The sequence below is a fragment of the Plectropomus leopardus genome, chromosome 6 (assembly GCF_008729295.1).
Source record: "Plectropomus leopardus isolate mb chromosome 6, YSFRI_Pleo_2.0, whole genome shotgun sequence".
NCBI lineage: Eukaryota > Metazoa > Chordata > Actinopteri > Perciformes > Serranidae > Plectropomus > Plectropomus leopardus.
The window spans coordinates 3,741,472-3,802,760 of record NC_056468.1 but is presented as its reverse complement, the minus strand read 5'-3'; the positions used below and the strand labels follow the sequence as shown (position 1 = coordinate 3,802,760).

Here is a 61,289-nt window from a genome sequence, read left to right as displayed (position 1 = left end):
TTATTAATCAACCTTACATTGAAGTCATCCACTGAGCCTGTTTGGTAAGTTGTCCATGAAGTCAGTGAAGCTCTCTGTTGTGCAATCGTCGCCAAAATAAAATCCATCCGCTCGCAGCCTTGAACTTTCCGGTGACGTGGTCGGAACTATTGTTGTTTCACACATCAACAGTCTGAATACCTGAAGGTGAAAAGAAATGAGTCTTACCTGCGCAAGTACTTTCACCAAAGACCAATGTGTGCACTGTGGCTGCTCACAATGGGATGCGCTGTGATTGGCTGTGTGCTTCCTGCTCCTCAGCTGCCATAGGCTCGCCTTTCACTCATCAGACATATATGAGTCTTCACTGCCTGCTCTCATCAGTCAATCCCTCTGCACGGATGGATGCTGGTTCCTCCTCAGCGTGGACGGTGAGGGTGTCCTGTCAGCTGGAGGGGACCTGCACTTTGACCAGCTTCGTCAATAAAGAATGAGACACATTCAGGTGAGTTTATACACATTTACACTTTGTTGCTGTAGTGCGTGTATGGTAAATGTCCCTAATATTCCTCATAATGCCAAGGTAAGAATTGTTATTTAATAATGACAGTAAGAATATTAAGCTTTAACCCTTTGAAACCTGGAGCGACATCACTTTTCACAAGTTCTCAAACCTTTGAACCATGAGCAAATTAGCGTGATTTCTTTAAAAACAAAAATGGGGGAAAAAGACAATGAGCAACCTGGTAAGAAATATTCCACAAACTGCCAAAAAAAGTTGATTTCTAAAATGATTTTCAAATAAGCTAGGTGGAAAAAGAAAAAAAGCAAGGGAAAAACTTTATTATTGTTACAGAATTATTATAATTTTAAGCACTTTTTTTCTTGTTCATTTCCTTATTTTTCTTTTTTTTTATTTATTTGTTTTTTATCACTAATTTTCAGGTACATTTCTACTGCTTTTTACTAGTTTCTTGCTAATTTTGGGATCATTTCTTTGCTTGCTGCTTTCTTCCCATATTTTTGTGAGATATCAAACAAATTTATGTATAAATTTATTTATAAGTTTCAGATGGTTAAAGAAAGCATCAGACTTAAATGGGGATAATATGATGAAATTTTTAAGTGTTATTCGTTACAGTGTATTTTCTGCATGACATTTACGTTATTATGCTGTGAAGTTAGAGTTTATGTGAATCAGGAGTTAGTGTTTATTTTTTTTATTCAGTTTTTTGAGACAACATAGCATGTATATGACAGATGATGTCAGAATACAGTCTGCTTTATCTAACAGCCGTAAACTGACATTGATCATTTATGTTGGAATTTGGGCAGCAGAAGATGAAAGACGATGTCCTTGTAGAGTTATTTCTGTTCTGTTCTGAGAAACATTCATTCCCTTTGAGTCATACTCTGCTTCTGAGAGGAACTGACAGCAGATTCTACCTGTGACCACTTGACTGCATCCATAAGTAGCTCTCAACACGTTGATGAATACACGTATGTTAGGCAGATTGTCATAACAATGATAACATCTCAAACTCTAGTGGGGAAGCACAGAGTGAAAAAGCATGATAAAGTGTTAAGGAATGACATTTTCTCTGCTGCCTCCATCATTAGCTATTCTGTCTGTGTTGCTGCTGGTTGAAGGCCAGGCCTGACCCCTCACAGACGCACAGACGGGGGTTTGAATGTCACTGCAGAAAGGGCTGCGAACACAGGTTCAAATCTCCTGCTCCTCACACACACTTTATAGTCCTCCCACATGAACCAGGACAGCAGTGTACAGATTATTAACAATGAAGGAGCCAAGTTGTCAGAAATAAGTGTTGACATTGTACATGTCTGCAAACAACATATAGATTGCATGTATAGATTTTATATGCACCATATTAATGTTTCCAAAGTGACCTAGTAGCTGTTATCCTGACTGTTGTCAGGAGGTGGAGGAGACGGAGGATGGTGTGTCACCGAGGCGAGGCGCCTGCCAAGCTGTGGACCACTGTTCAACACCAACGAACACTGTTCAACACCAACGAACAAAACCAGATGTTTTTAGCGAATTACTGTTGGGTTCCCAAAGGCTTTTCAGGCACCAAATATGATTGTTTTTTGGGGGGGACCCAGTTGTGTTTCTCTTGCGACATTTTTGTTCCAAAACTTGGGTGCTTTTAAGGGACCTATTGCTGTGTTCTTGCAGCATTTCAGTTCCTAAACGTGGGTGCTTTTTAGGGACATGTTGCTGTTTTTTCTAGGGACATCTTAGTTCCAAAATGTGAGTTAGGGGAATGAAAAGTTTTGTTGTTTTTTTTTTTTTTTACAATTTTGTATTTCTCAGTAATTAGTGCAATAACTAAATCAAAACTGGCTAAATAAATTAGTAAAAAGACTCAGCTTTGTAGAAAAAAAGAATTGTTATAAATCTCTGAGGCCCCTCTCACCCCTTGAAAGGCACAAAATGTTTTAGTTTGCCCCTGCACCAGGATTAATCTCCACATGCATCACAAGCCCAGCGAGTGATTTCTGATGCTGCTGGAGCACCAATATACACTGTCCTGTCTTTCCTCAAGAAATTGGAATCAAGGTCCCAAAAAATGCTTTTTTTTCTACAAATTTATGCTGTGCAACTTCAGGGTCAAAGCCCAGCTGCGGGAATATGGAGCATGTGCAGATCACCTAGGTTGAGGCATATACATGAAAAATTCAGAGAAATTCTTCTTGCTGCGATTGGTGTGGAATAACATGTTTGCATATTAAAAGTCCTGTTTTGGTTGCACAAACTTGACTTTTTCTAACATTATGTAAACATACTGAGTGTCCCCTCCTCTTTGCGATAAGGTCAGCTCATATGCTAAATCACTGTAGAAACACTGATATGATATGTATAAAATGCACAAATGTAATTTATTCATGGTTTGCAGGAAAGTAAAACATTTTTTTCTGGTGACTGGGCTCTGCTCTCACAATTTTGTTTTTAGCTGCAGCCTTTGAATCTTAGATTAGAACATAACTCAGAATCAGAACAGCAGCACTTATAAAATGTTTGAATACTCATCTTCACCATAGCTTCAGTGCCTGTATTGCAGCCTAATGCCTACATCTTAACTTACAGCACAAAATTTGGAGTGGCATCACAGGGTACGCATTATACCCTGAATAATCTTACCTTGCCATCTTCCAGGGCTGGCATGACATCAGCGACAGCACATGTTTTTTATGTAAAATGGGCTTTTGTGAATGAAAGTGGAGCTAGAACCATTCATGGTCACTGGACTGTGAAGATGACATCTGTCTTTTTTCCTTCGAGAGACTGTGAGTGTGTGCGTGAGCAACAGACGTAGGTGTGCAGAGGGTGACGCCAAAGCCCCTGTTCTGAATTATTTGGTATAATGCTCCTGACCTGAGGGTGATCAGCTTCACTAAAATTAAATTATTCCTCTTTCTTTTCCCCATGTTTACACTCAAAGAGGGCACTGACAGTATTTCGACAATATCTTTATTGAATAAGTTGGTCTTTTGTTAGGCTAGTCCAGTCAACTAGTACATTACCATGGTATCATCGTTTTATATGATGTTCTTTTCTGTATTTACGTACATGCTTTACATCCTGCTTACACACACACCTACACAGTGAAACTATGTCATGTTTCGCAGATAAGACTACAAGACGTGATCAGTCGTGGATGTAAGACACACAAGGCCACACACACAATAGGCTGCAGACATGAATACAGGCAGTCCAGGAGAGTATAACAAACACATTGTGTTCTTAAGTCTGAGGCTGGAAGGATGAAGTTATGTCCTTTAAATGTTTGACTTCTGTCATTACACATCTGCTCTGCTCAGCTGTGTGTGTTTGTGTGTGTGTGTGTGTGTGTTTGTGTGTGTGTGTGTGTGTGTGTGTGTGTGTGTGTGTGTGTGTGTGTGTGTGTGAGTGAGTGAGTGAGTGCATCTGCATCATCTTAACCCTTTGAAACCAGGAGCAACATCACTTTTCTTGTGCTTCTTTCAGATGCCTTGCACAAGTATTTAAACCTTTGAACCCTGCTAAATTTGTGTGATTTCTTTCAAAAACATTTGAAAAAAAAAGCAATGAGCAATTTAAATACTCACAGATTTTGAAAATTATTTTTTAAAATGTCTAGGTAAAAAAGAAAAAAGCTAGGGGAAAATTGGATTTATAATTATCGTAATGATGTATTAATTATTATAATTCTTAAGATCTTTTTCCAGGTCCTTTCTTTGTTTTTTGTTTGTTTATACCAACGTCCTTATTTTCTTGCTAATTTTTGGATCATCTTTTCCTCCGTTGACAATTTGCTCAAGTTTCAAAGGGTTGGGGTAACTAACTAGGGTAATATTTGTCAACCTGGATCCAATTTTCCCATGTTTTTGTGCCAGAGTGACGAATGGAAAATAAGTATTTTAAAACTGGTCTGATACTGAGTGAGACTGCTAAAGCTGGCAGGTGTGAAACAGGTTGCAACATAACCACTTTTGGCATTTGTGCACCGTCAATTTACATCCACTAAGAGAGCTTATTTTTTGCCACTGACAGGCTCAGATTGTTGCTATACGTGCCTGACAACATTATGAAAAGGACCATTAGAGAGATAGACCTTATTGTTAAGGATCCTTTTTGTACAACCAGAAATAGCCCCAGAATTACCATCACCAAACCCACCAAACTCCTTTTAAATTAACTATAATTTTATCATCATAAAAGACATTAAGAGTCAACAGAAGCCAACTAAAACTCACAAACGACGTCTTGGTTTGTCCTTCCACTGTTTTAGCAATCATTTGCTCTGGTTTTGTAGACCTTAACCCTTAATTCACTCAGTTAGATGTGACGATATGCTGGCTCTGTACACACTAAATTTATTTAAATTGAGTCTAGTGAGTTTAGCAATTTCTCGGCTGTTTCTGGTTGAACTATAATTATCTTACCCTTTCAGAATATTATGTATTTTACATCCTGTGACTTGAACTACAGGCCTGCCAACCATGCCATCGCCACTGTTGACACAAAACGTATAAAGCTGATCAATATGCCCGCTCCTCTATTTGTCTCCCAAACTCACACTTAGATCCAATCAAATGGTAAAAATAGGCAGTGCTGACTGATAATAATCAAGATTATGTTTCTGCACAGCCTATTTCTCTCCTAAAATGTTTTAAAAAATGTACTTTAATGCCTTGTCTCACTGTAATGGCGAGAGTTTGTGAACAGGAAGTGGGCGCCATACAGCTTCCTGCACTGTGAAAATGAAGGCTGAGGAAATGCAGATCAATCTGAAAAACTGAGCAGTGCTGATCAAATATAAACCAAGATTCTGTTACTGAGTTGTATATTTCTCTCCTCAAATGAACAAAAGCCAATGCCACAGTCCTTCTATTCTGTTTTCTCTGGTCATGTAGCACCAATTTCAAAAAGTATTTGTGCCTTTCTTTGCAGAGACGGCCTAATTTTATTTGAGGACCCTGTTTTTATTGGTGAAATCCTTTAGAATAAGAATTTGATCCTGTCAGGGGCAAAAGATGAGCATTTTAGTGAAAATGCACAATGGCCCCAAGTAGTTATATTGCAGCCTGTTTCACAGCTGCCGGCAGAGGCGGTCTTGCTTAATACTGGACCAGTTTTAAAAAAATGCAGTTCCCATTAGTCCCATTTGCACAAAAACATGAGAAAAACGATGGCCAAGTCGAAAATTACAGAAGTTACCCTTTAATCAGAAGTGTGATCATCACTCCAAGAGTTTAAGGCATTATAAGGCTTCTTATAGAGGTTCCACTGACATGTAGATGCTAACTAAACTTCTGCCCCTTTGCTGATTGCAAAATTATGTTACAACATAGAAATGTCATAACAACATAGTCTCTCGCAAGCATGAAATAACAATTATCAGAATGTGGGTCTCAAGGCCCATTTGTTCATTTGTATGCTGTGTTGTGTAAAGGTGTATATTTTACATCACACTGGCTGTTTTTCAAAACATGTCATAGATTTTTTTAAATGTATTTGTCCTTCCTCCCAGGCAGTCATCAGTCTGCATTCTATTCAGCATGCTATGAACTTTCGGAGACATTAACAATACATCTGTGTTGTGAGAGTGCTACAGTCACCTACTTTGGTAATTAAATGTTGCTATGGATACCATTCATCCATTTTTCTAATCTGTTTACCCTGTTCAGGGTCAAGAGTAGGCTGAAGCCTATACCAGCATGCACTGGATAAGAGATGAAGTACACCCTGGAGAGGTTGCCAAACCTCTCAGGACTAACATACATAGACAGACAAACCATTCACACTCACATTCACACTAAAGGGCTGTTTAGAGTCCTATAGTGAGCACATGTACTGTTACATATACAGTATGTTTCACTAAGAGGTGTATGTTGAAGTGTCTTCTCGACGTCTTCACTATGAAAACTCAACAACCTGCCACCTGGAGCTTTCTTTAATCTGAACTTGTAATAACATGCACAGTATAGGTTCTAGGTTCTGTCTTTTTTTTTTTTTTTTTTTAGTGTTTTTTACAAAGTAGAACATTGTGCATGCATGCAACCAACAGCTGCCCATTTGACTGACTACCCATGTAACTTTAGTGTTCCTCCTCCTCTATTGCAGGGACTGGACTGTGCGAACCTTTGGACAAATGTAAAAATTCTTCACTGGAGACACTGAAGGCAGATAAGAGGTATCCAAGACTATCACAATGGGCGAGTCAACAGAGGTTCGGACAGATGGCAATTCTCTGCTGAAGGCTGTGTATTTGTGTCGTCTGCGTCTGACTCGGCTGCTCTTGGAAGGAGGGGCCTACATAAATGAGAGTAATGAACAGGGGGAGACACCACTTATGGTGGCTTGCAAGACACGACATACAGATTCACAGAGTGTACCCAAACACAAGATGGTTCGGTATGTTCTGTCAGGATACATGTATTGATTCTTTAACGCATGTGGTTTGTTGAAAATTACTTGCTTAAGGACTCTTGAGGACTTTTCTGGTGTAGTAAAAATAATCTTTATTCCCAATAGGTATCTTCTGGGAAATGGTGCTGATCCAAACATCCAAGATAAGACTGGGAAAACCGCTCTGATGCATGCATGTCTTGAACAAGCTGGAGCTGAAATTCTGTCTCTCTTGCTGAGTCATGGAGCTGATCCAACTCTGGAAGATCGTGCAGGCCTATCAGCATTGGTTTATGCAGTCAATTCAGGTAACAGAAGTGTCCTTGGGGTCCTCCTGGATGCCTGCAAAGCAAAGGGTAAGGAGGTTATCATCATCACGACCAACAAACTGCCGTCTGGCCATCAGATGACAAAGCAATATCTCAATGTCCCTCCGCCTCCAGACCTCGAGGAGCGCATGCATTACACCCCAGCATCTTGTTACTTGTCTCCATATTATGAGATGCCACTACGAACTCCTTCACAGGGCTTCACAGCAAGTGCTTCTTCCCAACCCAGTAGCCCCCATCTTGGCTTAAGGGAAGCCCAGTGTTTAGGGTCAGGGCCTGGCCTCGTCACATCTCGACCAGGCTCTCCGATTCAACATCCTAGTCCTTTGCATATTCCTGGTGTGGATAAGCGGCTTAATCTCCAAAGGATACACTCAGAGCAGTGGTCCAAAAGTCCCTCCCTGCTGCTCCAGCAGAGCCAGACGTCGTCTCTGACAGAAGAGCCAGCAGAAATTCTACCTGAGGAGGAGTTGTCCTTCAGAGTCAATGGCCTAGGATTCCACGGAAGACCTCCTGCCCTTTCACGCCACCATAGCATGGATGTCAAAGATGCATCAGGGCTTCTGAAAGCACTGGAGAACATGTCAGGAAATGAGAAAAGGGGAGGAGGTGGAAAAAGAGGCTTTGGTAGGAAGATGTCATATGACAGCGCTGCAAGTTCGCTGCATTTTACTTCACACCCAAACTTGCATCAAGACAGTTTCCCCTTTCCCCACGAATCCAGCCGTGTGGATGAAGACTGTCTCAGACAATTGAATGTTTCCAGTCTGCAAAACGTGGTCCGTCGGCGAAACATTGGCATTGACCACTACAGTTCTGACTCTCAGTTACCGCAGTTTGGCAGCCGAGACAATAGCTCCAAGAACTGGGGTGGAGCTGGAGTGGGACCTGAAAAGCACAAGCTGGTCAACAGCAGATCCTCCACTCTGTCAGGATCCAGGGAGTCCTTGGAGAGTACTGTCCAGAGACGAAGTGCTGCCGGGCTGGAGCGAAGAGGCTCAGGGGCCCTTCTTCTGGATCACATCGCCCACACTCGCCCTGGATACCTCCCTCCTTTGAATCCCCATGCTCCTATACCAGATATTGGCGTCAGCTCTAGCTCTTCCTACCCATTGAGTGGAAGCAGCAAGACACTGAATGGTGTTCTCACAGGATCAAAGCCAATTCTACCCTGTGCTCCTGTTTTTCCTAGGGATCTAAAAGCCAAGAAAATGCTGTGGAGACGCCACTCGATGCAGAGTGAGCAGATAAAACAGCTTGCCAACTTCGAAGAAACTTTTGGCCACTAGGATAAAATATTGCATGTATCTAGAGAAAAATGCATGTGCTCTTATCAGTATCACACAGTTCTGTGCTATACCTATGATGCCATCGCTGATGCCAGTTCATGTGCCCTTGTAAAACTTACTGGTAATACATTTCAGGAATTCTGAGCCTGTGTCGATGTACTGTGTTAGACTTCTCATGTCAGAATTTGATATTGTCACACCAGCCATAAGGGTGGCTTGAGCTCTGTGTAATGAAACATACAAAAGAGTCAAACTTAAGTTACATGGGAAACTTTTCATCAATATTACCTAACAAAAATTTTAAAATATGTCTGGCATTTTTCCAGAAATGCTACATGGTCTGACCTAAACATTCTTAACACCAGGTCTTACTTGTTTCCAGAGATTTTAACATCATCTCGTTTCCTGTGTCAGCGGATGGAGTTGTCCTAAACTTTGAGCATCAGTCTTTTAGCTGCGCATGCGCGACGCATGGAAAATGAGAGAAAAATAAAAAATTAAGAACAATGTAAATTTGACTTATTTTGTTTTTGTTTCCTTGTTTATTTGATTTTTACTTTAAAGCAGATAATGAGTAAATGCACAACTTTTTTTCAGTATTTGGTTTCTACAGAAAAACAAACAAAATTCGTACTTATTTCTGAGTTTTCCAGATGGAATTGAATGAACTGATGATACACAGTCATCTCTCTTGTCATCTTTGAACATGATGTCATATCTAAGAAAGCACAGTGCAGTGTGAAATACAGATCAAGAAACGCCAGCTTGATGTGTGGGAATTAAATTTTGAGCATTTTAACAGTGACTGTATGTGCTAAATATGCATTAAAATGATTTCATTAGCTAATTTTCATCATGCTAGAATGACGATTTATTAAAGATGATCATATATATTCTTTACGAAAACAAAAATCATATATCCATGGAGTGTACTGTATACTGTTGGAATAAAACTGCACACTGAAGGAAAAAAAGCCCCCCAGCATTTAGAGTTTTGTCCAGTTTGTCTTGTCCCCTCTGTGTTACCAGAGAAAAACATTTTACTGCCAATTTGTAAAACTGCATCCTTAAAAATCTAAAGCATTTTCAGAGTTGCCATTGGTTACACTTAAGTGTTATATTTAACCTTCAGTGTTTGTCTACTCAAACTATGTACCAAATGTTTAAGCGACTAACAGGATGTGTAACTTACAATCAACTGAAAATCACTGTTGGTTTTGAGCTAAGATGAGCCAAGGCAGTGTGTATGTGTGTAAATGGCAGAATGTTCAAAGGCACCTGTTTGGCTTTTAACCCTTTGAAACCTGGAACAACATCACTTTTCTTGTGCTGCCTTCAGACACCTTTAATATGCATTTCAAGCTTTGAAACTTAAGCAAACTGGTTTGATTTCTATTAAAATCATTGCTAAAAAGGAGGAGCTCACAAGAAAATGACCTTAAACTTTAACACATATAGACAGAAAGAGAAAATGAGACATTATTTTAAGTTAATAATACAAAAAAGGTAAGCAAACTGGTTTGATTTCTATTAAAATCATTGCTAAAAAGGAGGAGCTCACAAGAAAATGACCTTAAACTTTAACACATATAGACAGAAAGAGAAAATGAGACATTATTTTAAGTTAATAATATTATCTTTATTTTTGTTTTTTGCCCTTTTTCTTTTTTTTATTTTTGTTTGTTTTTGCAACATTTCAAGTCTTTTTTTTTAACCTGTAATTATAACTTGTTTCTATGTTTTTGATAGAAATCAAGCCATTTTGCTCAGGTTTCAAAGTTTAACTAAAAATCCCAAAATAAAATCATCCACTGACTTCAAAGCAAAATGTAACAAGTAAACAAGAGCCTTCATATAAATGTAGTGGAGTCAAAGAAATTAGTTTCCTAAAATAATAATACTCAAGTAAAGTACAAATACTCAAAAATTGTACTTAAGTACAGAACTGAAGTAAATGTACTTTGTTACTGTTCACCAGTGGCATGTGCTCATTTAAAAAAAAATAATTTCCCCTCAATATTTTCATTATACTTTTTAACCTTCAACACACATATAGACGAATCAAACAATGAAACTGTACAGGAAACACACTGGCCACGCAAACTGAATGTCTCACCTACATTCATAATACATAAAATACAACATGTATTACAGTTACAGTTTACAGTGATGCAGTTTTAAGCAGGCTCAGAAAACAAAGCATATAAAAAAGGAAATAACTTGAAATAAATGAAAATAAAATGAAATAAATAAATGACATTACATTATACAAATCATTCTTCCCTGGTACCCAAAAGTATTTTGACAGTTTTCAAGGCTGTAATCCACCATTCCCTTTAGCACCAAATCCAGAAGTCTTTTACCAGTATATCTAAAAAAAAAAGCTGTTCACATTTCAAAAAGCACTGGCAGTCAGAATCCATTCAACACACGATTGAATGGGGTGGAAACACTGACAGTCAGCCAGAGCCAGATAGAGAGAAGGGTCATAGGTCAGTTCACCTGTTTTGAAATAATGGATCCACAAAGACCTGAAGATAGAGGAGGAGGACGGAGGAGAGGAGGTCGCATGAGATTTATGTAACTCATGCTGCTCATGTCCTTGTCAGTGGGACGTCAGAGGGAAGCTGGGCAAAGAGTGCAGCTGAATGTGAGCTGCTATAATCCGGACCTTCAGAGAGGAGAACAGGTACGTCATTCAACCCTCAGGGAGTGTTTGACACATTTTACACGCTTTTCATTCTTCATTTTTTGTTCATTTTAGCTGTGTTCATGCATATGGCAAACATTTTGACAAGAATGTATTTTTGTTTAATCTTGGAATTTGCAGTTTAGCTCCAACAATCTGTGTAAACAAAACTGTTACATTCAGACTTTTGAGTGAAAAAAAAATGCTCAATTGAATTCCATTCAAACTTCAATTTTTGATCCCACAGCCATCCAAGCATAAAGACATGCATTGTATTAGGTAGGCAAGGTAGATTTAAAACTTTTTAATGCCACTTGGAATTAAGTTTAAGACCAATTCTGAATAACCAAAATTAAACACAGACAATTTATTATTTTGCCAAAAAATATTTATTGTAACATATAACATGACTTTTTTTATAATCTACGTTGAATGTTAGGAAAAACAACACATTTCTGAAATGGAACACATGGAAGGAAATAAAACATTATGTTATCATAAAGGTTTATATTTTTACCAGACATGGGAAATATTGTATATATATTGTGTTCCTCAGTCCACATGTGAGATTCCATTGCTTGGATTCCTATTATGACAAGTTTAAGAAAAGGAGTTTATTATATTATTTAAGGATTTTTTTTTTTTTAAAGTCCCTAATTATTTTGAGATTTTACGACACAATGTCAGAAAACACGTCTGAGCATATTTAAGACTCTTGAGAAAATAATATAAGTCAATTTCTTACCATTTACGGTCTTTTTTTTTAGATTAATGAATTCAATGGCTTTTAGGACTTTTTAAGGATCCGCAGGGACCCTGTAGTCCATGGCAGACCACAGGAAAGCTTTGGCTGAGTCCAGGTCACTCTCTTTTCATTGTGCCCGCTGTCAGTCAGTCAGTGTGTGCTGGCAGACGTCACAATGTCATACTGAGCTCTTTCCTTTGAGAGTCCGGCAGGTCATAGTAGATCCGACTGATGTCAAACTCTTTTCTGTAGGGCAGCAGGTCCTGAAGTGTGAACTCATCCTTCTGTCCAGTCCACACTGTAAGAGTGTACCTGTGGACCCCACAGCAAAGCAGAAACATTCAATCAACAGCTCAAAGGTGTTTACATACCACGTCTTTGCAAAAAACGATTGATTTATTTACTTATTCAGGAAGCCATCTACCTCTGACAGCTTGTGGCAGGAGCAGCGACAGCTACCACTGACTGAGAAAAGACTGACACTCGCAGAATTGTGTTCACGTCACTTGTTCTCTGCTTTAACCCTTTGAAACCTGGATCGACATCAGTTTTCTTGTGCTCCATTCAGATGCCTTTCACAAGCATTCAAACCTCTGCCTTTCACTCCATGTTTTTGAAAGATCTGCTCATGTGTCACTCAGCAATTTAGTAAGAAATGTGTCACAAAATGCAAAAATTTGTAAAAGGTATAAAAAGGGGAAGAGGGAGAATTATTAGAAAATAATTGTTTGAAAGTAGGGGTAAATTCCAGAAAAAAATAAAGCTCTAAAAATAATTATTGTAAGAATGTTTTATTATTATTTTTTTTTTTTTACAGGTAATTTTGTTGTTTGTATTCCTTTCTATTTTTGGTATTTTTCAGGTAATTTTCTTGTGTCTTTAATTTAAAGAGGGTTTGAAAGAGTTAATCCATGTGAAAAGTGACATATGGTACCTTAACACAGCGTCCTAACAGGATGGGTCATGTGCCGACACACAGATAACGACACACAGATAAAGTCATGCTGATGTGACTGGCTGGCGTCTGTGTGATATAATCACCTGTCTGACTGCTGCAGCAACCACGAGAGCTGAGAGAAGGACTGGGCCAGGAGAGCTGCACGCACTGGGAAGGTGACCGGATGTTTAAGGTCTCTACATGTGTCCTCCATCGCATGCACCATGTCCCAGCTGTAACCTGAAAAGTATTCAAATCAAACAAATCAATATGAAGTTTCCCCCTAACAGGAAATGAGCTGTTTTTTTTCTGCGTGTCTGCAACAGCTGTGTCTGAAAGCATGTTTTCATATTGTCCGTCCATCTGTCTGTCCCATTCTTGTGAACGTGATATCTCAGGAATGCCTTGAGGGATTTTTAAAAAGATTTGGCATGAACATCCTCTTGGATTTAAGGATGAACTGATTAGATTTGGGTGGTCAAAGTTCAAAAGACAAGGTCACTGTGACTGTGCATCCATCTGATTCTCATCGACATGATATCTCTAAAACACCTTCAGGGAATTTATTCAAATGGGGCACAAACGTCCACTTGGACTTAAAAATGAACTGATGATAATTTTATAGTCATAGCTCAAAAGTTCAAAAGTCCAAGCAACCTTGTCTGTCTCATTCTTGTGAATATATGATCTCATTGCCTTGAGGGAATTTCCTAAAATTTGGCACTAGCTTCCACTTCAACTTAACCATGAACTGATTAGAATTTGATGATCGAAGGTAAAGGTCACTTTGACCTTGAGTCCATTTCATTTACACTGAAGTGATATCTCAAGAACCTCTTCAGGGAATTCCTTAAAAATTTGGCACTACTGTCCAGTTGGACTCAAGGATGAACTGATTCGATTTTGGTATTTAAAGCCAACTTCAGTGTTGCAACCAAAGAGGTGGCAATTCTAGCTCTAATTTCATGAATTCATAACCTCTTCTCTCTTAAAAAAAAAAAATATTTGATAGGACCTATATGTGCTTTTCTAAGCACTTAAAGATGCTTTACGTGAAATGCAAAAAGAAAAATATAAGACAAAGAATACAAAATGTTGAAAGATGTTTACATGAGAAAGAAGTACAAATACACATACAAGAACAGTACTCTGTACTCTCCAATACTCTGACTGGGGTGTTCTTCTATAATGAACTGAATTTAGGCCTCCACATAAACACAGCAAGTGTTACTGATGTGTCTTCACCTGCGTTGTCTGTCCCAGCAGTCCATCCTGTGGTCCAGCCCAGAGACAGCACAGTGTGAGTGGGGAGAGCTGTCACCGCAGAGAGGAAGGCCTGGGGCTCCAGAGGTCTGGCCTGCCCCCCAGGACCACAGAGGATATCTGCATTGATCCACACAGGACGGCTGGGCTCGGCCAGCACCTCGTCCAGCAGAGCGACGGATGGAGACACCGCCTCCAGGCTGTGTGGAGCGTACACCACAGAGTTAGCATCACACACCACCACACATCACAAAGAAGGAAGATCAGAAGTGTCTCGCCTTTTAAAGTCCAGTTTTATTCCCTTGTTGTACGCCTTCACTCCCTCCAGCCACTCCCTCAGTGTGATGTCACTGTCAGTGTCAGGGGGATGAGCCATGATTGGCTCTTTGGGGTCACCACCTCGTATTATTATGTCGGCCTCAATCATATGAGTGGGACCTAAGGGTGAAAAAAATAAATGGTCAGTAGGCGGGTTTCCATCACAGATATGCACAATACTCGAGTGATATTTTGAAAATGTCCATAAAACACAATTGAGAGATGAATGCGTTTCAACTGAGTGATGTTCTGTGACTTTTCTTTCTTGGTTGTTTTAGCTCACTGTGACTGTAATGCTGTATATTTGGGATAACATCATTTTGTGAGAATTAAATAAAACTACCAAAGCATCTGAGATTTAATAAGCCATATATCTGTATTTGAGTGAGTGCTCATAACTCTGATAGACATCCACACTCTGACTAGCCTACTTAATCTGCAGATTACTTTCTTCATTCAGCTTTGTTTGATCAATAAAATACAAAAATGTTCAGATTTCCAGAGCCCAAGGTGATGTCTTATAATGTCTTTTTTTGTCAGACCAATCAAAAACCCAACGATTTAAGATCAAATTGGATAACTCAATAATGATCAATCAGTTTTCAAAACAGTCCATTACTAGATGAATTGAGTAGTTTCATCTCAGTTCCACACAGCTGCAGTGTAATGGGCCCTGCTGGAAGGTGCAAGGTAGATTTATTGGTCATTTTACATTTTGACAGTATTTTTCTCAACCCACATTTCTAAGAAGTGCACTTTTTCTCGACTGTAGTCCATAGTGAACTTTAAGTTGCTGTCAAAACTGTTCAGCAGTGTTAGCTGTTAACGGTGTTATTTCCTAACACTTTGCATGCAAGTTTTTCTGATAGACCAACACAACCCACTCAAACGCTTCTAACCCTCCTTCCTAATGGAAATTACTGATGCGGCACCTCCCTCAAAAATTACCCACTTTAGTCATCCACACATAGGCAAACGGTTTCCTATTAACAGTGTGATTACCTGCTCTCAGCTCATGGTGTTTACATGCTGCACTGCCCTTGTGGTTTATCGTATGTTGGTAAAACCACCAGGAAACTGAAACAATGCATCACTGAACACAAGAGTACAATACGCAGAAACGACCATGATTATTCTGTCGCTGTGCACTTTCATGAACAGAAACATGACATTTCCTCTTTACGCTTCTGTGGTATTGAGAGGGTTAAAAAACCACCATGTGGTGGTGACCATGAGCTATTACTTAAGACACGGGAACCTTTTAGGATCGTTACCTTACAGACATTGTCTCCAAAAGGCCTTAATGCTGAACTGTTACTTAATGTAATGTTGTGATGAGGAATAGTCAGTACTTCTGAGTGTTCCTGATCAATAGTTGGATTTACTTCAGCCCATTGATGATTATTAGATATTTTACATTGCTCTCTATTATCACTAGATATACTCACAGAAGATCTATTTTTTGATTATTAGATGTATTTACATAAATCTACTTTTGATTATTATATAATCTGAAATAGGCCTATTTCTTGATTAAGATGTCTTTAGTATATAGGTCTATTTGAGTCCCCTTTGATTACTTGATGTACAGATGTTGTTTCTACTGTCCAGGTATTTAAGCTTTTTCAAATGTCATTTTCTTATCATGCAGATTTTTTTGTATTTGATGCTATATTCGAGTATCTGTTTATTATGTATGGTTATTTTTTCTTTCGATGTCTAAATTACAAAGTGTGATAACTATCTGTTGATCTACTTATTTATCCACTAATGATTTTTGTTTTTATTTACCCAGGTAACGAAGCCTTGTGTGGAAGATTTATATGGTACTTTTATTATCATCATCCCCTCCCCGCTTTTTGTTGGATGATGTTCACATGGTCTTCAGTGCCCCCAATAATTTTATCTATTTATATTATATAAAACAAAAGTGATACTCATTGATTTGTTGATTATTTGATTGATAAAATTTATTTATAGATTACTTATGTGACACTGGTTATCTACTTGATTAATGTATTCACTTGTCATTAGTGTGACACTGACTGATAGATCATCCTGACCTCACACTACTGAGGTCATGCAGTCCTGATTAACTGAATGAAAACAACCTGTGGGACTGTGATTTTTCTACTCCTTGACTGGCTGCCTACAAGGAAGTGTCTCCTATATATTTGCTTGTATTGACTGTGTCTGACTGTTTACCTGATGAAGGTCCATTGGACTGAAACTTTGTACTGAGTATTTAATAAAATTGTTTTTTTTGAAAGTACAGGACAGTGTGCGGAACCCAACTTCTTTTACCTTTGAAAACAAAATTAAAATTTGTCCTTAAATCCTGCTACATCTTGGGGAAATATACACCATGTAGTTGTTAAACCTGAGTGTCAGAGGCTTAAGCCCTGAATTTCCATAAATAGACCCTGATATATATATATATATCAATAAGATTAGGTCTAAAAAAATAATATACCATTCTGTACTTAATATTTATTTCTAACAGCTACCCTCCAGGTGTCATGTGCCCTTGTACCTTTCTCAAAGACAGCACTGAAGATGCGTGAAAAGTACTGACAATGTTGGCCTAATGTCATAGTATTTTTTCTGTTTCTGTTTAGTTTTGTTTTTTTTGACAAAGGGGGTGAGATGGGTTTATTTTAGTATTAATGCGATGGCTATTTATTTATTTACTGTCTTTTCTTTTTTGGATACTGTCCTTGTGTAAATGATTTAAATATGATTGTTGTGTTGTTTTCATTTGAGTGAAACTGCTATTAAGTGTTCAAAAAACTACTACAACTACATATACTTTTCTCATCAAAATCTTTAATTAATCTAGAAAGTAAAAAAATGTTTTTTAGTTTTGAAAGTTAAAAAAATGTTTAAAGGTAACTGAGATAGTATAAAAGTGTATTTGTTTTTTTTTTTTTTTTTTTATATATATTATGATGGGCCCGTAGGATCGGGGTAAGACTCCAATTTCCTAAAATCATAGAAAGCCCCTGCAAGCAGTTTATTTGTGAGCACAAGAGTTGGTTTGACACAGGTTTTAAGGCGTTTTTTGTTCTTCAGTAACACATGTAGTTTCACCACAGAAACAGCATTTTTTTCCGTGTGCCAGACAAATAATTACCACTAATACCACAGGTACTATTATACTATAATAGTATAATAATACAGTATAATACTGTTATCATACTAAAATATTAGAATTTTTCGGGTAATGGCACAAATGTTTGCCACGAGAGCTCGCTGTGGCGTCATAAAGATCTTTACCGCACCTGAGAGAGCGTCAGTCAGCCGGCTCGCGCTGTTCGCTGCGTGCGACCATCTGACCTCGGCAGCGTCTCTCATCCGTATGTCCCCCCGACACAAGAAATACTCCAGAGTTTGGTCAGACATCCTCCTGCTGAAAGGCAAGTCCCTGTCAAATGTTCACCGCCACATTCGCGCCACTTTACGACTCACTGGGCTTTTAGCTCGGTTAGTCAACCGGAACACGGCCGAGCAGCTCGAGCTCGAGAGGGCGAGAGTAACCGTGTTTTGGCTGTTTTACCCTTTAAACCTCAAATGGCGCAAACTGTAAGACTTCCATGAAAGCTGGAGTGGGCAGAAATCTAGAAAAGGCTAAAAAAAAAAAGGCAGAGTTTGACACAGATCCCTCCGCGTGCAGCTCTCCCAGAGCCCCTTATTTCAGTGTTTATTATTGTAGTGCACTAAACTCTCCTCTCTGTCCGAAGCTCCTCCCACCGGATTACCACGGGCACGCGCACACTTCATACTGATATTTTTTCTCATACAGTGATTTATTTTCTTATTTCATTGTGTATGGATAGACATTTGAGACAGAAATATTTTAATTTTAACATCCACTCAATGATCTACTTTCTATTGAAATTTAAAAACCACTGAATGAATAGCCCTGAAATATTTTACCCTAAAAACCATGTGTCTTAAGTTATTTGCTCTTATTTCACTCTTTTAAAATTATAATATGACATTTTCACAGTTTGCAATTAATTTTTCATTTGAAACTTGAATTTTTTTATCTGAATTTGTGAAAATTAGAAAACAATATATTCAATTCCAGCTTTACAAGTTGCAAATTAAGAAATGGCACGTTTTGATTTCAGAGGTGAATTCAGAACAAATAAAACTTAAATACATAATTTCAAAGTTTTAAATCATAATTATATAATTTAAATTAAATTAAATTCTATTTCAGTATATTAGAGCAGCCTAAGTATATTTCATATACCTTTTTTATATACTTATTTCTACTTGCCATAATTCTCTATGAATGCTAAGAGCAACTGGAATGAAGTATAATTTCACCCTGGGGATGAATAAAGTCTTTCTGATCTCTGATGTGATATGGATCACGGATAACCACACTCAAATCAACCCAGCTTCAGGAAACTGTGAAAAAACTAAAAAAAAAAAATAACATTACAAATTTGGATTGAGGCTAATGTCGGAGAATTTTTGATGCATTTTATCAGGGATGATAATAGTTATTCAATGATCAATTAGTTGGTCATTAAGAATTTAATCAAACATGTGAAATTTAACTGATTCATCAATAGGCATCGATTGGCATTTTTTTTAAATAAGCAAAATAAGAATAGGTTTAATGTTGTTTTTTTCCAAATAATGAATAATTGATCGTTAAATTTGCCAGTTATTGAATAAGGAAAGTGCTTGCAATTTGTAACTCTACTTTTCATTATACATGTAACATCCTAAATTACACATTGAGAAAGATTTTGATCATTTGGGTCCCAGAAGCCAATGCAAATGGATAAAATCTTTACAATTATTGTCCATTATTATTACATTCAATGACATTTGTTAATAAAAATAAAAAAAACATATATAGGAACGTGCTTGTTGCAGGGAAGATTTATTTCTATTTGACAAAAAGGGCAGTAGCACTGTTGTAAGTGATAAAGCTTAATAAAGAGATTAAATTTTCTTTGGGCCGAGTGAATAAATTTGCATTCATTCTGGGTTAATGTGAATATGATCTGCCTGTTAAAAAATGTGAATAATGGACCTCTTCAAACCACGCATCAAGATTTAACCTGCTGTGATCACTACAAGGAGCCTGTGAAGGTCAAAGGTCACATGCATCCATGAATTCTTCAACTGAGGGTGTAGGAGTAATGGAGGATCCCGCCTTTCTCCAGGTAGCAGTCATACTCGTGGGTCCCCGGCTTGAGCTGTCTCTGACAAACCCCCACCAGGTCATCGAAGAGATAGTCACTGTCATGAACCTCCAGCCTCAGCACGTCGTTCTCCTTGGCCATGAAGTGAGTGAACTCCTCCTCCCACCAGGGGTTTGGGTTGTTGTTGCGAACAGATGTTTCACCCAGAGACGTGCTGCTACAGAACACCTTGACATAACCGTCGGTGATTCCCAGGATGTTGGCGGGCAGGTCGCTGGCCCGCAGGTTAAACAGTCTCAGCTGGGCTTCAGCCACCGTCAGAACGCAGAGGAGGAGCCACAGGAGGAGGGGACGACTGGAGGCCATGGCTTCACTGGAGGCTGTGGAGGAGGAACAGCAGCATTTTAATTTGTGGATGTAGATTTAGGGGTCGTTTACACGACAACAATTCTTGCATGAGACTTTAAACTTTTGTTGCATTTTGGCATTTCATTCACATGACAACTGCATTTTGGGGGGCCTGAGATTGCAAACTTTTGAAACCGGGTTTCAGATTGTGATCTTTTGAAAAGAAAAAAAAAAAAACAACTTTGCATGTAGTTTATTGAATATTTATTGAATATATATATATATATATATATATATATATATTTCATCTAAAAACATAGTGGCATCATCACAAAAACCTCACATTTAAAGTGTTAAAATTCTTAATATTAATGAATATTCCTCATATGGATAGGACATATAGTACATTATATTAAAATCACAACTGCAAAGACACTACACAGAGGATAGTGCAACATGTTGAACTGTCCTCCTGATTCCTTGAAAAAAGCTGCTCAGACAAACCTTACAGCACCTGTAATAACTCACTGAGTCCTCAGCTGTCAGGGAGAAGTTTATCTTCTTCAAATAAAGAGTGTGAACATTTAGTGTGATAACAGCTGGCTTTGTTTGGACTCTTACTCCTTATCTAACTCTGTGTTATCTCTTATCAGTGTGGACACTTCCTTCAGCCTGTGACCTATTTGTTTCAGACCCACTGTCCATTTAAAAAAATGCAATGCAATGAGAGAAACAATGGCGAATATAGGGTAAAAATAGGGGATACATGTAGTTTATTGCCATTAAATATTAATGAATTCATTTTATAAAAAATATGGGATGACCTGATGGTGATCATAATATTGTTATTAACCCTTAGGGCCTGACTGATATTGGGCCCTAAGGGTTAACCAACACCAATATCATAAATATCAAATATCCATTAATTTTATTTATTTTTTGTTTATTTTTTAGAATTTTAACCCTTTAAATGCCAGGTTTTTGTCACGATGGCACACACACACACACACACACACAAACACACACACACACACACACACAAACACACACACACTACGTGCAAAGTAGATTATTATTATTTTGAATTATTATCACAGCCTGGGATATGTCAATGATTAGCAGCAACAATAGCACATTTTTTGCACTTAACAGTATGGATGCAACAATTTAGTTTCCAAAGTGTATTTTAGACTTAGTGTAGGAGCGGAGCTGAAAATTCCAAGATTAAATAAAAATACACAATCTTGCCAGATTTATGCCATATGCATGAACACAGCCAAAATTATACAAAAAAATGAAGAATGAAAAGCACGTAAAATGCACCAAACTAAGGGTTAAAATAGCTCGATCGGGGGATGAAGAGCAGAGATGCTTCTTGACAAACACACAGAAGAAAACTAAGGATAAATTTAAAGAAATGAAAGTGGAAAATACAAACACTAAAGTTGGATATGAAATCTTACCTGTGGCACTGATGGCTTGTCTCTCACCATGATGTGTGCTGTTCCAGATGTTTTAAAGGAGAGCAAACGTCATCAGCTTCCTCTCACCCTCCCACAGCGCACTCACAACACAACCTGCTGCACTCTCAGCATTAAGCAACACAATAGAACTAGAATGTAGGTGTTGGGATGTGTTGGGTTGTTTGGCCGGTTGGTTTCCCTATCCAACAGTTTCTGGTCTCTATGCCGGATTATTGTCTAAATAAAATGGAGCTGTGATATTATTAATTACACCTGTGTTGTTCCCGTTTTGACATATTATTGTCAGCAATCTGTTGTGTAGATCGTCCGGCAATCTTCTCCTCCACCTTGGCGAAGTGTCCTTGGGCAAGATACACAACTCCAAATTGCTTGTGATGGCTATTTCATCGATTATGTATGAAAAGTAGCAGGTGGCACCTTGTTCGGTAGCCTTGAGTCAACCACCAGTGTATGAATGTATGCGTGAATGGGTTAATGTGACTTTAATGTGAAAGTGCTTTGAGTGTTCAAACAACTAGAATCGTGCAGTGCACAATATACAAGTGCAGGTTCATTTAATTTATGGCTGCATGATATGAAAAAAAAATCTTATTCCAATTATTTTGACAGATACTGCAAAATGAGGTGCAAGAATTATAATGCATTTGCATTTTTTTTCTCATAAAGGCCTTTATTTAACTATTTGAAACCTTGACACCAAAGTTAGATTTCTTGAAAAAAGGGGGGCAAAAAGGCATAGAGGGACTTGGCAAGAAATGTCCTGCAGAGTGCAAGAAATTCGTAGATTTAGATTGAAATAGAAATAGAAATTGGACATGTTAATTAATCTATATTTATAATTACCATAAATATATACAAACCCCAATTCCAATAAAGTTGGGACGTTGTGTAAAACGTAAATAAAAACAGAATACAATGATTTGCAAATCCTTGTCAACCTATATTCAATTGAATACACTACAAAGACAAGATATTTAATGTTCAAACTGATAAACTTTATTGTTTTTTTGCAAATATTCACTCATTTTGAATTTGATGCCTGCAACGCGTTCCAAAAAAGCTGGGACAGGGGCATGTTTACCACTGTGTTACATCACCTTTCCTTTTAACACACTCAATAAAAATTTGGGAACTGAGCACACTAATTGTTGAAGCTATGTAGGTGGCGTTTTTTCCCAGTCTTGCTTGATGTATGACTTCAGTTGCTCAACAGTCCGAGATCTCCGTTGTTGTATTTTGTGCTTCATGATGCGCCACACATTTGATGGGAGACAGGTCTGGACTGCAGGCAGGCCAGTCTAGTACCTACACTCTTTTACTACGGAGCCCGATGTTGTAACACGTGCAGAATGTGGCTTGGCATTGTCTTGCTGAAATAAGCAGGGACGTCCCTGAAAAAGATGTACAAGCACATATGTTGCTCCAAAACCTGTATGTACCTTTCAGCATTAATGGTGCTTTCACAGATGTGCAAGTTACCTTGCACTGATAACAATCTGGATGGGCCTTTTCCTCTTTGGCCCAGAGGGCAAGATGTCCCTGATCTCCAAAGACAATTTGAAATGTGGACTCGTCAGACCACAGCACACTTTTCCATTTTGCGTCAGTCCAGCTCAGATGAGCTCGGGCCCAGAGAAGCCGGCGGCCTTTTTGGGTGTTGTTGATATATGGCTTGTGCTTTGCATGGTAGACTTTTAACTTGCACATGTAGGTGTTGTGACCGGGTTGTTCCAGTTTCAGAGGGTTAACTAAACTAACTGTAACTACAAACCTACAAACAGAGTTGTTGTTAAGGTGTGCTGATATTGAAATCATGTGGTTTAAATTGTAAAATAAGTTGGTGTATTTAAAAAAAAACGACTCCTCCCCTCAAAGATTTGGTTGTTGTCTTTCCACAAATAACTTGTTGGGTTTGATGTTGAGATGTTGCATCATCCTCACTGAAAGCAAGTGTGAAAATTTGCGTCCGTTACAGCTGGACTTGTTTGGACTGTCTTTCCCTCCAGTTTTCCCTCCAGAAATGAGTTTATATAATGAGTGCATCAATAAGACATGGCATTCCCCAAAACGACTTTGAGATTAAATCAGTCACTGAGGTTGAGGAGAAACAAAGCACTGAAAGAGTAACTAAATTTGAATTTGTTTTATTAGGTAAATGAATAGGCATGTGAAGGACACGGGGCCGATTTTCTTATTCAGGTCCTTCAAGCTGTGCGGCTGCAGCAGTGACTGAGCCTCCATGCTGCCCTGTGAAGCAGCTAATAGAGTCCAACTTGGCCAGAGAGACGCAGTTTGACAGCTTTATTGATTGTCCACCTGGACACAATAAAAATGTCTTCACGGTGGAAAAGAATTGTCTGAGTCCTTTCTTCTACTTGGGTTCACTGTCCCCTGCAAATTCAAAGTATGATCAGTGCTTTAAAAGTAACTGGAGGGTGTAAAGATGTGACAGATCAGACCAGTGGAGTTGAATATGTCCTACCAGGTTTGTGCAGGGAGCCGATCTTGTTGGCGCCTTGGTTCTCTCCGCAGATGGGAGCTTTAAAATGAACGGACAGGCTGCCGACCCTGTCAGAGCTGGACTCTGACTCGATGCTACTATCCGTACTGTCCCTGGCCAGGTCCTTTCCACCCTCAGCCTTCAGAGGGTTGGTGGTCTTGTTTTCCACAGACTGGGGGCTACATAAACACAAACACACAGAGTCAGCGTTGGTCCATATTAAAATCAAAAGAGGGCAGAGTCTAAATATCACCCACTCACATTTTAAAGCAGTAAGACCCAGCACAGACTAAACCAGAGTGACTGAGAGCTTTTGGGGTTGCAAAAAGTTGCAAGAAAATTACCTGAATTAGCCTGGAAAAAAGGACAAACATTTTATTAAAATCAAAAAATAAATAATAGTATTTTCTCTGTAATTTAATTTTAAATAAGGGAGTATAAGCAGAAACATATTCTTGATATTTTTTAAGTCATCTGATTATATTCTAAAACTTCCTCTCTCTCTCGCTCTCTCTCTCTGTCTATTTAAGCTACATTTTAGGTCATTTTGTCTTCTTGCCATCATTTTGTGCAAATTGTGGGATATTTAATGCCAAATTGCTGATTGCCTTTTTCTCCCACATTTTTAAAAGAAACCACTGTTCAAAGGTTTAAAAACCTGTGAAAAGTATCTGAACACTGTACAAGAAAACTGATGCCCAACCAGGTTTTAAAGGATTAACTTTAAAAAAAAAGTGTACTTTTACTTCTGTATTTTAGCAGTTTGTAATAGCAGTTTGATAAAATAATATCCAAATCTAGAATGATATCTCAAATCATAATCACAATATTGTTATATCTCAAAGCCCTACTAGTAACTGTAAGGACATTTATAATAAAATAACGTGGAGTAAAAACTGTGTCTTCCTCTGAATTGTAGTAGCATGGAAGTATAATGTAGCATAAAATAGAAATACTCAAGTACAAGTATGTCATATTTTTACTTCATCCTGCAGTAAGTGTCTTCAGTTTTGTTTTTGGGCCACTTGGGGGCAGCAGAAACACATTGTTTTTGATATGGCAAACTAGTCACTATATTTGCACATCCAGCAGTTATGGAGGAACATTATCAAGTCAAGTCATGTTTATGTTCAGTTGATGAATCTGAATCCAATATTTACTCTCTGTTAGCTCCCCTGAGGAAAATATATGGCTCCCTGCTAGCTAAATGCTCCCCTATATTTACCAGTTTGACTCTTACTGTGCACGTCTGCAGTTTGGTGTTGAGCAGGTAGCGTATAAAACTGCCTGCTGCGGCCAAAAGCACACTCAGTCAGCGGTGAGAGTGAACCATAACAGTAAAGTTGTGCTCTTTTACTTAGTAGCCAGAAGAGTGATATTACCTGTTGGAGCACCTGTGGTTTGTGGCTTTGTCCCTCTGCATGGTTTTGGCTGGCAGAACTGAGACTTCCAGCAACACCCTTCTGATACGTCTACAGGAGGATTCACATGAATGAGAGTTTCCACATGTGAGCAAAAATGCATGCACTTAACGAATATTGTTGTTCAGTTAGAAAAAAGCACAGCCAAGAGTCTGCTCGAAGTTGGGAGTACATGTTTCAAACTGATGCCACAACAATATGTCCTTAATACCTGCCAAAACAAACAAACAAACAAACAAACAAACAAACAAACAAAAATCTAAATCATTACCACCTTTGACAAGCCGTGGGCTTTGCAGGCTACCAAAGTATATGCTCACTTTAGTGATTATACTCAAATTGCACTCTTTTTATGACTGGTTTCTGAAGACATGTATGCCAAGAATAATCCTTAATCCTTGTTAGCAATATTTACTTGTTTGTACATCCAGCTGTTATGAAGCAACTTTTTCATTAATTTGGAGTCATGTTTATGTGCAGTTGATGAATCTAAACCTAATGTTCACTCCTTTAGCTCCACTGAGGGAAATATGTGGCTCCCTAGCAGATAAATGCTCACGAGTTTGACACCAACTGTGTGCGTCTGCTGTTTGGTGCTGAGCAGGTAGCGTACAGAACTGCCTGTTGTGGCTGAAAGTTATGTTTTGTGAGCAGTGAGAGTGAACCATAACAGTTAAGTCGTGGGCTAGACAGCTAAACAATGAGCTGAAACTGATGATAGATGTCTGTGAAGTTTAGGGGAGTTGTTTTAGAGCTTTTTTTTCTCCGTTATCTGAGGGGTTAATGTCCAGAGTAAATGTCTTATCTGATGGTCGTCCCACTTTATGGTCTCCTTAGCTGGGAGAATTGGGACTTCTGGCAACACCCTTCTGGTACATCTACAGGAGGGTTCACATGAATGACAGGTTCTACAGGTTAGCAAAGAGGCATGCACTTGAGGAATGTCGTTGTTCAGATACAATAAGCAGAGCCAGAAGTCTGTTCAGAGTCCAGAGCAAATGTTTAAACTGATGGGACATATGTGACATATTATATGTCCTTTATACCCCACTCATCACCCCACAATCTCACATTTTTAGGTGGTCCACCAGCAAACCCATTTTAGGAGAAAGGCCCCTGAATTATACAAGGACATATGTACAAAAGGAAAGACAAAACTGAGAAAAAAAGTATATTGTAATAGTCAGATGCTTCAAGTAACATAATATTGGCATAATATTGCAGTCTGACGAAAAATTATGCCACAACATGCATAAGGTCATTATTAGGGGATAGCAATAAGGAAAGTGCAATGTTAGCTTGTTAGAAAGCACCTATACCTATTTCATTCATGCTTGTCTTTTCACTATCCTATCCTTAGACATAACTATTCCTCACATTTTATTAACTGAGGACAATAAGCAGTTACAGCTAATGAATGAATGTATGTTACAAATCAACAAAAGGTAGACACAAACAAAACAAAGACTATTTACTAAGATCTAGTGTTTAGTCACTGAGTAATTGCTGACTGCATAAACTTCACACAGGTCTACATTTCAAGACCTGAGCATATTTTGAACATGCAACTTCAACTATTTAACTTTTTAAATTCTCAAGTTGTTGTTACTAATATTGACAGGTTGTTGTTTTGTAAAATGCAACAAATTCAATATCCTACATACATCTATTGGCTACATGTAGTCAAAGGTAACTACATTTAGCTAACTGGTGCCACTGAATAAGGACTTGGAAGACAGCCCATCTCAGTAATTTATGAAAGGTTTTAGGTTTATAATTTTCAGAAACGTTGTTGTAAGCCGTTGCCAGTCATGGAGCTCTTAGAATCATCCGAAATTGTCTTCCCCATATAGTGCCACTGGTTTAAAGAAGTGCATTTAGCCTGATGTTTCATTTGTAAATTATTTTTATCATCCATCTTTTTCTCGCCAATTAAAACTTCAAATAACAAATTACTTTGTGCTCTAGTCTATTTATTCGTAGATCATTAAATTAATCTACAAATAAATGTATTAATGACTATTGTAATTGTTCAGTTAGTTATTCATTAATAAAATGCTTTGTAGGCTACTTTTTCCGTGACACAGTCGGTCCTCTATATCAAGTGACCCGTAGTTTCCAGCTCAGAAAACTGGTTTTCAGTCATACAAAAGCAGAAAGCACATCTACATGCTCTGATTTATCTCCGCTCCATACCTCTAATTATTCATAACATATCCATACTATTCCATTTCGTGAAACATTTTGCAGCCTGCCCTTTATTGTGAAGTTTGATGCATTTCCGTGTAAAAGTGTCACATTAATCTGATTTGAAAAGCTCCGAGTAATTGCAATGTAGTTTCTTTTAATAAAGTCAGTTTTTTAAACTATGAATCTATGAGGCACCTATACCTCCCACAGGAGCAGCCCACTCCCACCGCATCACCTCCTCAGTGAGAGTAGTGGCGAGATTGGACGTCCTCGCTCTGGCCATGCCCCAATTACTGCCGTCGCCTAGGAAACGGGGCGTGGATATTGCCCTCGTGAAGCAGGTGACCGACGTGATTGGCTGAAGTGTCGGATGATGTAGTAGCGTGCCATCGTTCCATCGGTCCCAGAGAGGTGCAGAGGAGCCACTCGGTGTGTCGCTGAGACCGGCTTTCTGTGCTTCACATCAGGAGGCTGGCCCCGAGTCACCATCACACCACTCTCTCAATAATCATACTCCTACCGGCTCAAGGTAAGTTTATGTCATGTCTTAAATTTAATATCGCTTTTATGTCATGTCAGTAAATAAAAGCCTGTAGGCAACACTGAAGGGACGCCTAAAGTAGACTGTCAGCGTAGGATAAAGCCGTTACAAAGCCGCTCCGCGAACGAGTCCAGCGGACACTGATAATAGATAGACCGGCTGTGACCCGCTCCAGACACCGCCGAGCAGTGTTCGGTAAACGTCTTTTCTTAGTAATATATTTAAATGAACGGCGGGCTGTTTAACTATGATGGCGTTATGAGGCATTCATTGGTGATACTAACATTTGGCGTTATAATGGAGTTCCTCTTTACAATATAACCTACGTAACTGACGTAGTTAAAAATGTAACCTATATCTAAAGAAGCCTAACTAACAAATTCAGATACGAAGCTACAGAAGAAAAACTCTTGTTAATTAAGTCTACATTCAAGAAATGTACCAATTAAGAGTTCCACATTTAAATTCTCTGGTGAAAATTTTTCTTTTATCAAATTGGTTTAGATTTAGCTTCTAGTTATTTTATTCAAAGGCCTAACGTTACTCATGTTTGAAATTATTTCCTGCTATAGCTAGATGTCTGTTTTGGCTTGCTACTTCTGACCCAAAGGGACACAGAAAACTCAAGAGTGACCTTTTTTATTTCAATATATACAGAATTAAAAGGACAAAATGTAGGTATAAATGAATCACAGGAACAAATCAAATCAAGTGTTAAGCTGAGTGGCGCCTTCTTCTTGCATGGAGAATACGTAGAGCCTGACTTGGTACTCACTTTAGCCGACAGGCATATTTATTTGAACAAAAACCGACAGGCTTCATCATCAACATTTCCCGGCTAACGCAGACGGCACTCTGCTCTCTGCACTCTCGTATAGACGCACCAGTGATACGCTCTACGTGATGACGTCACATGTAAACATGCCGTAAGACCTTAAACAAAACAGTAACATGACAGGTGTCCTAACACACTGAGTAAGGGCGTCAACAAATATTAATAATGATATTTAACATCAAGTCTTATGTAACATTCAGACAGTGCTGGACCTAGCATACACTGCACCCCAGGCAAGCTTCTCCTGATAATAATAATAATTATTAATAATTATATAATTATTACTATTAACCTATAGTAGGGTTTCTTTTGAGTGTGGAGTGAGTCGCCACTCTAGTGTGCTATTCAGGTTTTGGGTGTAATCTGTAATGTAAATGATGCAGTTAAAATATGTTTAAAATAACACATTTAAATGAAAGCCCACATACAGTGCAACTTGGCGAATAATCAACAATAACACTTAACCAAAAAAAAACTATTAAAAGAATACTGTATGTGCAAATGTACCATGTTCATCTTTTTTTTTCTTCTTTCTGCACTCCACCCCCGGTGGCTTTTGCTTTGCTTTTCATTTTCTCTTACTGCAATGCTTTCCACATAGCCTGCATTCCTCTCCACTATTTCTGTTATGTCCACTTTTTTGAGAGCCAGCAGAATGGCGCCTTTCAAGCTTTTAGGATCTATACCTTTTAAATGGATTATTATTATTAATATGAATGTATTAACATGAATTGCAGCTAATTTTAACTACACATAGTTGGGTGGTTTAAACAATAATGTCATATTTTACAAGATGATTGTATATTTTGTTTGAGAGTGCTTAATCTGTAAAGCAGGTGATAACCGCAGCTGTCAGATGAATGAAGTACATTTTTTCCTTTGAGCTTGAATTTTGGAGCTGAAGTGTGAAATAGGATAATCTGGAAACAGTCAAGTAAATAATAAACATCATGCCCCTTATTAATGTTCATGTCCATATGTTTCTCATGATCACTGACATGAACTGCTCCCACTGTGGATGCGTTTGTTTCTTTCCCTCATCTGTGCAGTGCACAGCTCCTCCCCGCTTACATTACTCTCCTTGTGTCATTTGGTAGCTCCGTTGCACCATGCTGACCCGTCTGTTCCGATTGCACGGCCTCCTGGTGGCCTCCCACCCCTGGGAGGTGATCGTTGGCACAGTCACCCTCACCATCTGTATGATGTCCATGAACATGTTCACCGGCAATGACCAGATCTGTGGCTGGAACTTCGACTGCCCCAAAACAGAGGAAGTGAGTAAACGAATGAGATGAGTGAGAATATGTCAGTTATCCATAGTGGATCCACCACATATTATAAAGTAGGCTATCAACCTCATTCGAAACAGCCTCAGGACAGTAAGTGAATACTTTAAGTTGCCACACAGCTCTGAATAGTGTGCTTAGCTCAATTAAAAATTAATTTGCATTGTCATGACCAGTAGTTATGGATCTTATAATGCAATTTTAGCAGCGTTCCAGCTGTAAGTCAGTTGACTACTTTGCTTCAGACCTAAAAATTTCAACAACAACTGGATGGACTGCCATGAAACATGGAACAGACATTCACATGTCCACTTTTCTTTGGCAATCCCTGAATTCTCATCTGGCACCTTACATGGTGGTATAAAGAGAACTGGATACAGCATTGGAAGCATTATGGAGGTTGTTCAGTGGCACATAAAGCCAAAGAAACTTGATTTTTATGATATGAAATGACCCAGATCCTCTGCATTGTTTAGCGCTTTGCTAACTTAAATGGGGATGAAATTATTTAATTGTGCTGCACACTGTCTTAAAAACACCATCAGACTAAATAGATCAAATTATGATAGCGAAGCATCACATGACAGACATGGAAGTCATAATTCCATGTTTGGACAATTTTAATAATTGGTTTCGGTGCTGTTTTTTGGGGCTGGCACCATAACACGTACTGGTGTGTTCCCCGGTTAGCTGGCAAAGACTCCAGAAGTTAGTGCTCCCGACCAAGTAATTTATACATAGGGGCCTACATATTAGGGGTCGACAGATTATCAGTCTGGCCGGTTATCGGGCCGATATTTGGCATTTTGCCGATTATCTGTATCTGCGTTTTATTTTAATGATCACTGATCATCACACTCAACCAGCACCAGAAAAAGCAGTCTGCAATCCATGTAAAGAAAGTGCCAGCATGGGAGGAACTTTTACTTTGTTTAACCTCACGGAGCCGTTTTTATTTATTCATTATTCATTTAAATTTTACTTAACTTTTTTGTAAAAAAAAAAGTTGCAGGGAACTTGCTGTATATGATGTTGAAAGGTTTACTTTGGATTCAACATTTGCTAAAGGCATTTAATTACAGTTTTGTGTTGGAGTTTGTCATATTCCAAATTCTAAATTTTGACAGAAATATTTTCATTATTATTGTAAATGCAAATGGGTTTCAAATATCGGCTTTTGGTCTCATTAAGTAATAATAATAGGTATTAGTGTCAGCCCTAAAAAACAATATATTGATAGACTCCTTCTATATATGCAAAATCTGTACATTTAGCACACAGACATGAGTGGTGTTAATCTGAACATCTAGCACTAAGCAAGAAAGGGAATAAGGAGATTTCCCAAAATGCCCAAGTATTTCTTTCATTACATTGAGGATTATCCCTTATTTTATTATCCATTTCTAATGAGTATCTATGACCATTGATCAGATTTTCTTTTCTCTTTACAGCAAATTCTGAGTAGTGATATCATCATCCTGACCATCACACGCTGCATCGCCATTGTCTATATTTACTTCCAGTTCCAGAACTTGAGACAACTGGGGTCCAAATATATTTTAGGTAAAATATTGACGGGTGCATAAGTAGTTTACAAGATGCCATAGTTGCTCTAGAGGTAGTGCATTTTTTGACCAAACTAGCTAAATAAAGCTCAAATTCAGCTCATCTGCTCTCTTGCAGGCATTGCTGGCCTCTTCACCATCTTCTCCAGCTTCGTATTCAGCACAGTGGTCATTCATTTTCTTGATAAAGAGCTCACAGGCCTCAAGTAAGGACACACTCTGCACAATATTTTTTCTTACCAGTATCTCTATTCAGAACTCAAGCTGATGGTTCTGTCATGTCTTCCAGTGAGGCTTTGCCATTCTTCCTGCTTCTCATCGACCTCTCCAAAGCATGCGCTCTCGCTAAGTTCGCCTTAAGCTCCAGTTCTCAGGTATGATGAAAGATTCACTCATCATACTACGACATAACATAAAAATCCAACAGCTGCCCTGACTTTTATATTGTACTATAATGTTTTCAGGATGAAGTGAGGGACAACATTGCTCGTGGCATGGCAGTACTGGGACCTACCTTCACTCTGGATGCTCTGGTGGAGTGCTTAGTGATCGGAGTGGGAACCATGTCAGGTACTTGCTGCTCTTTGGAGTTTTCCTTGTGTCATTGCATCATGACATTAGTGGGCAGGTTTTCATTACAGATTTGCGCACAATTTAAGCAATATTTTCTAAATGTCAATAAAACTAAATTGCGAGATGACTGCATTTCCACTGAGTGATGTTCTGCGACTTCTTTCACGATAACATTCCAAGAAGCATGGTGATGGATGTTCAAAACATTAGCAGCTTTATTTCTATTGCAGCCACCACACTAGCCGTCATTATTTCCAATCCAAGACCACGTAGGTGGAAGTAGGGGTAAGATGTAGGGAAGAGGCCCTTTCCTCTCCCTCATTTGTTCTAAGTTGCAGATTGATTGGTCTTGGCTGTTTTCGAAAAATGTTGTAACTTTAGGCAGTAATTCTCTGTGTTGAGGTGAAAAAGTTAGGAGTGACAGCAGACTTTATAAGCCAACCTCTAATGTCTGGAACAGCTATGTTTTTACCTCATAAATTATACAAACTCATGTATTGTCCTAGCCTTTACCCTGACACCAAGCAGATTATCTGACCATAGCTGTCAAAATGGTATGTCCATCTAATCAGACAATTAAGCAAGTTATGGCCAGTTTGTCTTTTCTTTCCTTTCTGATTTCAGTAATTCTGGTGATATAGTGACCATTTCTCATGTGAGTCGTAAATGCCTGAGTGTCTATCTTGTGTCTTTCAGGTGTGCGGCAGTTGGAAATCATGTGCTGCTTCGGCTGCATGTCCGTCTTGGCCAACTACTTTGTGTTCATGACTTTCTTCCCTGCGTGCGTCTCACTTGTGCTGGAGGTACGGGTACAGTCTTACATTGTATGTGTGTGTACGTGTGTGCTAATGTCAGTTTGATTGATGGTATTGTGTGTTTTTGCTGGCGTAGCTGTCCCGTGAGAGTCAGGAGGGCCATCCTATCTGGCAGCTGAGCCACTTCTCCAGAGTGATGGAGGAGGAGGAGGACAACAAACCCAATCCTGTGACGCAGAGAGTCAAAATGATCATGGTAAAACCTCACTCGCTTTCTGCGTTTCTTTGCTTTTATTTGAACTCGAGTGTGATTTCTGATCTCTGCTCTGTGGACAGTCTCTGGGCCTGGTGATGGTTCACGCCCACAGCCGCTGGATCGCTGAGCCCCTGTCCTTCAACACCACAGTGGGGATCCCACAGGTGGGCATGGAGCTGGACAACCTCTCTCCCAGGAGGATTGAGCCAGAGACACCACTCTGGCACTTCTACCTCACCAGGTGAGGCTTATGATATGTTTGCTTTTTACTCTATGCCCTTTTATTTGAGCAGCATCACATCATGCATAGAGAATTGGTAAATACACTAATAACTGTTTAATGATCTTATATTTGAACTACTTTATTCCACTGAAACGCTTTGCAAATTTGAAAGGTGCTAAATCACACTCATTTCCTAAGGTTTACATGTAAAATTGATATTTTATATAGAATAGAAATAAAAATGTATTGGCTACATTTAGCTGTCCCTGATTACCAGCAGTGTCTTCAATACATTATTAAATATTGACTAATGATCGCCAAATATTAACTTCTGCCATGTGTACCATTGCCATGGTAGTTTCAGTGCCAAAATAGTGTCTGTATAAACAGGACAGTTGACAAGAAGGGCATGATGTTTTGATGCCGTGTAATGCGTGCAACTCCATCCGTCAAAATTTTTTTTCAAAATTTAGACAAATTAATAAAAAGTGCAAAGAAAATTACTTGAAAGCTAGTTTTAAAAAGGTGGGGTTTCATAAAATGATTTTTTTTAAAAATAGGGAAAAATATCCAGAAAACTATATTTATAATTATTCTAATATGATGAATTAAAATTTTGGTTACAGAGAAAAATTTATACACAATTAATTTTTGAAATTTTCTGCACTTTTTGAGTCATTTTCTCTGTTAATATGTGCATTTTTACGATTCAAGCCACTTTTCCACAGACTTCAAGACAAGGGGCCAAAAAAAACCCAACTAAAATGCCAACCATTTTGGCATTGTTTCTGAAATGGAAACTAACAATTGTTCTCCATGCCCCCTGCAGGATGATAACCATGGACATCGAGCAGGTCATCTGTCTGGCCTTGGCCCTGCTGCTGGCCATCAAGTACATCTTCTTTGAGCAGGTCGAGATGGAGTCTACTCTGTCACTGAAGAACCCCATCACTATGTCTGCCCCCACCGTGACCCCACGACGGTCTGCTGAGACCTGCTGCAGGAAGGAGCTGTGCACACCCCGCCCTCTCGCACCTGCCCAGAGCGTGGCTGCCCCGCCACCTGCCAACCAGACTGAGAAAGGTGTGTCTGCGTGGTGATGATGCTGTATCAGACGAACTTGTGTAGCACAGTGGTATACAACTCCACCTTGTTTCCCCAGAGGAGGTTATCCGGCCCCTTTCTGCCCCGCCCGCTGATCCCCAGCCAAAGAGCTTCTTTGTGGTGGGGGAGGAAGACGAGAGGCTCAAGTCTGAAACTGAACAGCCTAGCCTTCCTCAGAAGCCCAGAGACCTGGACGAATGTGTGGCCATCCTCAATAACCCAGAGGTAAAAACAAAAATTACATACAAACCCATAAAACCTCCCTTTCATAGCTCATAACTCTGCTAACCTCTCAGGTTTATGAGTACTGACATCACCTCGTCCGAGCTCCCACAGGTGTCTGTTTCCATCATGGAGCCATGTCGCAGTAATAAGCCTGCAGGCTTTGAGTCAGTTGTGTGATTTAACTGCAGTGTAATGAGCTTAGTCACTCTGCTCTCTCTTCGAGGCTGAACCAATTAGAGCATGACGCCAGTAGAAAAGACACTTGCACTGATTCCTCTGGCTCTGTGTGGGCTCACATCTACTTAACGCTCCAATTTCTCAGACAGGAAGTATTGCTGCACATCACAGGCAGGTCGTGGTTCCATTGCTGCATGAATCTCCCACACAGTGCTAGACACTATGCATTGGAAATGATTTCACATGGACAAATAATGAACTGTGCACAAGAGACTCGTGGTTATGGCAACACAAGATATAAACATTGATAGCATCCTCCTTAGCTGAGCTTTAAGGTTAGTTAGCTCACTAGTGCTAGGTGAGCTAGCAGTAGATACACGGTGATATGGTAGGCAGGTTTAGTTTGGTAGAATGAAAATAGTTCCTACAAACTGCTTACTTACCATGGATGGGTTACTGAACAGCCCTACCATGCACAGGACCCCCTGGCTTCACCTGTGTCACCAAATTTAACACCTACCGACCGGCAAGACTTAAAATAACTTCAAAGTACACAAAAGACTTCAAAATGACACAAAACAACTATGAAAAGAGCACAAAGAGATGCAAAGGAAAAAGAAGCAATTAAGCACAGAGACACAAAATGACCAAAAACTGCATAAAATTACCCCAAAGACACATTGCTGTCGGGTTTTTCAAATGCATGTTTTTGGCACTTTGAGCACCACAAGCTGCCATCTAGTTCCATTGTAATGGAGAGAAGGCAGACATCTCAACACACAAAATGTCCAACACACTGCATCTCACACCAAAACTATATAGACTGATATAGATAGAAAAATATATTTCTGATTTTGGGGTGAACTGACCCTTTAAGTTAATGCTAAGCTATATACACAGCTATCAAAGCAGGATGATCACTTTCAGTCTACAGTCAGTCAGGAGGAAGATGTCACCTGCAGTGAGTCAAGATAACAGCGACAGTCATGATTGGCTCCCCCAGCAAGTAGCTATAAACATGTCTGTTGAAAACACTAGTTAAATGGAAGTTATAATCTGTTCTATCTATGTATTTATGTATCTATATATGTACCTCTCTCTCTCTAAGTCACTGCTTGGTTTTGTCTCTTGTAGCTGGGGGCTCGTTTCCTGAGTGATGCTGAGGTGATGCGGCTCGTCAACTCCAAACACATCCCTGCATACAAACTGGAGGCCATGATGGAGAGACCAGAGAGAGGAGTGGCCATAAGGAGACAGATGATATCTGCCAAACTTCCCTCTCCCTCTGCCCTGTCCACCCTGCCTTACACCGACTACGACTACTCCAAGGTGAACACACACACACACACACACACACACACACACACACACACACACACAAACTGAGAACAAACTGCCGTCCTCTCTATGACCCTCTGCTTCCTCTTTTACATGCTCATCAGAATTTGTCTCTATTTTCCAGGTGATGGGCACCTGCTGTGAGAATGTGATTGGCTACATGCCCGTACCAGTAGGTGTGGCTGGACCACTGCATCTGGATGGGAAGCAGTTCCAGGTTCCCATGGCGACCACAGAGGGCTGCTTGGTTGCCAGCACCAACCGCGGTTGTCGAGCAATCGCTGTGAGTGTCAGTTATGTGTGATAGTATCCTAAAGGACAAGTACCAGAGTGGACAAAATATTTGAAACAGTCAATAATGAACAACTGCGAACAAACTTGTGTTAACATGTCTCTGTCTCTGATTGTGCTGTAGCTTGGAGGCGGAGCCAGCTGCCGTATCCTGGCTGACAGCATGACTCGAGGACCCGTGGTGAGGCTGCCCACTGCCTGCCAGGCTGCTGAGGTCAAGGCCTGGCTAGAAAGTGCCGACGGTTTCCAGGCCATCAAAGAGGCCTTCGACAACACTAGCAGGTAAAACTCCAAACCTGAGATGGGAAGACCTTGAATTTTAAGCACGGGATCAGTTTCTGTTGTGTGTCTACATGTGTGAAAGAGGCTATGGTTTCTGTGGGCAGGTTTGCTCGGCTCCAGAAGCTGCTGGTTGGTCTTGCTGGAAGAAATCTCTACATCCGCTTCCATTCCAAGACTGGAGACGCCATGGGGATGAATATGATTTCTAAGGTAACTGTTTTATAATGGCTGTGTACATGTAGAGACTAACGTCCTGGCGTCCTCCAGGGCCTTGTCTAAAGGATATTTGGTATGCCTGCAGGGTACAGAGCAGGCTCTGAGCAGGCTGCAGCAGGACTTCCCAGAGCTGCAGGTGGTGGCTGTCAGTGGAAACTACTGCACCGACAAGAAACCAGCCGCCATCAACTGGATCGAAGGCCGGGGCAAGTCTGCTGTGTGTGAGGCCACCATCCCCGCTAAAGTGGTCAGAGAGGTATGAGAGCCAGCGCTGAGACTGCAGCTTACTGCTGTCGAACTTATTTTCATTTACTGGCATTAACCCTTTGAAACCTGAACAAATTAGATTATGTTCTTTCAAAGGCATGGGAGGAAGAGAGGCAGGCCAAAAAATTAGCAAAAAAATTACCAAAAGAAAATAAGCAACTTAAAAGAAGTAGTAGAAGAAGTAATAAACAAAAACAAACATGAAATGATCTTAAGAATTTCCAGACATTTTTCCTTAGTTTTTTGATCATATCATATAATTCCCACAAAGTTTAATGAACGAACAGATTAAATCATTTGCGGACAGCCAAGTCTGTGATTCAACCCTTTAAAATGTGTTAGCAGTTTACACTTGATTTTTGACGTGATTTTAGGTAACTTGACTTTGTATTGTGTGAGCAACTGAAAGAGAAAGAGTATTTAAGTTAAGTATTTGGTCTGTCTAATCACATTTCATATGAGTTCTTTTAGCCTGTGGTGTAAGTTAAATCATCCATCTTATGTTAACCTTATATCAGCAACTCATGTGGACTCCTTGTTGCTGTGCTGCAGGTGTTGAAAACGACGACAGAAGCTCTGGTGGAGGTGAACATCAGTAAGAACCTGGTGGGCTCGGCCATGGCAGGCAGCATCGGTGGATTCAATGCACACGCAGCCAACCTGGTGGCTGCCATCTACATCGCCTGTGGACAGGTAAAGGAGCTCTGAGCAACTATTGTGCGTGGGTTGATTTCAGTGTGTCCTTGTGTTGTGTTAATGTATGTTGCTGTGTGTGTATGTGTGTCCCCTCCAGGATCCCGCCCAGTCAGTAGGCAGCAGTAACTGCATCACACTGATGGAGGCGTCAGGACCGACAGGAGAGGACTTATACATCAGCTGCACCATGCCCTCTATAGAGCTCGGCACTGTGGGAGGAGGCACCAACCTGCCCCCTCAGCAAGCCTGCCTCCAGGTACACACACACACACACACACATATATTTCAGGTGACTGCAGGCAAATGAAAAATAACTGCTGTGAGAATTCATGTAATGAACGCTCATTCTGCTGTGTGTGTGCAGATGCTGGGTGTGCAGGGAGCCAGTCAGGATTGTCCAGGGGAGAACGCGCGGCAGCTGGCCAGGGTTGTGTGTGCCACCGTGCTGGCGGGAGAGCTCTCACTGATGGCAGCTCTGGCTGCCGGCCACCTGGTCAAGAGTCACATGACACACAACAGGTGAGAGAAAGCAACCCTCTTTTACAGCTTTACAGCAGGGGTCATTTTAGTCTGTCAGATTCACTGACACAGCTTCATATACTTTGAAACCTGGACAACACATTTCTTGTACTGCGGTCAAACGTAATGAACCTCAAAATCTGAGCAAATTGGCTTGCTTTTATTTGAAAACATGGGAAAAAAGAAAATGAGTAACTTGGCAAGAACTGTTCTGCAAATTGCAAGAAATTAGTAGATTTTGAAGTAATTTTAAAGAAGTTAGGGAAAATGTAACTATATTTATAATGGTCATAATTATAACTTTAAAACTATTTTACAGAATTAATATTATTTTTCATCACTTTTTTAATTTAATTTCCTTTTTTGTGTCTTTTTTTTACTTTTTCTTTTGTTTCTTTTTTTCTATTTTCAGGTAGTTTCCTTGTACTTTTTAGGTTTTTTGTTATTCATTGCTCTTTACCTAAGTTAAAAAAAACCCAAAAAAACATCAAGCCAATTTCCTGAGGTCTCAAAGGGTTAAATTTACATGCACCAAATATTTTTTCCCCTTACTATTTGGTATATATGTCCTTCTTACTTTGTCATCACTTTTGCTGACTCTGACCAAAAGAAATTCAGCATCAACCACTGTAACATTTTCGTTTTTTGTAACGGTTAAAATATAAGGGAATTGTAAATGTGTATCAGAGTTTCAAAATGAATGAAGACACCTATGAGCAATGAAACTAATTCATATTAAATATGGTCATATGCAGCGTTGGGGTCTATACTCAAAAAAGTAATGTAGTACTGTACTCAATTACTCCCAGTAGAAAGTAATTTCTTTCACTATTTGTAACATGACTTTTGCTTCACTCTGCAACATTATTGGATATGCACTGCCATTTAGCTAATTGCCAGATAACAAGATCATTTTAAACCCTTCATATGTCGATGAATCAGCACAAAACAAGGCTCAGGAGAATCAAGACGACGCTGCAGGAGACTATACTGCTGCCTTCACATGCTCCTCGGAAATATCGCACTTCCCAGTTGTGCAGTTGTAATTATGATATGCACGCATTCAAGTGCTCTGGTCAGAAAAAATCAACAAACATGGATGCTAGAAGTGAAAATATTGTTTTTTCGTGGCTGATGTTTTACCAAAAACACGTAGCACAGAGCTCCTTTGTGCTTAAGTGGCAGAAGGACGCACATAGAATGTGCATCAGGTATGTAGCTGATGTTTTAATTCGCTTATAAACTTAAATAATATTATAATTAGCTAATATTTGCTTAGCTAGCTTCAGGTCCTGTACTTATCAATATTGTAACAATAACGTTGGCTAGCTAAGTTACCGTTGTTACCAGTCTTAGTATACTGGCCTGGTATGTTTTATAGTTCAAAGTTTGCTTACTTGTGACAGCTAATGGATGCATATACTAAAATATGCAACTACTAAAGTAAATGATAGCTACCAGGAAAAAAATAACCAAATATAGAATTTTTTTAACATCAGTTGTTGAGACAGTTTTCATGCTTCCGCCATTTTTGCTGCCTGCAAACGTTACAACTCTGCAACTCGGGTATTATCGAAATTTCCCAATTGCCCACTCATAATTACGACTTTGGAGGACTGTTAATGTGCTTGTAACTCGTAAATACGATATTTCCGAAGAGCACTTGAATGTAGCACAAGTGCCTCAAAAACAAAACTACACCAATATATAAAACATTATAAAAGAGGTTATGCACTGCCAGGTAGAATTATTATTTGCATCGAAATAATAAATTAATAGGCTCAAATTTTAAAAAACAATAAAAGAGACTGGACTTTCCAACACTATTAGATGATGACTAACTTTTTTAAAAAAAAGGAAGATGCCAACTGCATTTAGCAGGCAAAACACAAACAAACAAACTCTCCCTCATTAAAACGGCAGCTTTATAGTAGATTGGTCACATCACACTGGCCTCACTTATTTAAAACAACAGCATTGTTTTTGAAGGAGCACATATATATAAATACATTTTACTCCGCAGATCCAAGGTGAACCTACAGGAGACTCCAGGAACGTGTACAAACAAAGCCTCCTGAGAGCCACAGAGCAGCCTGGCCTCCTGCGGTGAGCCCGGGTTACTGAATGGAGCACTGAACCCAGGAACATATGGACAATATGAAAGGGACTCATCATTCACCGAGACCTCAGACGTCTTTCAAGTGCTTTCAAAGAGACACTGAAGTGTCTTCTAACCAATCTCTATGCTGGATATGGAACGCTAATCAGACTTTTATTTGGGAGTATATTTGTTTAATGTATCTGTCTGTGTTTATGGGTCAGCTAAGAGCACTTCATTACTGACTGTTTTTTATTTTAAGAATGCTGTCAGACCTTTGGGACATTTTTGGTATCAAATGAAATATTTCTGCTGTCCTGTTGCCAAATGGAGGACTGTGAACACGGACACAATGAATGTTGAATGTGTGTGGCAACTTAAAAGCTATGCTGCTCACTACAGCTCTGTTTCATCTGATGTCCTCACTAGGGCACTTTGTGGCGCGACCAAGGACACACACTGTCAGTTATGTACTGCGAGGCAGATTGGAGTCCTGGTTCAGCCACAAGACAAAAAGATGAAACATGACTGACATCAGGAATGAATAAATGAATATATGAATGACTGATAATCTGGACATAAGAGGCACTTAAAAAACTTAGGGCCATATCTGCAAAAGGACTGAGTTGCTTTTGTGGCTGCTAAACCTGTGCAAATAAAGGAAAAGATCTGCGCAATCCGCACAGCACGCGCAAAGGCTGAAATGCACGCAAACTGCAGACAGCGTCCTGGCTTTACCTGTTCCTTTTGCATGCCTGCAAATGATGGAATATTGAAAATTTTCAGCACAAAATTGCCCCTTTTCTAGGCAAATAAGCCTCATTGCAGTTACCTTCTATTTCACAAACACCAACACTAATTGCAGCAGGCAGTTACAGTGGAACCATTTAATGCTACTGAGACATGTTAATTAAACAGACGCAGTTTCTCTCGTTTCAAAGCTGGTCTCTGCAAGACTTTGTGCTTTCTGCAGTTTTCAGTATGTATCAATGTGGGTTCCGAAATATGGAGAAAAGCTTGACACACTGGGAAAAGATCCGTGTACTCAATTAAATGCTAAAGGAAGGCAAAATGTGCTCAGCTGCCATATCATTGGTGTAAATTCTTTTGTGGACAGGGTGCTAAAAATGGGGCAAATCACCAGTTCTAATTCTTCGCAAATCATGGTGCTGTTAGTGGGTGCAAATCATTATTTGTGGATCCGGCCCATAGACTGCAAGCCTCACTGAAAGGCTAAGCTCAACTTGAGGATAAATAAAGAAGTCTTCAGGTGCCAGTACTGCTGATGTGATCATGCAACAAATCATTAGTCCATTTCTGTTTGGAATACGCTGTATCATTACCATAAAGGAACAGAACCAATGGCCTCACTCACCTCTTCATTTCTAGCACCAAAGAAAATGACTATGAGGGACAGTGTTTACTACAGAAATGTGTGTGTGTTACTGCAATACACACACAGTCACAGCAGAGTTATGGTGTCAGTGTGCAGGGATGCAGTTTGAGTCTGCATTGTAAAGTGCAACAGCGTGCACTGCTGCTGCTTCAGGTGTAATGTACTGCAGACGTGCTGCGGATTAAATAAATTCAATGGCAGAGAGTCTTCCTGTTGCACCAGGAGATTGCAGATATTTTGGATATATTTTGTAATAAATACAAACAGACTTTACAATGACAGATTGTACTGTTTTCATTAATGCTTTGCCATGATGCACGAGTTGGAATATGTGATATTTGCAATTAAAATATAAAGTTTTTCATCTAAAAAGATGAATTTCAGTATACTTATTTTTTCAGTCTTCCTAAGTGTTCAGAATTTCAAAAAAAGATTCAGGTAGTTTAAATATAAATTTAAAGAAATACACAAATAGACAATCCTAGTGCTGATTGTCTATTATCACTAGTATGTGAATATTTATTTGGGGCAGCTGTGGCTCAGAGGTATAGCGGGTTGTCCTCTAATCGGAAGGTCAGTGGTTCAATCCCCAACTCTTCCAGGCAACATGCCAAAGTATCCTTGGGCAAGATACTGAACCCAAAATTGCTCCTGATGCTGCGTCATCAGGGTGTGAGTGCATGTGGCACCTTGTACGGTAGCCTCAGCCACCAGTGTGTGAATGTGTGTGTGAATGGGTGAATGTGACACGTAGTGTGGAAGCGCTTTGAGTGGTCGAAAAAACTAGAAAAGTGCTATACAAGTGCAGTCCATGTACCGTTTAAATGATAATATGAATAATGTGCTGAGTGTGTAAAATGTGTAATATATAACACAAAATATAAAACTAGTATGCAAGTTTTAAAAAAATATAAATATGTGTGCAATGAACAACAGAGATATACATAAGTAAGAATAACAATAGGAATATATACACTATGTGTCACATGTTAAATATAGCCTACATTCAGAGTTGGGGGACTATTGCACATTCAAATAACTGCACAGAGAAAAAGAATTTAAAAGAAAAAAAATCCTAAATATATTTTTGCACACAAACACAAACTACAGACTCATATATACACAATGAGAAAGTGGGACATGGGGGCATAATTGGTGTGTGTGTACGGTTTATTTTTGGTCCATGTCATGGTTAATGTTGCTCTGCTCACAGTTCATTCTCTGCTGCTTCATCTTGTTCGTGTTTGTAGTTTAACAACTTCTGTTAGTTTTGCTTAATCAAACTCTTCCTTTATAATTGGTATTATATTGTGTGTTTTAATTAATCCACAACAAATGACAAACTGTTCGCATTTACATTGATCAAACTTGTGTGTGGGTGTGACTTTTAGAATCAGTCTGTCTGACAAACTTGTCCTGCTCTGAGCTCTCCAGTTGACCTCATGAGGAGTTCTTCAGCACAGATCAATGTCATCAATGAGTGACGGCTGCAGGTCAGTGAAAGTTTCATTCCTAATCAGATTACATGGCTTTACCTGTCTCCCCTGCTCCCCACATCATCCTGTCCAATGGATCTCCTCAGCAGAGATCCTCCACTGATCTGTCAGTGCTCGGCCCTCACCAGAGAAGCTACCAGCCAATCAGGGCAGAGCCCAGCACATCTCACCAGCTGAGAGAGGACTGATTGGCTAACCCCCTGGTAGGACGGCTGCTGAGTCATGAATAATTTAAACTGTGAGCAGGTCTGCCATTTGGATGTGAGAACACACACTTATCTAGTCTCCTCTTTAACCCTTTGAAAACTGGGCAAATTGGCTTGATGGGAAGAAAGCAACCAGCAATAAAGGAAGAAATAACCCCAAACTTAGAAAGAAATTAGAAAAGTAAAATTACCTGAAAATCTGCCAAAACTAAACTCAACTAAACTAAACTTAATGTAACAAAACAAAACAAACAAAAAAGAAAAAGTTATAATAAAAAATAAAAAAAATAATTGGATAAAAATGGATATTTGCTTCATTTAAACCTTTGGAACCTGAAAAAAAATGTTTGACTTCTTTTAAAAATGTGGAAAAAAGGAAATGGCGAAAAATTGGCAAGAAATTAAAAAATAAATAGGACAAAGTGACAAGAAGATGACTTGAAAAAAACTGTGGGGAGACAGACAATTTTCTTGTAATGTTTTTTTAACTAATTTCTCACAAATTTGGGGGGCCATTTAATTGCTCCTTTCCTTCTTAGCGTGCTTTTGAAAGAAATCAACCCAATTTTCTTAGGTTTCAAAGGGTTAAAAATCAACAAAAAACAGAATACATGTTGTTTGTGAGGAACTGGATAGGCGGAGAAACAGTGAAATGAGCAGCTCTTAGTAATCAGCAGGAGGGGACGGACACAATAAGTATTTTTTAAAACACTTTTTTATAGAGATTTTTCAGTTTATCAAACAAGACATTAACATAAACTATAATCTCAAAGAACAAATGTGAACAGAAATGTAAAGAGACATGGAAGGAAGAAAAAAAAACAAACAAATGTGTGCACTGTATTTCATTTTTGCACAGATAGGAAAGATCACTTGTGGAGGTGTGAGTTCAAAGTTCCAGGCCAGGTAAATTATTCACATAGTTTATCAGTGTGTCCCAGGTTTTGTAAAAGTTCTGAATGGGGCCGTTGAGGGTGCATCTCTTTTTTTTATCTTGATGTTCTGCATCACATCTTTGATCCATCGGCCGTGTGATGGAGGGATTATATCCTTCCACATAAATGGATTCAGCATCTGGCTGATGCCATAATGGGAGACAGAAGGGGTCTTCCACAAACAGATGTCACTGCAAAAATGTGTGTGTGTGTGTGTGTGTGTGTGTGTGTGTGTGTGTGTGAGTGTGTGTTATCAATCAATCAATCAATCAATCAACTTTATTTCAGACTGAGTTCACGAACACGTACAGAGATCTGTTCCAATGTTTCCAAAAAGAAGAGTATCTTGTGTCACTTTGTGTTAGATCTGTCAAAGCCATAACGATTACATTTTTCGAATCAGTTAATCGACACATAAAGCTGTACATAAAATTCCTCAGCACTGCATGAAAGGTTGGTACATTACGAGTCACAAACATGTGACTTGCACTTGTCCATCTTGGAAGCTTCATTAAAATTCTGATTGCATCCTTAAAGGCCACATTAAGCCATTTAATTTTTGCTTTACCATAACTGCAACACAGGTGGGCTGTGTAGAACGGAGTACAGTAGGCTCTAAAAAGGGCTGTTTTTTTCTGTACACATATGAAATTTGCATGCCAGCATATTAGCTTGTGCATACAATTTGTAGCACTGGTGCTGTACATCATCATCATCACAAAGATCATTCATTGTAATGTGACCCAAATACCTCATTTTTTTCATCACTTTTATCTCTTGGTATGCCATAAAAAATGAGGGAAAATTTAGTTTCCGATCCTGATGATTGATTTTAACAGTCATAACTATGCTCTTTTTGGGGTTAAAATTAAAGTCATACTGCATACTATAGCTCGAGCAGATTCTGAGCAGTTGCTGTAAGCCAGCACTATAAGGAGACAGAACTACGACATCATCAGCATACATCAGATGGTTAATAATAGTATTCCCCACCATACGTGTGTGTGTATGTTTGTGTGTGTGTGTGGGCAAACATTTGCCTGGTTTGCCTCTCTCTTGATGGTGCCCCCCTATAATATAATATATAATATAATATAATATAATATAATATAATATATATATAATATAATATAATATATATAATATAATATAATATAATATAATATATATAATATATATAATATAATATAATATAATATAATATATAATATAATATAATATAATATAATATAATATAATATAATATAATATAATATAACATACAATATAACAATTATATTTTATTTTTTATATTCATGTGACATAACTTTAAATAAAAATAAATTTGTTTTTTAAAAATATAGCATTCTGTAAAATTTTCTATTTTGGGATATTTTTAGAATTTTTATTTAATTTAATTAATTTTTATTTCTATTTCTGTACAGTCTATGGTGTTAACCATAGGGCACACACTCCCCTCCAGTAGGTGGCCGTGTGGGACATTGAACATTAGTTTGTAGCTAATCAACAAACACGAAGAAGATGAAGAAGAAGAGGCGGAAAGAGACGAAGAAGACGAAGAAGCGACCCACAGCACAGCGGTGAAACCTGGAACATGCTCTCCTTCACTAAAACACCGTGTCTTTCTTGGCAGATATGTCACTTGGCGAAAACACAGCAGAGCACGAGGACACCGCACAAACTCAGGACTCTGTTTATTCCGGTACATAAACAGCGCGAGCGCCGGCACGCGCTGTCGTGTTGATGTTATGTAGCTAACGTTAGCTAACAGCTGTAACTCAGAGGAGTTAGCTAGTTGTTGCATCATACTCTGATCATACTGTAGCCTCACTAACTCTCATATTAACCATATTTTAATGTTCCAGCTCAGGAGCGTTTCTCACCTGACTGGGGCTCGTGCGCTGACCACGCACACACTGTATCCCATCAGTCACCCTCCAAACAGAGTAAGTCTCAATGCCAGACTCCATTCATGAATTAGACAAATTATTTTATTTATTCGTTTTTTCCAGTTACACCATACATGGCTCAAGCATATTTACAAATTCAGTCATGTAACAAACAGGAAATATGACACTGCAAACAAAACACAAGAAAAACCATCAAGGACAAACAATAAACAACTATTAACATATATACATAGAGGTATGACCAAAATATCAAACAAACATGTTGAACGAATTACAAATGTCCAGTGTTTTCTCAGCTTTGCCATCTTAACGTTTGTGTCATATTTGGATGTAATGCTCTATTTCTATTTTGAATGCTTTTATTCAAAATATAACATTTCTCACATTAAAAAAACTTTTTTTTTCTAACAGTCAAGTCCATTTTTATCATACAAAAGTATGATGTGTCTTCATGTCTAGTTAACCTCTTGAACTAGTCAGTTTTTTCAATAAAAAATGTTCTATTTCCATCCAAAATAATTGAATGTAGAGACACTCCTAAGATAAATGACAAATAGTTTCGATGGCATAATTCCAAAAGACAATTTTTATCCATATCTCTGAATTTAGCCATTACCTGGTTAAATTAAATTTATAATTTTTAAACAAACGTATTTGATTTTGTTGTTGGCACAATATTAGGTATTAAAATTCCAAACGGATTCCCATTTGATGTTTTCATATTTTGAATTTGAGTTGTGGTTCCTTGGCAAAGTCTTTGATGAGTATTAGTAAATTTTTTGATTTTAAGGATTTCTACAAAATAAATACCTCATGTGACACGTTTCATGCTGTCTTCAACTAAAATCCACCACACATAGTTTACAATAAAACGACATAGAGTTCAATGGAATAGTCACATATGTTATCCCTTTAATAGGGAAAGAAGCCGAGTGAACTTCAAAGTGCCATGGAGATGAATTCTGATGTTATATCTGACCTCAGTGTTTCTGTGTCAGTGGTTAGAGAACAAAGCTGATGGCAAGAAATGGAGGAAAAACATCCATTTGACGTCACCGAGGCTGGAGAACACCACCCCTGTGCAGATAAGGTAACCACCCCCCAACTGTTACTTTCTCTTTTAAGCATCACCAGTTCGGTGTTAATAATAATGATAATAATAAAAGTAATAATAATAGCAAATGTATTTATATAGCACCTTTAAAGCAAGTTGCTTTAACAGACGAACAAAGGCAGGAACTCGTAATTTCAAGTTCTTAATTATTATTATTCTTTTGAAAATATAAGAATAAAAGCAATAAAAATAATATAAGAAGTAAATTAAGAAGACAGCATCACAATAGTGGGATAAAAACAAAGATAAGAAGAAAAACAGATGAATAAGAGAGAGTAAATAAGTAAAATATATTTTTTTTATAAGTAAATAAATAAAGGTGACATCACATAAAAGCAAGTCTGCAAAAGTGAGTTTTAAGAAGTAATTTGATTCTGCGAGCCTTTTTCTCCTCAGGCAGGTTGTTCCAAAGCTGAGGTTGAATGTTTAACCCTTTGAGCATTTTGGCTTAATCTCTTTCATAAACATGAGGAAGGCAGTGAGCAGCTACACAGGAAATTACCCAAAATTAGCAAGGATTTTTTTTTTAAAAAGAAAGACCCCCCCCCCCCCACCCCCCCCCCCACCCCCCCCCCCCCCCCCCCCCCCCCCCGAAAATTAGCACACAAATAGGAAAAGAAAAATGGTATTTAAAAAAAAACAACAACCAAAAAACAATTTACGATCTTCGGGCTGTTATTTGGGGTTAGCGGGAATGGGGAGGATTGTGAATGGATTTCTTGCTTTGTTCCATGTGATCTGTATGTTTAGTGATGTTTTGCACCCATTGTGAATATGCAGTGAGTGTGTATATTGTCCAAAAAAATAAAAATAATCTTGATTTTAAAAAATTGGCTTGAAAAAAATACTAAAATTTTAGTAAGTTTATGTTGTTGTAATGTTATTATGTTAATTTTGCTTTTTCTGCACAGTGTCTTTCAGTACCTGAAAAGCCTTTTATAAAAAAAAGGTATTATTATTATATATAAAAATGTCTATGAAATTCATTTTAGTAATATTATATACTATAACATAATTTTTTTCTCCTTTTTGGTCTCATTTTTTTTTTTTTTTTTATACCAATTTTTAGTTTATTTTCTCATCTCATCTCTTTTCTTAATTTTTTGCAGTTTGTAGGTCAGGTTGCCTCTTGCCTTCTTAGCCAAGTTTTCAGAAGAAATCAAACCAATTTGTTCACGTTTCAAAGGTTTTAACGCATGAACGTACCACATGAAACTAATTTCTAGCCAGGTTTCAAAGGGTTAAACTATATGTCACTTTATTCCACTGTCTGAAAGTGAGCTGTCTGAAGCGGAGTATGAGAAAATGGCAGACGAGACGTTGGATGCTCTGTCCGATTATTTTGAAGACCTGACAGATGAAGCTTTCACAGGAGCCGACTACGACGTTGTCTTCTCTGTAAGTCTGTAACTTTGTTTCCTCCTTACTGCTGAACACGAAACTAGTTTGATCACAAGAAATTCCACACAACACCTATAAGAAGGAGTTCCACAAACAACAGGAGGAGCGCTGTCTCACGATGATTGTCCTGCTGGATTTATTAATGTTGTGCAATTTACGTTTGTTAGTTTTGTGGGGAAAATACGCTGCTTCTAAGAAGCAGACATAAAAATAACTCAAATGTAATTGAAGTGGCAGGATAGACTAAAGTCACTTAACAGAAATCTAATTGTAGATAAGGAGTAGTAGCAGCACATAAATATCCAGAGAGCTGCACTGAATCGTTTATCTAGAGTTTAATGTGATAATGCAAATGTAGCCCTGTAACTGAAAACAGAGTTTTAGAAAGATAGTAGAGCATCAGTTATTACTGAGAATATTAGATTATGTAACAGTGAACAATAACATGGTGAAGTTTTGTGGTCTGTGTTCACTAAACTGACATTCTTGTTTTTGTAAGACCTTTATTGAAGCCTTATGAATTAGTCACTATGTTTACATGTTGGGAAAAGTGGAATTATTGAGTTAGTCCAACTAAAACTGGACTTTAAAATACATTTTTAAACATGGAAAACCGACTGAAATTGGACTAAATCAAATTTCCAGAAATCAGACTAACACACCCAGATAATTGGACTGGAAGTCGAGCTATTCCGTCATGGAAACACTTCAGTTGGACTTGTCACCGGCCTCCTTCTGTTTGGTATTCATTCAGTGATACACTGCTGACAAGTGGGGCCGCAGCAGAACATACTTTAGCCACCTAAAAAAATCAATATTAGTTTACGTGTTCACTATATTTAAATCTTGTTTTCTCCTTACCTGCCACATAAGCTGATGGAGGCAGCGGTAGATCAGCAGCTCCGCCATTCAGTCGAGGAAAATGACTGTTTTTCCCAATGGAGTCTGGTGTTTTTGATATACCAGTTTGTAATTTCCGCCTGTAAGAGCTGTCTGACAGCAGCGTTTGCTCAGCGACATCTGATTATATGCACGTGATGCAACAGTTCTCTACCCCAAAGTTATTTTAAATAAACGGTTATGATTGTGATTCCTTCTATATCACAGACTGTATAAATAAAATGGGTCTATAACATCTGAGCACTGACTGAGACGATGAGATGTACACACAGCCTCCACCTGCTGCACTCTGAGCTGCTGGAGCTAACTGCATGTGGCTCAGATATTACAGTGTATATGTATTGGATTGTGATTGCCTGGAGGCTGTGCATTATTTGCAGATAACGTCACACCTCTGACACAGTGTCTTAGACTGTGCTCTAAATAAAGCTTCACAGTTTGTTCAGAATCACAAACTCACATTTAATGTGCCAGTGTCAACCTCTAATGATACAATATCAGAAACTTCTCAAAGTGCTGCACCCACAGATCACCACTCATTATTCAAGAAGCGATGTGTGCGACGGGCCCGACATTAACCCTTGCCTGGAGCAGGAAAACTCTATGTTCAGGCGAGTGGAATGCCTCATGCAGTTGTTAAAAATAAACATGATGTCCGGTGTAACATTATGTGACAATAAAGCGCATACTGTATCACTGAAGCAGAGCTTTTCCTGCTGAGCAGCATGCGCGAGTCTGTCTCACTGCAAAGCACTGAACAGGACTGATACTGGACTCTAGAGACATTAACTCTGGGGTCACTAGTGTCGTATACCACATCATGTCACTATTAGCCGCTTTCACACAGACATCGCACTATAGGGCGGCAACAAAGTCTCCTCTTTTCACTGCTGCACTTTTACACAGAACCAACCAACGGTGGTATCCTGCGATCAAAGGAGGCATGACGGGCGTGACATTAAACACATGAGCATCCGCCTTTAGCATGACATAAAACATACGTGGCAGCAGCTCTTTCTAAACAATAACAGAAGCATAACGTCAGTCACAGTCATTTACTGCCTCTGTTACATGGCGGCTGTTCTGGTCCTCTGCTCAGAGGGTAAGGAGCTCCTCAATCTCATTGTTTTCTCAGTTTGCAGACATTTATGAATGCTGTTCTTTAAATTAACTGGTAGGCTAACAGCTGCTTTTTAAATGTCCCGCAGTGGCTCGCATACATTAACACTTCATCAAAATGTCCCACCTGTGCTGCCCCCGGTCACACCTTTCCGGCTTTACGTTTTGCACATAGCTCGTTCCTGCGCTGTTATTACCTCCATTCCTGGCTCAGAGGCGAGACCACTCTGTCCCCTATTTGCACAATGGAACGTTATATACAGAATAGCGAGGGGGCAGAACAGTGTGATATTCCTGCCTTGAACAGGCACTGTAAGTGTGGCTTTTATCTCTGAAACTCTGCATACTAAAGATTTATCTTGTTCTGTCCAAAAGCTAATGTTAGCTGTCGAGCCGCTCCAACAAGGGTTCCAGTGTGATTGTATCGCATTCATAAGCTCTTAAACTGCAAAATCTTTTTGGACACTTTCATCACCATAGTGATGAAAATGACACTGAGTAAAAAATAGGAAATTTAAAAGTGTTACTCATTGGGTCAAAAGCTGTTTGCCCTCGCTGTCCAATCACAGTGGGGAAGGGGCGGGACAAATGCAACAGAGACCAACCTGCAAGGAGGACAAATACAACCGAAGAGCAACTGCTGTTTTCAGCTGGCAAAAGAAATGCTTTGGTGAAAACATGGCCTCGTTAACCCTTTGAAACCCTTTTCTTGTGCTGCTCTCAGTAGTCTTCCACAAGTTTTTAAACCTCTGAGCATATTGATGCCATTTCTATCAAAACATTGGAGAAAAAGGCAGTGAGCAACTTGATAGGAGAAGTTCCAAGAATTACAAGAAATTAATACATTTAGAAAATTATCTTAAAAAAAAAAATAGGGAAAAAGAAAAAAAGCCAAAAAAAACAACCCCAAAACAACCCAAAAACCAAAAATTATATTACAGAATTATATATTTTTCAAGTACTTTTCACTCATTGTTTGCCTTGTTTGTTTTTTCTTATTTTCAGGTAATTTTCCTGTACTTTTTACCAATTTCTTTGTAATTTTTGGGTCATTTCTCCCCTCATTGCTCAGTGCCTTCCCACATTTTTGAAAGAAATCAAGCCATTTTGCTCAGGATTCAAAGGGTTAAACTAACACCAGTGATTATCAGACCAATGAGAATTTGGTCGGACACAATCTTAAATCCAACACTGAATGTCTTTGGTGATTATTTATTCATTTTTCTGTACTGAAAACGTTAATTGTTGTTGTGAACTTAGCTGTCCACTAGCCCTCAATGATACCTTTGAGTCTGTCGACCGATCAGAGACTGTGTTCCTGACTTGACAACCAATCAGAGACTCTGAGTCTCTGAGTATGTCTCCCTGTCACCAGTAGCTGTCTTTGCCCTGTCTTGGTTATCCCAATGGTACTGTACATTTTACCACCTGTTAGTAATTCCTAATATTTAGAGTTAATGTTAGAGCATCCTCTAGTGGACAGAGCCTGTAACAACCACATGCCGATAGTGATATTGTGTAGGTAGATATTAACCCATTGAAACCTAAGTAAATGTGTTTGATTTCTTTCAAACACAGTATAAGAGGGCAACGAGTGAAATAACAAGAAATGGCCCCAAAATTAGCAAGAAAGTAGTAAAAAGCTAGAAGAATGACTGAAAAAGCCCTGTCTCTGCCGTTATTGTTTCACGGGGAGACTCCAGCAGAGTGTGTAGTGCAGGCTGTGCACGGTCCGCTACCCCTCTGTGCTCCATAAAGCTGTTTTAGACATGGCTTGTTGTCTGACTGCTGGGCTCCGCTGCCTTATTGATTTCTTGCCCAGTAGAATCGACACACTTAGTGCCTGTTGTTCTTGTTGGCAGACAGCTCGAGTTTATCTGGCTGGAAGCTTAAAAACAGTAAATCCTGGACTACCACAGAAACACTGAGAGGGAGGAGGATACATTTTCAGGACAAAGGGACAAGAAGAGAGGATCAGGCAGCAGGAGGTTATTGAGAAATCAACTTCAGCTTCATTGCTGGGAACTGTAGAGGTGCCTGTCAGACACAGCTATATATCAGAGTGCACACAGACTTTACTTCAGCAGTCAGGCTGTTATACCACGTGACCTAAACACCAGACTGTTCACCAAACAGTGTCTGGAAAAAGACATCCATCAGGCAGAGCTGCATGCTGGACCTGAACTTTAACTAAAACTCCAGAAATACTTTATAGTCAACTGCCTTTTTTTTTTTTGACAGACGTCATTACTCTACTGGACAGTCGTCAGAGTCGTTTCCTGTTGCCTCCCGTGTAGAACTAGTTTAATACGGAAGACAGTGCATTATCCAGCAATGGTGGCATGGACTTCGTTACCATGTGTTTTGATTTCTGAAAGTAAGACAATATGTTTTCCCAAAATGTTCGGATTGTATTTATTTACCCAAGAAACAGTGTACAACACTATATAATACATACTTTTGATGGACTTGAAGATATGAAATGGATTTAGATTTTTATTCTTTTTTGTGATTAAATGGATAAGTTTCCAAGTACTTTATTTTCTCAACTACTGAAGAGATAAATCATTATAATAATAAAAAAGACTAAAAAGACACAAAAAATGACCTCAAAGAATCATGAAATTTAAAAAAAGACAGAAAACAATGACAGAGACATAAAATAACTACAAATGGGCACAAAATGACAAAAAGGACAGAAAACGACCACAAAGAGATGAAAAATAACCACAGATAGACACAAAATGACAAAAAGGACAGATAACGACCTCAAAGAGATGTAAAACAACAAAAAATAGACACAAAATTACAAAAAGGACAGACAATGACCATAAATTATTATTATAAAGATGATTATAAAGAATTACAAAATGTTAGAGAGACACAAAATAACTACAAATAGACACAAAATGACAAAAAAGATAGAAAATGACCACAACGAGACATGAAGTAATTATAAGGACACACAAAATGTTAAAAAAAAGACACAAAACGACCACAAAGACACACAAAATAACATCAAAGAGAAACAGTGTGATACAAAAAAAGACCTTAGAGAGACACAGATCCTCAAAAAAGAGGCAGAACCAGCAGAATGCCCGTGTCCTGCTCCTGTGGAGAGGTGGTTGGGCTGTCTGCATAGCTGTGCTCAGGGGCCTGTTGTCTCATAATCTGTTCATGATTATACGTGTTTAACATCAGCACGCTGGCAATGTCATAATGAGCATGTTAGCATGCTGGTGTTTGCATTTAGCTCAGAGCATCACTGTGTCTTTAGGTAGTCTATGGTGCAGACTCACGGGCCTGTTAGCATGACCTGATGCTCCTGATTCATTCAATTCTTACTGGAAATGAGTCCTTCAGGCTTCCTGCAAGTGGACACATCAGTATTATGACGTGTCTCCACAAGCTTATGCTATTTTGGAGTGTGTCATCTCCTGTTGAGATTGACATATCACCGGGGGGTCAGCAATGATGGACTCCATGTGTGTTTGTGTGTGTCAGCCTGCTTTATTGATGCTCCGCACTGTCACACCCCGGCTCCGTAACAGCTGCTGCTTTTTTTGGAAGCTGTCCAATAAATATTATCAGAGAAAGATGGTGCAACACGCATAAGCACCAATCATTTATATTTTTGTGAGGTGGGAAAGGTGTATCTTGTGTCCGGGTCCCATTGTGATCACACTGCACTGTCCTTTCTCTGTGTGTGTGTGTGTGTGTGTGTGTGTGTGTGTAATCATTTTGGTTGGACAGCGGCTGTCTCTACCGGCTCTGACTGATTGGCCAGTGTTCCAATCTTGGCAGATGACCCCTTTTTCAACTGGCTGCAGTGACATATGGGGCCATAAACAACACACACACACACACACACACACACACACACACACACACAGCAGTGGTTCACACTGCATTTAGAGGTGCTGGAGTAAATCTTTATGAAATTATCAAGAAGAAGCAGTGAGCTCCTGCTAACTTCATAAATGTCATGTTTATTAGGAGTAACAAACATGTTTACATGTATTTTTAGTCGTCTTACTGAATAATTTGACTTTTTCTGTCATCATGTTGACGTACTGTCTGATCTTTAGATCTGTTGGTGGGTGTATTTTTTAACTTGTTTACCACTGTGTCCTGTCTGTATGCTAAGCTATGCTAAGCACGTCCTGTCTCCATCTCTGCTGAGCACACAGACACACTCTGAAAGAAAGGAGCATTTCCCCAGAATGTTTCACAATTTGAATTCTATCAAATGACCTTAACACTGGGGTGAAGATGAAACAAGAGCTTTTCTTTACTTGGATTTATTTATTTTTCCTCCATTTAGGCTTCAGGATGAAATGGTTTAATAAATTGGATTTGTCATGAGAAATGTGTTAACGTGTGTGTGTGTTGTGTCTTTGGTTTGTGCACAGAGTGGTGTGTTGACAGTGAAGGTTGGCAGGGAGCACGGCACCTACGTCATCAACAAACAGACACCAAACAGACAGATCTGGCTGTCGTCTCCCACCAGGTAAGACTGGAGACACTCCACACCCTGATGGGCTTAACCCCTTGAAACCTAAGCAAGGCAATGAACAACTTAGAAATTATGCCAAAAAGAAATATTTTTTTTCAGCAATTACTTTTTTCTTTTTTTTTCTTTTGTTGCTTATTTTTATTTTCTTGTAACTTTTTTAATATTTTTTTTTCATAATTTTTGGACCATAACTTGTGAAGTTGCTTATTGCCTTCAACCTGTTTTTTTGTTGAAGAAATGAAACCAACGTGACTCTTGTTAGTGTTAACTAATATCTTTGCTTCTATTTTTGCAGTGGACCAAAGCGCTACAGCTGGACGGGTGAACGCTGGGTGTACACTCACGACGGTGTGAGCCTCCACCAGCTGCTCTCCAAAGAGTTTTCCATCATCTTCAATAGAAACATGGACCTATCTGACCTGCCCTATTCCTGAGCTCCCACACCTCCTCATGACCCGCAGCATCACCATGGCAACACATGACACAACTACTAGATCCTGTATGAGCCAAATACAGTATATATTTACCGCTGCACAATAACCCTTCAACATTACCTTTAGGAGAGCAGTTGTATATAATGAGCGACGTATACGTGTGAGGTGTCCTGTTTTCATCTCTATGTTCTATAAAAATGTATTGCACATTTATATTTCATGTTGATTTTATTAAAATGTTCCAGCCTCATTCAGTCGCCATAGAAATTCCTCAGTGAACTCTTATAGGTTATATTCATATATTAATACATTTATTATTGTGTTTTTTCTTTCGTTATTTGTGAAGCCCTCACCACAGCCTGAGGACACTTTATCTCACTTTTAAATGTGATGTTTCTGCTGACTGTTCAGTGAGTTTGAAGTACTCAAAGTGTTCTCACTGAGCCATTAACTGCAACATCTTGACTACAAACCGCTGCTTCTTGACTCAAAGTCAAATTCTTCACACTACAGTTGTGTTTGTTGAGGGGCCTGGTCTTTGTCCGCAACCTGTTTAAAAGGAAAAATTCACCCCAAAGTCAAAAAAACAACATATTTTTCCTAAAACATAGTTCTCTCAGCCCTGCTCTGAGTTGTTGGCACCGTGATCACTCTGCTCTGGGGCACATTCAATCTCGAAATGGTGTGCACCGCTTTGCTACGGTTTCCAGGTTGGACCTTGTGTTTGCTCTGTGTCAAAGCTGTTCCCAATCAGCAGTTGTTAATATGTGACAGAAATGTACAGCTTTGTCATTATTAATTACATATTTTGACTTCGTCCTGGAACAAGGTCATCTAAAGCCTTGTTTATTGAAGAAACTTATAATATTGTTTTTATGGTATCATGGTCTGATGATTTTAGGGAATGGTTAAAAATCAGGAAGAGTTGAATCCCGTGTCCCCATGTTCTCTACAACCAAAGGACCATCAATACAGCGCAAACTAACAAGGCAAGACCAGACTGTTTCTCTTCCTGATTTCTGCAGTGAGTTTGATTCCTTTGTTTTTTGGGGATGCATTGCTTCTTTTATTTTTGCATTTTGAAAAGGTGGACTTTGAATGTTTCTGTTCTAAAGTGGATTACTTAAACCAAGACAGAGTGATCTGAGTTGGAGAACAAGGACAACTGTTTAGGTAGACATTCCTCCAGTTACATTTTCATGCCTCTGCTCTGGTGATAGCCGAGGTCAGAGGCGTTATGTTTTCAGGTTGTATGTCCATACGCACACACACACACGTATAGACGTCCTGTCTGTTCTAGTGAAAGCGATATCTCAAGAACACCTTAAGGGAACTTCATCAAATGTAGCACAAACATTCACTTGAACTCAACAATGAACTGATTAGATTTTGGTGATTGTAGGTCAAAGGTCAAGGTCTCTGTGACCTTGTCTGTATCAATGCTGTGAGCATAATATCTCAAGAAAACCTTGAGGGATTTTATTTTTCATTATTAATGCTTATTGGTTCCAAATATTTATCAGTTTAATTTTTTATTAATTATTTGTGTTGGCCCTGAAAAACAAATATCGGTTGACCCCTACTCAAAATGCCCAGGCTTTGCCTGTTGCTATACAGCAGCTATGAGAGATTGATATCAGGTAGTGTAAGAGAATATGCAGGACAGAAATGAAACGCTCTGAATTAAAATGACATATTCCTTTATCCTACTTACCACACTGTACACTGTGTGTTTTTTACAAGCGGGTTTCTCCTGACATGACATTATGTACTCAGTTTCCCAGGGATCCCTCATGCTGTTCGGAGCGAATCCAAACTATGTTGATGTTCTGGTGACGGATAAATCACGTCGGAGAAGCTTATGATGCAACCATGACACAATCCCACACTGCCCATCATACAATGCCAGTCGCCATCATCCTCACCACAAACATGATTAGGATCATGCCTCAGATAACACGCTCACTCATGATGTTTGTGTGTGTGTCTGTGTGTTCCTGTTGCACATAAGTTTATTCCAGTGTTGTCAGTAATCTGTCAGGGAGCTCTGGTCCAACAGGATCTGTGCTCATCCAGGGAATCTGCTGTTTGATCCTCCAGTGTACCTAATGTTCACACTGTCCAGCACAATACGCATTCACAGAGAGCCATCCAACTGAGGGGAAATACTAATCCATTTTGTCAAACCTGTGTGGGTAAATGAATGCAGGATTTGTCTGATATTTTCTGTAATGCCATTTAAAGGCCTATCCCTCAGCGGATTATACAATCACTATAAACCTCAAAGGGATGAAAATAAATCAACAGAGAAATCATCCACAGACCTCACATTAAAAAGACTCTTGATCAAAGATGCAGCTGTAGATTATACACAGTTACACATAACCTAAACCCCTGCAAGAACCACATACGAGCAGAGCAGTGCAGCTGATTTTGCACAGACATTGTTAGGTTGGTTTCCATTACAGATTTGTGCAAAACTTAAGCAATATTGTTGAAATGTCGAGGTGATAGTCCATGATTCCACAGAGGAATTGTGGATTCAAAACTTCCGGATGATCTGCTCAACTTTTGAAGAGTTATGCAATGGAATAACACCTCTTGTGGGGACTCTTTGACCCTTTGTTGTACATCATGTGACCTCTAAAAGCCCAAAAAGTTTCCATTGCAGTGTTGCAAAATATGGATTTTTTTCAAATGGGCTGAAATAGCACCTCACACAAGTGTAAAAACTTTATGAAAAAAAAGAGATGTCAAAAATGGGAGTTTTCTCATAATTGTGTTTCCATAAGGCATATTTTACATATTATTTGGCAATCTGAGGGTTAATGGACACCTGCCTAATAACAATTGATAGAGGATCCTTCATCCATTCATGGCAGTTCATATATTCTGCAGTCTGCACAGTTTTGGCCTTGGTTTATTCAGGCCTATTAGACTAGTGCATTGTTGCACTCTGTGTGTGTGTGGGTGTGTGTGTGTGTGTGTGTGTGTGTGTGTGTGTGACAGCTAGGACTCTGACTGATCTCAGACCAGGAGCTCCGGTGCTTTCTGTAAATTTCCTCCAGCCTTTTGTCTTTTGTCTGTATGATCATAGGAAAGGAGCCATAAACATTTGGGATGAGCTGAAATATTTATGTTCAAATGTGCAGATGCAATTTGTCCTCTTGTCCAAGGTGTATTCTCCACTGTTCAGGTCCAATAAAGGATTTCGGGGGATATTTTGGCAGAAATATTCATAATTATGTTTTCATTAGTATATACAGAAACAAAGAATCGTGGTTCTGTTACCTTAAAATAGGTTGTTTATATCTATGTACAGAAAGGTCCCTTAGAAACCCTGAAAACATGCAGTTTCGCCCAGATGGACCTACTTTTCCAAGATGTTGCAGTCCACACATGAGCGAGCTCGGTTAGATTTTGGAGGAAGTTTTTTCCCTGGGGGTTTGTGTAGCGGCATATCACTGTCAGTAATCGCGAGCAGAATATCCCTCCTCGCCCAGGTGAAAATTATATCCGCGCGCACAGAATTAAACTCGCGCGAGTAATAGTCCCGAATAATAGGTTAATAATTGGCTGCAGTATTGCTCTCGCGAGAGAAGATACTCTGCGCGCACTAGTTCTGTGCGCACGGTATTCATTTTTGCTCGCGCGCGAGCTTGATTCTGTGGATCTCATTTTTGCATGCCCGAGGAGGGATATTCTGCTCGCGATTATCGGCAATGATATGACGCCATAAAAGTGTCGCTTTTGGATTAAACTGTGTGGCTGACCTCACAGTCGACTCAATGTTATGGAGATAAACAAAAAATGATGTCTACATTTGTTATGAGGTAAGGCAACTTAGTGTTAGCCAAATTTGCTGCATAGTGAAAAGTACATATAACCTCATACATTATGTCGCCAACATTGTGTATAACTTAACCTTGCTGCAAACTTTGCGAGGTAACGTTAGTTTATGTTAGCTAATAGCTTCTACCGTCAGCTTCAGCTTTGTATCGTTAGCTCATCATGTTATCTGTTGTCAAATATGGAGTTCATGTCCCCAAAAGTTCTGTAAAGCATCTTTTTGTTTTTGACACTGAAAGCCGCCATTGTTAGTTTGGGCAGCGCCCCTGTAAGAGGCGTAACAATTGGTCAATCAACATCCATTTGAGTTTTTATGTGATGTCACCACCAATTAGAAATGTCCTAAAATTCTAGAATGCGCTAAAATGCCAGAAATGTCCTTAAATCTGAGAAATGTCCTAAAATCCCAGAAATGTCCTAACTACTAGAAACATGCAAAAATCCCAGAAATGTCCTAACATCCTTGAAACATCCCCAAATCCTAGTAACATCCTAGAACCTCAGAAATGTCCTAAAATCCTAGAAATGTCCTTAAATCTGAGAAATGTCCTAAAATTCGAGAAATGTTCTAAAATCCTACAAATGTTCCAACATCCTAGAAGAAACGTCTCTGAATCCTAGAAACGTGTGGGGCTGCTGCAACTGTTCCCCTGGCCTTCTGTCATTTTGCAAAAGTGTCCCCCAAGCAAAGCCAGCTGAGTATGCCAGCATTAGTGACAACAGAGTGAGAATTTTTCGGGATGATGCCTGTTTGGCGTTAGTGGGGAAGGCAGAGAATTTGGGGGGGCATTGCCCCCCCATGCCCATGCTTACAACTGGCCTAGCCACCAATGGGCTTAACAATGTCATGCTACTTTTTGCCCTGCCCAGGGCGTTGTTTTTAACATTTGAGCAAATGACCCATGTTGTTGTTTTCTGGTGAGGACAGACAATGAAAACTGTTGACAGTGATGCCTAAATCCGAGCTAGCCAATATTCATTTCATAAACAGCATAATGACTTCTAAAAATGTACATTTTATACTGTGGGTGGCTCTACTGTAAAGAAAGCCTGCTTACTACAAACAAGATTTATCCTCTAAATATTCTCGATAATGTAACGTCAATCCAGCCAATACTTTTGGTTGAGGAGAAATTTGTTTTCTCTTGTTCTGAAAAATCCTATGTAGTGAAACATTACAGTGTGTGAGC

The 61,289-nt window shown here is 39.1% G+C and overlaps 5 protein-coding genes across 5 annotated transcripts; 3 read left to right on the top strand and 2 right to left on the bottom strand.

Annotated features, from left to right (window-relative positions):
* Window positions 1-6,691: 6,691 nt before the first annotated feature.
* On the top strand, window positions 6,692-8,513 carry ankrd34bb (ankyrin repeat domain 34Bb). Its single transcript, XM_042488946.1, has 2 exons — window positions 6,692-6,901; window positions 7,022-8,513. Exons 1-2 carry the CDS (start codon window positions 6,699-6,701, stop codon window positions 8,511-8,513), a joined length of 1,695 nt encoding a protein of 564 aa, XP_042344880.1. The 5' UTR covers window positions 6,692-6,698.
* Window positions 8,514-11,635: 3,122 nt separating this feature from the next.
* fam151b (family with sequence similarity 151 member B) lies at window positions 11,636-18,621 on the bottom strand. Its single transcript, XM_042488664.1, has 5 exons — window positions 17,747-18,621; window positions 14,426-14,585; window positions 14,130-14,347; window positions 12,989-13,124; window positions 11,636-12,259 (listed from the first exon to the last, which is right to left on the bottom strand). Exons 1-5 carry the CDS (start codon window positions 17,865-17,867, stop codon window positions 12,118-12,120), a joined length of 777 nt encoding a protein of 258 aa, XP_042344598.1. The 5' UTR covers window positions 17,868-18,621; the 3' UTR covers window positions 11,636-12,117.
* A 731-nt stretch (window positions 18,622-19,352) lies between these two features.
* Window positions 19,353-20,041, bottom strand: LOC121944984 (perforin-1-like). The gene has a single exon (XM_042488971.1). It carries the CDS (start codon window positions 19,997-19,999, stop codon window positions 19,610-19,612), a length of 390 nt encoding a protein of 129 aa, XP_042344905.1. The 5' UTR covers window positions 20,000-20,041; the 3' UTR covers window positions 19,353-19,609.
* Window positions 20,042-27,997: 7,956 nt separating this feature from the next.
* hmgcra (3-hydroxy-3-methylglutaryl-CoA reductase a) lies at window positions 27,998-42,185 on the top strand. The gene is made up of 20 exons (XM_042488801.1): window positions 27,998-28,105; window positions 30,050-30,226; window positions 31,690-31,801; window positions 31,922-32,009; window positions 32,093-32,177; window positions 32,268-32,373; window positions 33,073-33,179; window positions 33,268-33,387; window positions 33,468-33,628; window positions 34,440-34,693; window positions 34,773-34,939; window positions 36,251-36,445; window positions 36,579-36,737; window positions 36,870-37,027; window positions 37,132-37,237; window positions 37,329-37,499; window positions 38,063-38,203; window positions 38,304-38,462; window positions 38,571-38,725; window positions 40,749-42,185. The coding sequence occupies exons 2-20, from the start codon at window positions 30,062-30,064 to the stop codon at window positions 40,801-40,803; spliced, it is 2,664 nt and encodes an 887-aa protein (XP_042344735.1). The 5' UTR covers window positions 27,998-28,105; window positions 30,050-30,061; the 3' UTR covers window positions 40,804-42,185.
* Window positions 42,186-46,378: 4,193 nt separating this feature from the next.
* On the top strand, window positions 46,379-56,500 carry fxn (frataxin). Its single transcript, XM_042488486.1, has 6 exons — window positions 46,379-46,558; window positions 46,722-46,802; window positions 47,765-47,856; window positions 49,158-49,278; window positions 55,713-55,810; window positions 56,112-56,500. Exons 1-6 carry the CDS (start codon window positions 46,451-46,453, stop codon window positions 56,248-56,250), a joined length of 639 nt encoding a protein of 212 aa, XP_042344420.1. The 5' UTR covers window positions 46,379-46,450; the 3' UTR covers window positions 56,251-56,500.
* The last annotated feature ends 4,789 nt before the right edge of the window (window positions 56,501-61,289 follow it).

Excerpts from the sequence above, each read along its gene's own strand:
- ankrd34bb (XM_042488946.1), top strand. The coding sequence starts at position 6,699 with ATGGGCGAGTCAACAGAGGTTCGGACAGATGGCAATTCTCTGCTGAAG. Across the intron at positions 6,902-7,021 it reads CCCAAACACAAGATGGTTCG|GTATCTTCTGGGAAATGGTG; the intron begins GTATGTTCTGTC and ends TATTCCCAATAG.
- fam151b (XM_042488664.1), bottom strand. The coding sequence starts at position 17,867 with ATGTCTGACCAAACTCTGGAGTATTTCTTGTGTCGGGGGGACATACGG. Across the intron at positions 14,586-17,746 it reads GCTGACTGACGCTCTCTCAG|GTCCCACTCATATGATTGAG; the intron begins GTGCGGTAAAGA and ends TTTCACCCTTAG. Across the intron at positions 12,260-12,988 it reads TTGCTGCAGCAGTCAGACAG|GTACACTCTTACAGTGTGGA; the intron begins GTGATTATATCA and ends TGGGGTCCACAG.
- LOC121944984 (XM_042488971.1), bottom strand. The coding sequence starts at position 19,999 with ATGGCCTCCAGTCGTCCCCTCCTCCTGTGGCTCCTCCTCTGCGTTCTG.
- hmgcra (XM_042488801.1), top strand. The coding sequence starts at position 30,062 with ATGCTGACCCGTCTGTTCCGATTGCACGGCCTCCTGGTGGCCTCCCAC. Across the intron at positions 32,374-33,072 it reads CGGAGTGGGAACCATGTCAG|GTGTGCGGCAGTTGGAAATC; the intron begins GTACTTGCTGCT and ends TGTGTCTTTCAG. Across the intron at positions 38,204-38,303 it reads TCTACATCGCCTGTGGACAG|GATCCCGCCCAGTCAGTAGG; the intron begins GTAAAGGAGCTC and ends TGTCCCCTCCAG.
- fxn (XM_042488486.1), top strand. The coding sequence starts at position 46,451 with ATGCTCTCCTTCACTAAAACACCGTGTCTTTCTTGGCAGATATGTCAC. Across the intron at positions 46,803-47,764 it reads TCAGTCACCCTCCAAACAGA|TGGTTAGAGAACAAAGCTGA; the intron begins GTAAGTCTCAAT and ends TTTCTGTGTCAG. Across the intron at positions 49,279-55,712 it reads ACTACGACGTTGTCTTCTCT|AGTGGTGTGTTGACAGTGAA; the intron begins GTAAGTCTGTAA and ends GTTTGTGCACAG.